This window comes from Cydia strobilella, chromosome 8, assembly GCF_947568885.1.
Source record: "Cydia strobilella chromosome 8, ilCydStro3.1, whole genome shotgun sequence".
NCBI classification, from domain to species: Eukaryota; Metazoa; Arthropoda; class Insecta; order Lepidoptera; family Tortricidae; genus Cydia; species Cydia strobilella.
Window position 1 is genome coordinate 7,184,886 of NC_086048.1, and position 60,666 is coordinate 7,245,551.

The 60,666-nt window shown below is 36.6% G+C and overlaps 3 protein-coding genes and 1 non-coding gene across 5 annotated transcripts; 2 read left to right on the plus strand and 2 right to left on the minus strand.

Moving 5' to 3' along the window:
* Nucleotides 1-536: 536 nt before the first annotated feature.
* Nucleotides 537-9,420, minus strand: LOC134743351 (arylsulfatase B-like). The gene is made up of 7 exons (XM_063676743.1): nucleotides 9,387-9,420; nucleotides 7,102-7,341; nucleotides 6,368-6,591; nucleotides 5,143-5,251; nucleotides 1,928-2,080; nucleotides 1,023-1,682; nucleotides 537-936 (listed from the first exon to the last, which is right to left on the minus strand). The coding sequence occupies exons 1-7, from the start codon at nucleotides 9,418-9,420 to the stop codon at nucleotides 557-559; spliced, it is 1,800 nt and encodes a 599-aa protein (XP_063532813.1). The 3' UTR covers nucleotides 537-556.
* Nucleotides 9,421-23,765: 14,345 nt separating this feature from the next.
* Trnaa-agc (transfer RNA alanine (anticodon AGC)) lies at nucleotides 23,766-23,838 on the minus strand. The gene has a single exon. It is a non-coding gene; the product is annotated as a tRNA-Ala (tRNA).
* A 3,450-nt stretch (nucleotides 23,839-27,288) lies between these two features.
* Nucleotides 27,289-30,916, plus strand: LOC134743546 (odorant receptor 2a-like). 2 transcript variants are annotated; one of them, XM_063677041.1, is made up of 5 exons: nucleotides 27,289-28,097; nucleotides 28,181-28,280; nucleotides 28,438-28,542; nucleotides 30,545-30,700; nucleotides 30,818-30,916. In XM_063677041.1, exons 1-5 carry the CDS (start codon nucleotides 27,310-27,312, stop codon nucleotides 30,869-30,871), a joined length of 1,203 nt encoding a protein of 400 aa, XP_063533111.1. In that variant the 5' UTR covers nucleotides 27,289-27,309; the 3' UTR covers nucleotides 30,872-30,916. The 2 variants fall into 2 exon arrangements, with proteins under 2 accessions (XP_063533111.1, XP_063533112.1); XM_063677042.1 differs by lacking the exon at nucleotides 28,438-28,542.
* A 1,101-nt stretch (nucleotides 30,917-32,017) lies between these two features.
* On the plus strand, nucleotides 32,018-42,462 carry LOC134743545 (odorant receptor 2a-like). The gene is made up of 5 exons (XM_063677040.1): nucleotides 32,018-33,059; nucleotides 33,241-33,340; nucleotides 37,041-37,145; nucleotides 39,490-39,645; nucleotides 42,365-42,462. The coding sequence occupies exons 1-5, from the start codon at nucleotides 32,272-32,274 to the stop codon at nucleotides 42,416-42,418; spliced, it is 1,203 nt and encodes a 400-aa protein (XP_063533110.1). The 5' UTR covers nucleotides 32,018-32,271; the 3' UTR covers nucleotides 42,419-42,462.
* The last annotated feature ends 18,204 nt before the right edge of the window (nucleotides 42,463-60,666 follow it).

A 60,666-nucleotide genomic window follows, 5' to 3' on the forward strand; every position in this document is an offset into this window, starting at 1 on the left:
ATTATCAAAACGGCGAAGTACTTTCTTACTGTCACGGTAATAAACATGGACGAAAGAGAAATGATTGTTCATAAGTCTAAAGGTACCGTTCGGATTCAAAGGATACCAGCATTAGTGGAGCCAGTGGAGCAGTATTGCAGCGCAGCGCGACATTACTGCGGACGGCATTACTTCCGTAAATGTCAAAAAATCGGGCAGCAACACAGATTTTGATATTGGCGGCCATAATGCAGTCGGCACTAATGTCGCTCTGCAATACTGCTCCAGTAATGCTGGTGTCTTTATTAAAACTGGTATTAATTTAATATTTTTTATTATTTTAGAATTATGGTGGGGGAAATAACAGCTTTCGGACTTAGATTAATTATCAAATGAAGACAAATATTCAAATTTACATAGATTAGACTAAAAGACTGAGCTGCTTGACACTGCATACCTAAATACAAATAAGCTACAGTCAGCGCAACTTAAGACCTATGGTTTAACTGATAAATACTTACCTTGTTGGTTGGTTTTTACGTGGCGCCGAGTAAGAACACAACTATAAAAAAAATAACTAAAAATTAAACAAGCCACCGACGCTCGTAACAAATGATTCTCCCATGTTTTTAATGTACTCGTGGATTTTATCTTTGAACGAATTTAAATTAATGTCTACAACATACTGCAGCTCATCTCTTGATACCTGTAAAGGAAAAGGAGGGACGGGTTTTCGTGGTTCATCGATTTCTTCTTCATTAGGTACCCAAGAAAACCACACGTAGTTTTGAATTGATGGATTAGCTCTAGGATCCGCTTTGGGCAATGGCCTTGGATTCATTTCTGTCCAGAGACCTCTTAGTCGTAAACTCATGCGTCTAACTATATCCATCTTTGCATGCCACAGATCAAAAGCCTCAGTAGGATCTTCAGACACTTTAAATAGGCAGCCTTTTGCTGTAAAAGTAAAAAATATGTGTTTTATATTGGTTGAAAGTAAAAGTATTCAAAGTAAGTTAAACATAAATTTTGCATCAATTCACCTAATGTTGGAAAACAAACTGCCTCGTCTGGTAAATGATTAACAGTTTCTACCAGTTTACTATTATTACGCATCTCGTAGATTGATTCTATGTCTAAATGCAGATCCAGTGTTTCTTTAAACACTAAGCATGCTTCCGATGCCAGCAGCACATTTTCGTACGGGAACGAGCCATGTCGCACTGCCTTGAGCTCTTTGCCTGGATATTTACTCTTTTCTTTGCTTACATTCCCCACAACTATTTTATAGTCACCTTCTCTGAACGCAGCCCAACCGTTAAGATCGTCAATTGTTATTAATACGCTGTCCCGTTTAGATACTTCGCCCTTTACAATTGTACCCCATTGGTCGATTCCGTCAATATTTTTGGGTATACCGCCACCTGCAGCTGACAGCAAAGTGGGCAACCAATCAGTAACGTGGAATATCTGATCATTTCTATTAGGTGTTATTGAAGCGTGCCACACGAGAGCCACAGATCTCGCAGCGCCTTCCCATGGAGTACTTTTCTCTCCTCGCAGCGGCAAGTTGCATCCAAAATTTTCAGTTGCACCAGCTCCGTTATCAGATACGAAAACTATGATAGTGTTTTTTAACATTTCCCTCTCTGCTAAAGCTGCAATTATATGTCCAACGCTCTTGTCTAAGCTTGCAACAAGACCTGTAAATGCCCAAATTGTTGTACACATTTATTCTCTACTAGCTAGAAGTAGACTTCTATCTCTGTTTTTACATTACAAATAAGCTTTGACGAATATAAGGTATTATCACACACGACATGCTTATATGCTTGTTTGCCACCGATGTGGTATAAAAAAATAGATACGCATGGGTTAGGATCGCGTATTATGGCAATCTGATGCGTTTGTCGTTCAGTTAGGAGAATACACAAATAACAATGCATACCGGCATACATGCGCCTAGCTGTGTGCGCTATATGGCTGTTTTCCGCCAGGGTGTTGACAGGGGGCTGCAGGGACACCAAGCCTCCGCCGGTGTGTGGAGCCGCGTGCGACACGTGGAGGTACAATGGCTTCGATTTGTCGTGGTCTCTTATCACTGGAATATGTTAAAACATCGAGCTTAGATTTTAATAACAAAACTTACGTGAGACACAGACATATTAAATATATTAATAACGGGTGAGTGACCCGTTTATATCGAGCTTAGATTCCGATTGTGACTGCAAGCAGCGTTACTGCAATCCTCGCAATCCAAATGTCACCGATTTTTACAGTTTAATCGCACTACTTCCTTTTTCTTCATTCGCGATAATATCCTAAGTTGGAGTTTGTTCGTTTGACGATCGCAATAGGCTAGATGATGAGTATTTATTAATGGTATCGTTAAATCCGGTTTTGTTGAGGATCAAACGTCTATACGGGACCCATCGCATTCAAGCAATATAAAAGTCTGATAGGTATTACAATCAAAGTGATAAGTAGGTACTTTACACACGAAACGCATCTTACTAAACGGTTACTAAACTTTATCGTGACGTCACGCTTGAGTTGAAGCCATCTTGATAGAATTCATGATAATGACTATTTTGAGGGCGAAATATTGCGTTTATGTATATCGAATGGAATCGTATACCATTTTTATTTTATTTTGGATGTTAAAAACACATTAAATTTTGAAACTTCGAGGTCTTGTGTTATTTAACATTTCCACATATTTGTAATAAGTACCTAATATGTATATTGTGATAACTTGCTCATTTTCTGTTTAATAACTAGATCTTGTTATAATATTAAACATAATAATCCCAATTGTCCAAAAAAATCACGACAGGCTTCGTGAAGGGAATCCAAATAGATATACCTATCCGTTTACACGCCGACTTCACAGATCTTTCAAATATCTCAAGAGGCATTCATTCATTTATTTATTCTTTCTGCTGACGTGTAGGCTTTCGATCAATTAAAATCCCAGAGGTCGTTGCATCATAGCAAGCATTGACGGACTTAGTTCATTGAAGAGGAATTCCATTTTTATTTCATTATGTTATAAGAAAATAATAACAATGTAATAACATAATAAAAATAAGGCACTTTGTAAGGCCTTTTTATACGAGGTTACCTAAATTTAAAACTCGCGTTTTGGACACATATTAAATCATATTTACAATCGGGTCTATCGCCAATTTATTTTGATACCTTTATTTACCGACGTTTCGACAGGTTTCACAGGTCGTGGTCGGGGCTAACTGACGTCCCATCAGCAAAACGTGAAAACAGAGATTTGTGTGACTACCCGACGAAAAGTGTATGAAAAAGTTTGGGGTATACATCACATTTTCAAACCACCCACTACACATAAATGTTAATTATTGTCAATAGTCCGAGACGCAACACACAACATCCACGCACACATCCGAAGATAGATCCCTTGGCTTTGGCTTTAACTTCTGGATCACTGGTCCCGAAGTTGCCGATAAGTTAAATCCATCTTCCGTATTAAAATTTCTGGAGTGTTTCTTGGTTTCAATCGCCCCTTGCACAACTCGAGGATAATAATGGCGTTCAGTGGAGACAACTTTTGGTTTATGAAGCTCAATCCACTGATTTGCACCAGATGTAAGAAGATGTTCGGCGATTGTGGATTTGTGTACTTGGCGATTTTTAACTGCCGCTATGTGCTCTTTCACCCTCTCCTGCACGCTCCGTTTGGATTAACCAATGTACACTTCCGCAACTACATTCTATTTTGTAAACGCTCGGATTTTGGTACTGAATGACATCTTTTGAACTGAGTAAAAGATCTGCTACTTTGAATAACGGCTTGTATACAGACTTGATGGAGAATTTCTTAAGTACTGCCCCAATTTTGTTCGTTATCCCTTTCACATATGGTAAGAACGCTGGTTGTCTGTTGACCCGATTGTAAATGTGATTTAATATGTTACTTAAATTGCCAAAATTTCAAATTTATTCCTTAGAATAATACAAATATTATTATTATTTTATTATTATTTATTATTCAAAGCCCACTGTGTTCCACTGCTGGGCAAAGTCCTCCGCCCTCTTTATATTAAATGAAAGAAATAGTTATTTGTTATACAAGGGTGCAAAGTTGTATTTTACCCGCGAGTGTAGAATTCAAACACGAGCAAGCGAAAGGATTCTATACGTGAACCACGAGCGAAGCGAGTGGTTCTAAAATAGAATCCTGAGCGTAGCGAGTGTTTCAACACACGAGAAGTAAAATACATTTGCGCCCGTGTGTAACACAAAACTTTTCACCTCACTATAGCGAGGAAAGTGCAACATCCACTGGCGTTAGATCATCTTCATCACTGGAATCACTCATTTCTTTACGATATTATAACAGAAAACTCTGGAAGTTGTGTATTTTTACGCGAGTCGGTGAGAAAAGTTTTTAAGTAAAAAACTTGTTGACAATGTTGACATTTCTGACGTATAAAATGTCAACGATGCGTTTTGAAATTTCATCGACTCAACTTGTGCTTTCAGAATTATATTTAACATCATTATAAAAAACAAACGTTTCTTATGGAATTTTTAGGTTTATGACTTAAAATCATTAAATAAAGCTAAATTTAGTATTTTTTATTAGATTCTCAAACCATTTATTTAATGATAATTAATATCGAACGAACCATTATCATGAGCGTTTTACGTTTTGTTATCTGTCAAGCTACTTTTTTTTTTTAATTTATTTATTCACTTTAAATATTCATACAACTTTTGCCAGTATGCCACTATTGTAAACCTCTTTGGTTTATGTAATAGTTGGCGAGTTCGCGCGGTCCGATCCGCGTTTGCTTAATACTATTAGGTATATAATTATATTATACTATTATATATATATATAAAACTAATCTATACACATCAAATCTCTGCATCTATTTTATACATTACTTAAACACGCTCCATCCAAGGTCAAAATACTTTCCCCACTAGTGGATAAAACGCGTTTTTCCCCGCTTGTATTGAAGGATAAACGACAACTTTCCGAGCTAGTGAGGGGAAAAAATATTTCTACAAACTCCAAACCGAAACCGTTTACGGAGTATTTCCAGCTTTGCTTATGTGACAGTTTATTCCTCAGTATGCTTAGAGTGCGGACTCAAAGGATTTGTCGCGAACACCACTTACAGTTAACAGCTCTGTCAGTGAGTATTTCCGTAAGATGTCCACTTTGATCCTCCACGGGCGCCAGGTTTTCATAGAAATTGAGACCAAAGAATGATGTGCCGTTACAATTCTGTAAAAATAAACGTGTAGTTTATACTTAGAGATTCTATTCAGACAATTTCTAAACCTATACCCGTACCATGAGTCACTGATAGTGTCAAAACTGACACATACTCTAACGTCTACGTAATTGACTTTCTATACATCTCGCTCGCACTAATATGTCAGTACGAGCGAGATGCATAGAAAGTAAGTTACGTTCACGCTAGCGTTTATGTCAATGCCGAACTGATGGTAGCCGTACTTAAATAAAATAATAAAACAGTAATAATGGGGTGGCCGAACAGGCTTTAGGTTACTTTTCGTTCATGTCGTCTCGGATATGGGTGAATATTGTATTAATGCATTCAGTATAATATCCTAAACATAAGTCAACAAGTCCTGTAGATGCTGTGACATCGTAAAGTGGGCATAATTTTTTTTTGTTTTTAACATACCATGTGACTCCAAATGAAGAGATTTGTGAGTAGATCACAAATATATAACATAGGTACTGTAACATTTTCTATATTTGGTCTAACAAATTATAAGAAAACGTTCAAAAATTTCACAACGCAGAGTTGAATTTGAACTGCTCTAAATTGAAAAATACTTTGGATTATTCAAAATTTTATACCAAATGACTGTGAATATCCTTGATAGAATGTTTAAAAATAATTAACCAGATATGTATATCAAAAAATTAAAAAAGTACATCAAGTTGAAAAACAGTATACTTTTCTGTTACATTTAACTGCAACTATTATTAAAACAAACAAAAAACCTGACTGTTTACATATGGTTTTAAAATGGTATTTTCACTAGCTTTCATGTGGTACCCGTATTGCTAGCGTAAGAAACAAAAAAAAACAATCCTGAATCCTGACAACCCTGATACTTTCGCGATTGTCATGTCATATATTTGTATTTAGGACATAATACTGAATGCACTGATAACAAATATACCTAGAAGACTTTTCGAGAAAAGGCCAGGCCAGTATAAAGGCCTTGACAGAAAAAATAAACATTTCAAACTAGATACCTACGTAAAAGGCACAATTAACACGCTTTTAATCTTAACACGAATTTATTGTGCCTGTGGTCTCGGTTACAATGGTTATTGTTTCAACAAGAATCTATCTCATACCTCGACCAAGTTGTACGTATAGTAATCCACGGAGCCGTCGAGGAAGCCATAGAAAGTATCAAATCCCCTGTAAGTAGGCAGATAGTGTTCCCGGGATTTGCCGACGTGCCACTTGCCGACCAAGTGCGTGTGGTAGCCTAGTTCCCGTAGGTACTTGGGTAGCAGCCTCTCCGATACTGGGATACCTCGGTCTTCTGATGCTAGTATAGAGTCGCTTTGTGTGCCTGAAAGTTGAAACACGTTTACTGAAATAATTTAGTAGTGAGTGAGTTGTTATTGATTCCTTGAATTGAGTCAGACAGGCCCTATGAATTTCTGTGTTACTGATCAATATGTTAAGTAAATAAAGCTAGGAATAATATTTAAATTATGCAACGCTATTTTCATTCACAACACAAATGCAGTTATTGATATTTTATATATGTACAATAAAATTAGTTAATCGTGAAGTGGAAACTAAAAGAAGTATAAAGATTTTTTCATGGGTGAATTGCAACACAATTGTACCTACGTAGTTATGAGCTGTAATTTAGTCTTAAGATTCATAGTACGTTTTTTGATCCATTTAGGCTTGTAGGCTGTATCAAGTTAAATATTTCTAAGTGAAATATGTAATTTAAAACATCGCAGTAAAAGCCCTGAAAACAGGCTGTCCACACACATTTTAATGAAATGTTAAAGCCTGTTGGGAGGAAGCTCATAAACACGTTTTGTTGATAGTAAAAAGTATTTACCGAGTCTCATGGGGTATTTTCCTGTAAAAAGGGCGCTCCTGGCGGCCGTCCCCTGCGTGTCCGAGTAGTATTGCTGGAGGATGGCGCCCTGGTAGGCGAGCACGTCGATGTTAGGGGTCATTATTTGATCGGACCCGTGGAAACTGACGTCATCCCAACCCTTTAATATAAATACAGTTTTGATATATATTAAAACAGTCAAGGTTCCAAATTCAAAACAGAAACTAACGATTCTGGGACCTAGGAGGATATAACAACTCGCCAAAAATAGCTAGTTTAACCGAAATTAACTGGCATCATTTAAATTTTACAAATCATCCGATCAAATATCTGTCACTAAATTCACTAATTATAATAACAGTTTTGAAAATTTGTTTAACTTGAATAATTTCAGCTTAAGTTATATCTATTTACGATTACGTGATAAAATTTTGTAATAATAAACCCTCATGGATACAAAAGAGACTTTTGCGAGCCTCAATCAATATAAGTAGTTAGGTACCAATGAGGTTATAAAATAAGGCTTTACCTTTATGTGAATATTTTATAGGTACCTACACATTTTTATGAACAGCTTAATAAATAAATAAATTATTTTAATATTTTTTTACAAAAATATTATTTAGGCATATATCTAATAAAAATAATAGTAACATAAGAACTAACTATTACATTAAAACTTACCAAGTCATCCGCCATTATAAATACGATATTCGGTTTTTCATCATCTTGTGCCATAACACATGTGAACAATAAATGCACACAACTGAAAAAATATCATATTTTATTCATTGTTACTTAAATTTAACTGAACGGATTAAGTATTAAACATGTAAATGTATTGAAAACTTTTCCTCGCGCATGTTTTAACAGTGTATCGAAAAAAACCTCACCAAATATATTTAGATATCATAGTGAACAAATTAATCCTGAGCTTAGTTGTTTGAATCGACTTTGTTCTTTTAAAAGAGCCCACTTAGTCTTTACTAAGGATCGCAGGGCACAAAGATAATCGTTAACGGAGCGTGTAATAAAATTCACTGAAAGAAGACGTCCTAATAAAGTAAAATGAATAATCGCTCTAGAGGAATGAAATCCCTCGCAGTCGGAAAATCAAGCAACTGAAATATCAGGTAATAATGATCACAATTGACAAGCGAAGAAAAACGTTTTCACGATACAAATATATTAATAAGACTAAACATATGTAACGAGTTTGTGTATTATATTATTTGCCACTGTGTATAATATAAACATGTAGGTCTATATTGAGAAATTACCCATATTATTCATAACTCTAATGTTATTTCAGATGTTCGAGTAACCAACTGGAGGACCGTCATTTGTAGACTTGTGGCTTTAACTTATTTAGCATATTTCATTGATATCATTATTTATTTTTTATAACTATTCTGTCCAAAGTAAATAGTGGCACAGTGTTTCAAATATTTTTTTTAATGATATGTAGTAACTATTTACCTATTTCCCTAATATATCATGAAGTTATAAATCTGAAAAAACCGGCAAAGTGCGCGTCGGACTCGCGCACGAAGGGTTCCGTATCATTGCGCAAAAAACGGCAAAAAAATCACGTTTGTTGTATGGGAGCCCCACTTAAATATTTATTATTGTGTTTTTAGTATTTGCTGTTACAGCGGCAACAGAAATACATCATCTGTGGTTCGCTATCACGGTTCATGAAATACAGCCTGGTGACAGACAGACGGACAGAGGAGTCTTAGTTAGGTCCCGTTTTTTTACCCTTTGGGTACGGAACCCTAAAAATTAAACTATAATGGTATAACTATAATTTTCATACCTACCTACTTAAATATTTTGTAAAAGAGTTACTGAGAACATATATTTAAAGGTTTATTTTCTAGTAAAATTAAAACTTTAAAGCATTTCAAAAACGTAGGTACTTGTTGGAAAACTTGCGTAGGTACCCACCTGGTATCTACACTACGTTCCTTGATTTTTTTTTCAAAACAAAAATAAGAACGTTCATTTTTTTTATTTGGATTTAAACATACTTCCACCGAGTTGAAGTATACCAAGTAAAAGTTTTTGCAAGTTAATGCAGCTACGTTTCGTATAACGCTGGGAAAATGTTCAGGACCCATAGACAACATGCCAATCGCTAGCGCTCCATAGCAAACGAAACGCAACTGTCCCTGTCACACTAATACGGAAGAGTGATAGAGAGACACGAAGCGATTCGATGGCGAAGCGCAAGGGATTGTCACCTTGGCTAGGCCGCCAGCTATCATTAATTATTAAAATACTTTGCTCCCCTTTTTCATCAGGCGCTGAGTACATGTTGCTCGTCAAGGAATCGACTACATGACTAAGTACTTCATATAATCAGGATAGAACTTCACTTCAGGTAAGTTCGTTTGATCCTGTAATTATTTAGGTACACTGTTTGAATTATGCCTAGTCAAAAATTTGGTGTTTGATGGAAAAACGTATTACATAAATGAAAAGGGTAGTCTGTATGCGCAAAATTGATCCACATTATTTTCTCACGTCAGTCTTTCAAATATATTTTTTTTAAATCTATTGAACTGAGAACCTTTGTGGAAAGAACGAAGCTTTTATTCAATATAAAAGAGATGCCTTGCTTACGTTGAAAACATATTAAATATGTTATGTGCTGAAAGCACGCCAAGTGAGTATTTTCTTGTAACTTTTACTTAGCAAGCGTCAAGAAAAACAACTATGATATGATAGTCTAACATTATCTAAGTTATTTTCAGATCGCTCAGTTTAGGTCTTGCGTAATTACCTATAGAGCAACAAAATGAAAAATAAATCCATCAACTTTTACTTCATTATTGTCCTGAGAGCAAGTTTTGAAGAGACCAATACTCGTTCGCAGATTATCTACAATAGCATACCTAGATACCTACCTACTAAAATAAAATTAAAATAACAACATTAAATAACAATAAACTATGTCATCCACTATGTATATTGGTATAATTATCTAGTATCTATCTATCTGTCTAGTAGCTATTTATAGATCGATCAATACATAAATAAGTTTTGGGGTAAACTAATCAGCACAAAACTTTGTTTGCATTAATTATTTGCGTACGTAAACATAGATTTCCAACATTGTCTTCACTCATTTATTTGTGGAAGTGGAAGATCTCCTGGGACTGGGGTCTTATCTCTGGGAAATGCGTTTTTTGAGTTTTTATATGTTTTCCGATCAAAGCTTCGATTATCAGTATTTAAACCCATAACCCTACTTTCTGTTTAAGTCGCAGTCGAGTAAAATGTTGATATTGGGGTATAACGTGTACAAATGTATAGACGAAAGTGGAATTCATATTCCTACAAGTTTCCTAATAAGAGAATATCCCCTGAAAGGGTATAAGCGCTAAATCTGGATTCAGCTATTATTTTCTATATTTTTTCCGCAAAGATATCTAGGACTTTTTTGTGTAGAATTTAATAAGCTTTAATGTTGCCATACACCATATTTTCATAGAGAACGTATATTTAGAGTAAAACGCAAATTTCTCCAGGATGGTACACATTTTCCACGATGGCTGCGATTCCTCGAGGTTCCCAAATGTCAAATAGTGTGGACATGAAAAAGAGACCTTTAATTAACATACATACCAAATTTCATATATTTGGAAGGATTTCGAGGTTAGACTTAATCCGATTGTGCTATAAGTACTTTATATTAAAGTCTACAACGCTTACTGCATTCGTTAAAGAATAAATAGATTAAAATACCTACAAGTATTTCGGTAAATATCAAGTGTTTTTAAGCAACCCCAAAGTAATATCAAATCTTTATTATTGCTTGGTAACTAATATATAGGTATGAAGGTGTAGGTACTTATATCAATTCGCAGTTGATACGGCACCTAACTACTGCTCGTTACTTCCTCGTATCTTTTCGTATAAAATGCCGATTTGCAAGGAGCTGCAGGACATTATCGCTGTCGTTCTGTATATTATGGTAATAAATCTGTCTAACAGCTATTTCATTATGGAGAGCATTTTTTTCTCCTGCTGAAGTACCTACCAGCTCATAAAATTAGCACATTCTGAAAACAATTACGAAAATTATACGCACATAATATAATATGATCAATATGGTTATCTAAATGTGAGGGTTTGGTATAATAAGAACAAATTTAATTTTATACAAATATACCAAATACGCAGGTGGTTGGTTACGAATGGTGGTTTTACTCTACCTAAAGTTAAATATCACTGATATGCAATATAAGAATAGTCAAACATACATCACGCGAAACCATTCGTAGCCGCATTACTGCCACGATTATAACATTCAATCCGTTATACATCCCCTGGCGGTTTGCCGGCCGTTTCCTTCAGGATTAAGTCTGCGTAAACAGACAGGAAAACTGCGATCAGAGAAGGAAAGTAAGACATATTTCACGGCGTGGCCACGGGATTACAGCTGAATAATATCGACGTGAACGGATCCAACCGGTCATAGATTGTATATAAATCCGTTCGACAGTTCGGCTTTGGGAAAAAGGAAGTTCAATTATAATTGTACCCACCATCTATGTTATAACAAATATGGCTTGCTGCTTCTGATACTAAAATCTTACCTTGTTACAATAAAAGCATTTACTACAAAAGTGCTACCCCGGCAATGGTTTGTAAAATAGTTGATACATTATTATTTTCACTGCGCAAGTTACTTTCTAGTGTCTACTGGCAGCAGCTCGACAATATAAATTATATATCACTAGCTACAATATATCTGCTGGTTACTATTTTCTGTAATATGGGTACCACATTTACAGTAGTAAATAGTTAAAAAACAGTTCAATTCAACAGGATATACTTATTATTTTTCACCTCAGCAGCTCGAACAAGCCTACTTTCGTCACTCCCTGGAGTGAGGAAAGTGCGACTTTCCTCACTCCAGGGAATGAAACAATGTAGCTTTTTAATTTAGTGAAGGCCATGTACTTCATACTTTTATTACATTTTTTTATGGTATGGTACGGTACGGTACGGTACGGTACGGTACGGTCCGGTCCGGTCCTGTCCTGTCCGGTCCGGTCTCGTATCGTATCGTATCTTATCGTATCGTACATATTATAATACTTTTTTTTCTGTTTATTCTGTGTAATTCGAAATACATTTTAACCTTTAATATGTTCTCACTACTGAGGTGAAAAATTATATGTGCAACACGAGAGCAAAGTTATTTTACATCTCGTGTTTTTGAGTCCCTCGCTACGCTCAAGATTCTACCTTAGAATCTTTCGCTTTCTCGGGACTCAAAATAAACACTCGCAAGAAAAACCAACTTTCCTCTCTTGTTGCACAAATAACTATTACAAAAAGAGTCTTACATTAAATAATGCAACTATCTTAAATGTTAAAAATAAACGGCAGAATTTTAAATCGAAGTAAAAATTGTACGAGTCTCACCTCGCCACACGTGACCGCCAACTTACTGAAACGAAATTCTCAAAACCTGACGCAACAGCTGCTGACTGAATATTTCCACAAAATTTTCTTCCAATTCTCACATTTCTAGAATGTATATTTTACATATTCGTCGTTTGTTTTATTTGAATTTTTCCCAGTCTCTCGCCGATGCAATAACGAAGTATTCCAACTATTTCTTGTTGGTCGGAGTTGAAAAGTAAATTACCTAACAGCGATTACCTAACCTGTGAGGCCGAGTTGGTGAAGAATTCCCTTTGATTGCGAATAAAAAACACGCGGGTGAACTGTAGTCTGCCGACAACCTTAATGCTTTTTTGAAAGTTAGGGAACTAATTAAAACTTGAACACCTCTTGTTGGTAACGTTTCCGAGGTGTGCCGGCCACGCCCGCTTGCAAATTACTTCGAGTTTACATGTTCGACCGACACTTTCGCTTTGTAATCAAAGCTAATTTAGTGATCATTAATTCTTGTGCTTTCCTGCTTATACATACAGCTTACCTCAATGACCTTTTATTAATAATATACGCGTGACGTTCATAGCTGACAAAACTAAAATGCAGGCAGTATTTAGTAGATGATTGTGACAATCTTGACACATTGGCGTTAGCCGTACGACTTACTCAATATAGGTTCCGGAACCTATATTTGATGGCTTACGGTCGAGCGCCAGGTGCCATATCTACCTCACTTTACTAAGGCCAGGATTACACTTGTAAGTTTTACTTATGTAAGTAGGGACAAAGCTATTTGCTAGAATGAGATAACGATATTCATATCTCATTCTGTAGTATAGCTGTGTCCCTACTTACGTAAGTAAAACTTACAAGTGTAATCCTGGCCTTACATCCATGACTTACCTACAATTATTGAAATAACGCAAATTATTTTATTGAGAGTAATAAATAATAACGAATCTCAAGAATTTCAGAATATTACTGCGAATGAAATATTTTCTTGCTCTCAATTGATACAATATTGAGCCCTAATCTGAGTTTAATTTCTTGTTTCAGAACATGGCTGTTTGGCATTCTGGCATGCTGCAGTCTGCGAACAATGTTTTTAAGTTGTCACACGGATATGATACTGATCTTTCAGTGTCATTTCTTCAACCAAAAACGTCACTTTTGACACTGACAGATCAGTATCATATCGGTGTGACATCTTAAAGGGGCCCACTGACTATTAGTCCGCCGGACGATATCGACCTGTCAGTTAGAACAAAAAATTTACAGTTCCGAACAACTGATAGGCTGATATTGTCCGGCGGACTGATAGTCAGTGGGCCCCTTAAAGCATTGTTGTAAATCGACCGCTCCCACGAACTGCATCGTAGCATTCGTAGCAATGTCTTAATCAATTACCTATAACTTCCAATTTTACGCGTACAATAGAACATATTTAAGTCCAAAATCTGTAATTCAATTAATAAAGTAAATTCAATCAAAAATGTATAAATTATGACTGTTAATTATAATTAATAATAAGTAAATATCCATTAAAAAAATATTGTACAGTGCTCTTATTGGCCAATTCGAACGTACATTGACACCAAAATAACATCCAAATGATGTAATTTAGTTATCGTGCATTTCATTGGTACTGTGCGTACAGTATATATGTATTGGCGCGAGCGAGACGCACGATAACTAAATGTCACCATTCGGATATCATTCTGATGTTAGTGTACCTACGTTGGAATTGGCCTCAAGCCTAATAATAAAATCATTATCTTGCATTCTTCTACTTTCTTGCGAAGTTTATAGATTTATAGAGATCTCCTCTACAGCAAAGACCGGATTATGATTTTGAATAACGAACGAACTAAGCAATAGGATAGATGACAAATTTTTATTAATGGTATCAATCGATCAGGTTTGTTTTTGGGATAAAATGTCGATATTGGAAAAATCGTACTTCACTCGCGAAACGCGCCTTACAAAACGATAAGTGAACGTGACATCACGGTCACTGACGGACCATCTTGAATGTATGGAAAATAAGTAAAATTGCGATTTTGTCAGTGAAATATTGCGTTTATGCATATAGTTGTTGTACAATCTTTTTTTGGATAAAATGTAAGGTATCGAATGGTACCCTTCCTTTATTCCTTTAAAACTTTAAATTTTGAGACTAGATCCTGTATTTTTTATCATTTACATATATTATTTTAATATCCCCATTATTTTTAAAACTCCCGTCAGACTCAAAAATATTAAATTATTGCGATAAATTGCTCATTTTCTTTTTTTTTTACTTGATTTTGCTATAGAATTCAACATGACTGTGTCATCATCCCTATTGATAGTTTATCATTTATAGCAATTAAGTAACTGCGACAGTGACTTTGGTCATTTGGGAAATTAGTCGAAGCTGAACTAAAACTAAACTTTGACCTTTGACATTTTAATGGCTTTTGTTCACAACTGACGATGCTAACTCCAAACATGCCAATGCCCGTCTGAAACTAATGCTATTTGCAGTGACGTAAGGCATTAACCGCACCAAAGCTGAAAATAAGCCAATGTAACATGTTGTATGCAAAGATTCGACTATTAAGGTAAGATCCCGAAAAGGATTTGCAATGCAACTGTTCTTTGTGTTGTTCTACTTCAGTTAAGGATTTACTTTTGCTCGATAAGTTTTGTAATACCCTATTAAGTCAAAGATACCAATACTGCCATTCTAATCCAAAAGCCATAAGTGATTACAACCTAAATTATACAACATTTAGGTGTAGCTCCGTACAATTAGCTGTTTGTTTTGTCCTGCCACTAGCTCAGTTACAGGCTCTGGCAAATTGTTTAGCTACAAAGTCAAACATACACAGGATTGCTAGAAACGTGGTTACAAACGGAGTTAAGCGACAGCAACACTCCTTACCCAGCCTGCAGCTACAATCCAATTTCAAAAAGCGGACTCCGAGGGCTCGGTGGACGTCTGCCGAGTTCACTTTACTTCTACTCAAATAAAACTAATTTGTACTCCCCACGACATATTAAATATACTTACGAAGTGTGCTTTGTACGAGTACAAAGGCCAGTGTTTAATATGGAACACAATATGTTAGCTTCGCTATTGGGAAATTATTTTCTTTTCACGTTTATAGATGAAAGAATTATTCGCAACGTGCTTGTGTGTAAATCTTATTGTTTTTCGCATATTCTCTACAACGGCCACTAGTGCTAGGATTACAATTAGTAATGACAGGTAGGGAGCTCCTATATCGATAAACTCAATTATCGATGCTTTTCTTATAGACGCTGGCTAAAAATAAGGGCATTCCCGTTACCAGGGAGGTTTTGGGATTATACTGAGCAACTTTTGACCAACCCCGAAATCACGAAAAAAAATTTGGCTGTTTCATACATTTTGGCTGGTCCATTTTCTATGGGAAAGTAATTTTTTTTTCTCGATTTCGTGGTTGGTCCCATAGTAAAAGTTGCTCAGTATGATCCCAAAACCTCCCTGGCAACGGGAATGCCCTTATTTTTTAGCCACCCTATATATAATGAGTCACTCTCTATGGAATATTACATACTTAATAATAGGCCGCCATAAAATTAAAGATGGCCGACGGAGGAGTTGGTTCCCATCAAAAACTTAAAGCTATGGACCTAACAAGTACCTGAAAAAAAAATGGTGTTTTTGTCCAGCGTGTCCACATTATCACCTGAAACTGCCCTACTATCAGCAATGAACTATGAACCACAGATCTGATGGTCTGGTGCAAACGATCCTTAATCTGGTTACTAACTGGTTTGCCTCTCACAAACTTTTGGCTACCTACCATATATTAATATAAATAATTGCCTATTTGTGCATGACAAACAACCGGCAAGTTTAAGCAGCAACCAGCCTATAAACCCGACAATAGGCTATAAACCGAAATATATTTTGACGCACGTTCCCAGCAAGGGTTGGCTGTATGCGAGTCGTAAAATAAATGGAATATTTGGAATACTTCATCTTCAAGGTTTTATGGGGACTAGTCAATATAGTCAACTAGACTGATTTACATGCATCCAATTTTACTTAGACAACGATTTTTTTTACAAAAATGGTCACTCTGTCTTTAAGTGTTAATTGAACTAGGGGGCCGATTGTAACTTCATAGTTTGTTAAGGTTTTCATCTTGTTTTGATACGATCTTGACAATCGCTCACATATGCAATCAGAGAAGTGTTGGTTATTGGTGCACGTGAGATGCCTAATGTATATTGTTTTTGTCCTCTAAAATTATTAGAATATTTACCGTGAAATGGGGTAACCTTAGGAAAAAATAGGGTTACATTCTAGTTTTAAAATGCGCGTAAAATTAATTATATTCTAGTCACACAACGTATCAGCATTGCCATACAACGAGGAAATGCCGCCAGCATCCTTGGTACAATGCCTTAAGGGCCTATTTTAGATTTAAGCTAATCTGGAGGCACGGAAGTGCCGCCGCCAAGTCGAGCAAAAACAAAGAGGCACGGCCGTACCATCCTTTTCTCGAAGCCATTCAGGCCATTTTCCACGTCCTGTAATTTTGTGCTGGCTAAAGCTAGAACCCTGAATTTTCAGTGACATATAGGGCATAATATGGCTTAGACATATTCCCAAGAACATTCAATTTGAACCTGTAGTTTAAGAATTATTGCACGTCAAAGTTCCTTTGTTTTGTCACTGACACACTCACTCACTCAGCACTCACTCACAATATTGCAATATCAGTGACGTTGTAAAAATGTAAGAACTGCAGAAGTAAGTTTGTAGTCCCATATAAATATATGCTATTACAAAGTTACTATTGCAGTTACTACTACTACAAATAGTGGGTAAAGGTCTAAGATGTAAATTAAAGATCTAATATTGATACGGTTTTAACACCCCCTGGCACTGACTAAAATAACCGACTTGGTATCACATTACATCTCAAAACTTTTTTGTAGTAGAAGAATTGCGTTGCTAGACTTGCGTCTTTTGACAAGTAATGTTTTTGATGGGATTAATTTAGTTTAGTAGGTAGCACTACTGTTATCTTGTATGTAAATAAATGGTTTATAGTAAAATATATATACACGGTGGCTATAAAATAAGTGCATTCCCGTTGCCAGGGAGGTTTTGGGATTATACTGAGCAACTTTTACTATGGGTGGTCCCATAAATTTGGTTGTTTCATACATTTTGACTGGTCCATCTTTTATAGGAGCGTAAAATTTATATATATGAAGGATACACGGAAAGAACATGTCTAGTCACTTTTTTTGCGAAAATGAGATTTTAATCGCAAAATGTTGTCAAAGTGACTAGACATGTTTTTTCCGTGTACCCTTCATATATATACATTCTTTATTTAGTCGAGCTACTCGTGTAGATATAGTTGATCAAACCAAAAATTAAAAGTCGCATTTTAAAACCACACCCCGCAACATTTTATTATTTTATTGCACACCCCGTTTTGCGGTATATGTAATAATATCATTAATTTTTCATTTTTTCTAACGTATGTAGGTTTTCCCATGCAACTTTTTTCTTTAACTTATTACAAACTGTAGTAACAATTTATTAATTTCAGTCAATTTACTCATAAAATCTCGATATAAATAAAAAGTAATTAAATGTGAATTGCAGTATAATGCAAGCGGATTTTCCTTAATCATGAAAATCCGCAGTAATTGGATGCCGGCATGTGATTATTACTTGTTTTTAATTTTAAAATAATTAACGTAAAATTATTTTTCAATTATGCGACTGAATAAAATAAAATAATTGTAATGATTTCTGTAATTTCTAGACCGTAACCGATATTTATCTAGTAGTTAATCTATTGTAGCTATGTTACCTAAATGAAATCTAGGAAAATTTACTTATTAAGTCTGGATGTTGGCAACGTTGCCATCGCTACTTTTGTTGATGTTGTGATAATTTCACTTCACTCATGAACTGTCAAATTTTACAGTTCTACATAACATTGAGTGCCGGGAACCCGCTCGGCGTGTTCTCTGTTCGTAGTCGCTTTCCTCTACAAAGCGGGAAAACGCTGGGATCGGCTACGAGTGTAGCGCTACGAAAACGTTGGCAGTGAATGTGTTAAGATTTAAAATTTAAATTCTACTGTGACGTTGTGTTACAACTTACAAGTTAGTTTGTGCGGAAAGAGAAGAGTCGTGGAATGTATGTGGCCCAATACATTACACGACTCTTCTCTTTCCGAACAGACTCTAGATTTTGATGCATACCTTTCAAGAAGGAGCCGCAGTTTTTTTTATTGTTTTCGCCATAATGACATACAAATACAATACAATACAAATATTCTTTATTGCACACCTCAATAAAAATAATAATAATATCTGTGTCATGAGGTTGCGGTTACATGAGCTGCCAAACAGCTACCTATATGCTATACTCCGATCGGACTTATAATTGGATATGGTTGTAATTATCCGATCAGTTATAGAACTCAACAAGGCACTGCCGGCGAGTGGTAATTTACGGCCGTCGTTGCCGGCTGATGATTATACCGGCCATTGTATTGATGATTCACGTCACCGGTCGTGATGACACACGTGTACCACTTGTCACGCAAGTTTGTATTGTATGAAAGGTGAAGAAATATTTGCGTAGTTATTTTCATAGGTGTGTTAATTGTTAATTAGATATTTTTCAATGTCATCTGCTTGTGTTGTTGATTATAGTAGGTATGCTGTCAGGACTATATCACCTACTTTGTATAGTACAGACCTCTGATTGGAGGCATGAAGAAACGAGAGCGTTCTCGTATAATTACTACGTTAAGCCAGTACAGATCGAACTTAAATAAGACTCGTACGTTAGAATTTCGTAGATTTAAATTATTAGGGAGCCCACCGAGGGACAAATTTACCTTCTGTATTTTAGCTATCGTTTATTCTGTGATACCTGATGCCTTTAACTTCTTTGATATTTATAAGCCTTTGATGTACATCAAAGTACATGTACTTTATAATAAAGGTACGCTGCTTTTCTTTGTTGTTTCAATTTACGATTTATCTAAATTAGCAGCTATTACCGCTGACGATTGTATTGAAAATGGCCGTCAATATCAGGATCGGCGTAGACTACACCAAATTAATTAGCTCGCTTGTTAAATTGATTGTGGAGCAGCGTTCGTATCACGAATTCAATTAATTCGCAATGTTTAGACGGAGGCGGAGCTCATAGATCTCAGCTGAATGTTACACTTCCATCAATTCACCTAACAACACTTCAGTCATGCCTGCTTTCACTACTGTTCTGATTTCATGTACCTCTTAGGCTAGTTGAGAAGGTATAAATATTCCCGAATTGTAGCCTTATGTAATATGAGAATTGAAATGATGTATTTCTGTTGCCGCTAAAACAACAAATACTAAAAAGTACGGAACCCTTGGTGGGCGAGTCCGACTCGCACTTGTCCGGTTTTTTTATATCTGTAGAAATAAACCTCCAAGTTACCTTAAAATCTGTAAAGGGACAACATTTACATATAAATTTGCTATTTCTAGCGTGAAGTATTTTTACAACAAATTCTCACAAGATTTATGTTATTTTATCCGTGTATCTATGCGAAAATATGAGATTATCTAAAACTGGCAATCCGAACCCGAAGTTGCAAATGACAGTATCATATTCGAATGTAAATAGATTTGAGTCGAAAATATTCTTAGATTTTTGTTAAAAGAAAATACCTACAATATATATTTCTTGGTAAACGGGTCTGCCTGATCTGGATAACAGTTAAGCGGGTTTATTTTCATAATTACTTATTTACTTACGTATTTATTGAGATTGAATACCATACGAGCTGCTTGCCAGAATGAATTTTCTTACGGACTTTTGGATTCGCATTTTAAAAATGGAAAATTTTACTTACGTATGAGTCGTAAAATTTACTTCGAGGACTGCAAACGTATTAAAACAGTCGCTAACTTTTTATGCGAGTTTAACATAACACGATTCCAAAATTTGGAGAACGTCAGCTTTCAACAAAATGATAACATGACGGTGCCTGGTTACAATTGTTGTTATACAGTGTTACAGAGCATTACGCGATTCGAGCAATGTCTCGTCACGCGGGGGGTTTGGGTAAGTAGGGGGTAGTGGGTGAAATAATGCTGATTCTAACGAGCACTCCGCTGCGGCGCGTGACGTGGATACTCGCTTCACGTGGGTACGGTGCGTTCCACTCGACGACTCACAAAGCTTTACGTGTTCATTTAGAAGTTCTCAGTTTGAATAGGATTCCGATGAAACATAAGATCTCATGTATGACGTACTTGAAAGACCAATGTGTTTCTTATGTTTACTTAGTCCATTGGTACGTTTCTGACATGTCTTGTGAAAAGACTCAAAAGCCGCACGCTTCATAAGCGAAATCAAGCGCAACTTGAGTGGAGTGGCGCCATTATTAGCGGCAATCCAGACGATATGTTGGTATTCTTTTGATGAAATATAAAGAAAGGAACATATTTATTTTATATATAAATAAAATAGGAACGAGAAACGATTATATGTCATAATACTTTTTTTTTTTTTAATGTGGCAATAGGTGTCATTAAACCAAAATAGAATAAAATAACTATGAAAACGGGCAAGTGAAAAACCGAAGTTTCAATAGCATTACACATTTTTAAGATTTCGTACCCGGCCGGCGGCGGGTTACAATCGGAACCTTATTACTAAACCTTCTGGTGTCTGTCCGTCTATCAGTATAGTGTTCCTCAAACACCATCATAGATCGATAGCTTATAGCAACGATTAAAATCCATACACGTGTGTAATCATTTTTTCATTTCTCATGCTCTGAAAGTGGGTCATTGTTGTTCTTTGATGTGTGCAGAAAGTGATACCTTTCTGCTCTAGGGCATTTTACTTTCTCTTTTTTTTACGATAAGTAATTATAACGAAGCCATAAATAACTAAGCATTTCCCAAAATCGTTAATTGAAAGTACCCTACAAAAATACATACTACAAAAGTTTAGTCATATTTAACACATGTATTTTACTTTCCTCGTATTCGAAATGAAATGTATAGTGTTTAACTCGGGTCAAAGGCACTATTTCAGTCTCGGACTATTGGCTCTCACTGCGTTGGAGCGTCACATTACCTCGACTGGAATGAATGGCTTTCATCCCTTGGTTAACAACCTACTATAACTGTTTACCTGTGGCGGTTCATGGCATAATATATCTATACAAATAAGCATTTTGGTAGATAAAAGAACGAACAGACGAACAGTCGCACAGCTAAGGGTAAGCTTAGTACCTATCTAACGGAATTTCGGTCGACACCCTTCGGGTACGGAACTCTAAAAACTGATTTGATCTAGGTATAGCAGTTTTATGAAAAGTGGAACCGGCGCGGCGCAAAGGACGCAACGTCTCACTGATTATTATTGCATGTGGCGCCGTTCCCGGAATCCTGAATCACCCCGAGATGGGGACAATCGCCCTCTTATTATTAATAGAGATACCTTACTAATTGGATCTCGTACCGATTTCATATTTACTTAAATTTAATATACTTAATGAAAAGTTACAACAGGTGCAAATTGTTTTATTTATTTATCCCTTTAAATTGGACTTGACTTGATTTCAGAATTTATGAAATAAGACAGACAGAGTTTTGCATGATAAAAGCGTTTTTATATTTTGATGTCATTTAAAATTAAGGGGAGAACTGGTGCGTTGAAGATGTTTGATGGTGTGTGTGTGGTTAAATATATGTAGATATTTTTTTCTGAACTAATTTGATAAGAAAAAAAAATCGTAAGTTTACATGTATTTTTTCTTGTGTTCATCGTTCATTCATCCATTCGATTTCCATCCCATTCCATTTTCAGTCCATCCCATTTGTAGCCCGAGCCGTGCTGCATAATGCATTTGGTGTACAGCGAGCTTCAAATTGCATAGACACTATGAACGGATTCATTCATGAAGTGGCTATGCAATTTTGCAGCTCGCTGTACCTTAAAACATCTTTGTTGGGCGTACTATAGGAATAATTTCTAACAACCCTACCGGCATAATAAGAACATAGTTTTATGTTAACACAAAATTAACAAAAAAGCAAAAACAGGGTATGACGAAAAAATAAGCAAAAAGTAAATACACACGAATTAGATAGGTATTGTTCTGAGTGGCTGCCATTGCAAAGACACATTTTAACGTCAGCTACCTTTTCATCTATTAATCAGCTATGAGGCCTATGATAATACACAAGATGCACAACATATTGAATGTTTATAATGTTGTACTAAAACCAACTCGGCCCGCAGATTAATTGAATGCTTACAGCTCTTGCTATTTATCATAAAATCGACTCAAGGAAAATGAAAACAGATGTTGAGAATAAGGTATTCAGGAAAGCTTCGGTTCTTTGGAGCGGACTTGGAATACAGATGAACAAAGATAAAGTAAAAAATTCTCTGATGCTTGCCTAAATGGACTCAGAAATGTTGACACAGTTTGTATCGACTGCTGTTTCGAAAATCCCTATGGAAATAACATGTTAAACAGCACCGGCTTTAGTAGGTACTTTTGTCTAATTATGCACTTTTTACAAAAAAAATTAAATGTTGTTAAAAAGTGATGTTATAAAAAGAAAAGTGTTTTGGAATGTCTGAATACAAGGTATAACTGATGCTAATAATTCAGTATTCGATACTACTATTTAAAAGGAAAAAAATATTAACAAAGGATGATATTTATTAGCGGTTTCAATTTGCAGCTCACTTTTAGTGCACATGACACGCTTGTCACGCTAGGTAATTTTGGGTTAGTTATTGTTTGTGACAAATACTTACACTTAAAGCCCAAGCAGTCAGAACCATCCATTTATCCTCTTCATTATGCTATCATTTAACAAAAAGTTTAAATTTACCAAATATGTGTAATATTTGGTCCAATGAAACAACATTACGTTTAGGGATAGATTAGTTATGCAAAATATGCCAGCGGCCTTTGCGTACCCTCGGCGGCTCGCGCGCCCCTGGCGGAATACAAAATGAACCCGAGTTTTCCGTTAAAATTGAGCATTTAGCACTAAAGAGTTTTTTAAAAGCCCAACAAAGGACTTGTTTGTATTTCTTGGGACTGATAGTGATATTACTGAGGGGATAATAGGCTTATCTATTGTACGAAACGTCTGCGAACGATGCTTATTAAGCTTAGAAACAAATTAAAAGTAGAAAAATTCACTGTCTTGGGTGGGACTTGAACCCACGACCACCGGATTGCTAGCCCAGTGCTCTTCCATCTGAGCTACCAAGACCTTACCCCATACCGCGATACAATACAGTGGTCGTGGGTTCAAGTCCTACCTAAGACAGTGAATTTTTCCACTTTTAATTTTTGGTTAATCTGTTCAAAAGTAATTATTTTCTAACAATTTCGTAACTTTACAAGCATAGGTAAATGAAAAAACCGGTCAAGTGCGAGTCGGACTCGCGTTCCAAGGGTTCCGTACATTACACAATTTAAACAATGTATTTTTTATATTTTTTATGTGAAACGTGAGTGAATTGTCTTTAAAAACCCCGTAGGGGTCGGATCAAAAACTAAGTAATTAAGTCCGACTCACGCTTGACTGCACATTTCTAGTAGGTTTTCCTGTGATCTATAGGTAAAGATCTATTTTGTGTAATTTTTTCAAAATTTTCGACCCAGTAGTTTCGGAGATAAAGGGGGGGGGGGGGGGAATGGTCATTTTTTGCCTATTTTCTTGAATAACTTCTAAACTGTTTATCCTAATATTATAAAAATATATATTTGAGATTCTCACAATGATTGATATGTAACACAATATAGTTTGAAAAACTTTACTTTTTAATTTTCTCATTTACCGCCCAAAAGTGGCCCCCATGTTTAAAATTCATTTGTTTACGTTACATGTCCGTCTTTGGGTCACAAACTTACATTAGTATACCAAATTTCAAGTCCAGTAGTTTCGGAGAAAATAGGTTGTGACAGACGGACAGACAGACGCACGAGTGATCCTATAAGGGTTCCGTTTTTTTCCTTTTGAAGAACGGAACCCTAAAAATCACATTACCAAGGCCTGCATCCAAAAATAAGTACGAGTACATTTTTATTTTGCGTTACTAATGACCTGAGGTAAATTCTCGGAGGAAAAGTCTTACATGTTGGTATTAGATTGAAATTATGCCTATTGATGAGACCTACCCACTTCATTAAGCTGAAACGCAATGTGTGGAAGTGCGATGATACCTAATCAAATTTAATCTAGGGGAACCCGGGCCAACGGACCCCTTCAGCATATTTCGTGATAACATGAGAATAGAGTGAACTACGCCATTACTTGGATAATCGTTCATTAGAATAATCAACAGGCTTCACTTAAATACAAAATAATTAGCTCAGCTCAGTCTACCATTTCTTTGGACAAAACGAAAAAACTACAAATTGCTCATATTGTCCTGTGCCTGGGGCAGGACGGTCATACCTGGGGTATTGTGGGCCGGAGCACTATGGGTATTGAAAAAAATACTTTTACCTAAAATCTAGCACAATGGGATGAAATATGTAATAAGTAATGTATTTTTCACCTACACATGAGCAGTGCGCTCACCTTTTACATGAGAGAGACGGAGAGTGCCTTATTGAGAGAACACTCTACAATAAAGGCACTATATAGGTATGTCTTAATCCTCCGAGCGATTCTCCTTGTCTTTTCTGATCACTTTTTTTTCACCATATTTTTTGCTGTATTTTTTTAGGGCATTAACTGTCCTAGTTTCGTTTTAAATAATGAACTTGTAACAACAGCAGTCATTTACAAACAATAATTTGGCCGGAGCAATATGAGCATGGTGCGGCCATAAGCCATAATACCCTAACGTCATAATTTTAACAAACTAACCATAAGACCGTGGAATGTTTATTTAACATTTTTTTATTAGTTAATAAAAATTTAAGACATTTATAAAGCCAAACTGTATTGTTAATAAAATGATGTAGAAGATACAGATCATACTAAAATATAGAAATTATAGATTTAATTAACTTTCGTAAAATCGTTTCTGGCTCTCGGAAACGTACGCTAACGCCACCATTGCCACTTGCCACAGGGCCGATAGACGTCCGTCCACGCTACGCCTACGCTACGGCGTGTGCGGGCTAGTGGGGACAGAAGAATAGGTGCTCATATTGCCCCAGGTGCCTATAAATAATGCCTCGGGTTCCAATGAAATTGAATTAGATTGAGGCAAGTAGAATGCTGGCTCTACTTCAATTATGCGTCCCTTTGTGTTAAATTACAGGCAAGGCGACGTGATTTGATGTTTGTTACTGATTGATGACAAGTCGCGTAGAAACTTCGAATCAATCCGAATAGTTGATGACTGACGCAGCGGCCATTATTTTGTCAGCTCACGTCTCTACTAATGTCAGGTAATCTAGTTTACAAGTCATGTCGCGATATAATTTGCACGAACTATTGCATTCTCTACCTATTTATGGGAGTTTGGCCTAAAGCATAGGAGATTTAGAATGAAATCATTCTTAATATTTTTTTCGCTTTTATTCTTTCGTAAACTTAAACTGTATTATAACGAAGAATAATAATGTTATGCCCACGCCGCATTTATCGGGTTTATATAATATTACTTGTAGTATTAAAAATTAACAGGCGGTTTTTTTGTAATCTTTCCATACACAAGTCTGAAATAAAAAGACTTAAATGTTAAAACGCTTATCACGGTAACTAACTACAATTTGATTGGTGTTTAAGTATTTTATTTTATATTTTTATTAAAAATATTAAAGCAAGTCGAGTCTGCCATAAAACTTCCGACCATAGGCTTCTAACACTCACGCTTCTACTTTTGATAATTTATACTTACCGCATTTATTTTATAATAATTCTTTCTTTTCTCAGATTTCTTTAGTAGGTAATTAATCATTTAAAAATATTTAAGAGATAATGAAAAGACTGAGGAAAGATAATTACAGGAATAGCATACCATGGTTTTAATATTATTAGCATTGATTTTTGTAAATTACAATTAACGATTTTTAGAATACAATAGAATTTAATGTTTTCTATAAAGTGTGCAAATTCAATACGGGTGAATATTTAAACGGTGGTAAGCATAGGACACCAGAAGTATATTGAGATAATTTTTGCTTTGAAATACAATGAAAATATTTTCCATACAAAATAATTCAGCCCGCAATGTATAGCAACACGAGAGTTACTAGATACGAGCTTTTGAAAGTAACTGTCAACACTTGTTGGCATTACTATAAAAAGCTCGTATCTCGAAATGTCATGTCATGTTAACAACATGACATGACATGTTATGTCTAGTAATGTTTGCAGTACATTGCAATTCGGTAAATTAAAAAAAAAAATACTGGGTCATAATTAAGTGTAATTAAAAAAAACATCTTAGTTAATGATTACACGGATAAATTCTATATCTAGTTTAATTTACCGCCTATTGGATTTACACACTGTATATTAAAGGCTTACTTGTTAAAGATTTAACTTCTCATAAGTAACGTGACTTTGACAAATAGACTAAAAAAAGAGAATAAGAAAAAGACCATCGTTGTCTTTACGACAAACATGAGGCTCCCTACCTCTGTCACTTAGCCGGCCAATTAACGTCGCCCGCACGCGCAAATTCTCATCCAATATTTTCAACATTTGTCATAAAAGAACTCGGACTATTGCCTTTAACTAGTATAAGAAACTAGCGGTCTTCATGCACTCATAAAAATGCCGAAAATATTTGATGAGAACATGAAATTTGATAATATCTTTTGGATTGCCACAACAGCAATGCGTCTGAACCGATCCCATCCTTACATCCCGCGAGATAAGAAGTGGCGCACTCAATTTACTGCTATATTAATTTTATCCTTTTCCTGTTGTGCGTTCATGATTTATTCAATATTTTTACACGACATACCGTGTGGTGCATATGCTGATGCTTGCAAAAGTGCAGTAATGACAATAGTAGCTTTCACGATTACGTACAAGTACTTGATTATGTTGCGATATCAGGAGTCTATTACCGATCTGATTCGCATTGTGGATGAGGATTACGAACTGGCCAAGGGATTTTGTGAAGAAGAGCAACGTATCGTTTATAAGTACTCTAAGAGAGGGGTAAAAGTTACCCAGTATTGGTTCTTTTCAGCTTGTTCGACGAGCGTTATTTTCCCGGTCAAAGCATTTGTGCTTATGGGAAAGTCTTATTTAGCAGGTGAATTCCAACTAGTGCCGTTGTTCGAAATGACATACCCTTGGATTCTGAATGATTATAAAAATGTACATGTCGTTTTCGTAATGCTATTCAGTTTAACACTCTTCTTTGATATTTATGCGACTTCAATGTATGTAGGATTCGATCCGATCGTCCCGATATTTATGCTTCATTTGTGTGGGCAATTGGATATCCTTAACCTGCGCATATCAAAATTGTTCTCCAATACAGAGGACTCCGCTGAAACTATGCGAGAAAACTTAAGAAGAATTATTTTACAACTTCAAGATATTTACAAGTATAAAACTATTGTTTTAATCTCTACCTTTAGTGGTTAACGTTTAGGTGAAATATAGTAAAAAAAAAATTTTTGTCTTTCAGATTCATTGATATTATTAAAACCAACTTCACAGTGTTGTACGAATTTATGATGAAAACTACAACTTTTCTGCTTCCTCTGACTGCGTTTCAAATAACTGAGGTAAGAAAGAGCAAAAAAGAGAGCGTGATAACATAATAATTACAAAGTTCTTTTCTTACTTTTTTAGGTACGAGTACCTACTATTTATAAGAGATATCTTTACACGAGGATAGGGCAGATACGTCCTCTAACTCAGTAAATATTTATTTTGTTTCAGTCTCTTCGAAACGGAGAAATTAATATAGAATTCATTGGATTCTTTAGTGCCGTGATATTACATTTCTACATACCTTGTTATTACAGCGATCTCTTAATGGAGACGGTATGTGTGTATTCTTATTTTAATTTAATAACTTATTAACAAGTTTGGGAACAAATCAAATTATTTTATTAAATATCCGGCCTTCACCACTGGAGGGCTTCGTCACTTTTTCTTTAATATATGACATCTATTACAGTTTTTAATAACTTATTATTTAATTTTTTTCCAAAGTTACCTGAGGGTAATAGGGCCTATCTAACTTCCAATCGCTTTTAATCGTTATTTATTAAATATAGTTTTTATTTAAACTCAAGTGAATAATGTAGCTCCTTGTATATTTAGATACACGTGTTCATGCGTCGGAATTTTTACTACAATTAAAAGATAAATCGCGTACCAGGGTAGCATAACAAGGCCTGGTAGTTTATTAAGGCCTTGCCCATTTTTGTGTTATCGAAAAAGTGTAAAATCATGAAAAATATTCCAGAAATTATTTAGAAAGCACTCACCGTTGTTAACGTATATTGAAAATGAAAATGAGAAATGAAAAAAATTGTTTATTTTGGTTACAACATTTCACAATTTACAATTTAGTTATGCTGGAATCTCCTTGTAAGTATTGTAAATACTTGTGACAGAAGACCCCGCTACTATTTATTAAGGGTTTATAAGTAGTAACCGAACATATCATATTAATTAGTATGAACTTTAGCTAAAGTAAAGTTTAACATACAATTTATATTACAATTAAGCAAAATTAAATTTGAAAACAAAATTATATATAATATTGAGAGATTAGTGCATTTACATATCAGTTATTATCATTTTTGTACAAAACAATATTTTCAGAAAATTCGTTACTTTAAATGGTATAGGTTTTATTGCGTGATGCATGTGGCCTTATTATTAACCGAAACTTTTATAAGACTAATTCATGATAAGATATAATTTATGTACTGGATTGCTGTTAACTTATATAATTTTATATGTTACTCTAATCAAGACGGTTACACTGTTGTAAATACATTTTTTTTAGATGTTTTATTATACTATAGGCCTTATTACCTCCAAGTACCTTAAATTACGATTTGAAAACGAGGCTTACTAGTAAGCAAAACGCGTATTCGCCAATATACAAACCGAACTAACTCAACTTATTTATCTGTATCTGTATAGTGATTCATGCGACGTGAACAGGACTGACCCTGCACACTCAGTAATTGTTAATTGATCGGTTACCATCGTACTTACGTGAAACAATCACACTTTTTCTTCACAATCATGGTCACCGTACAACACCTAATAAATAAACATTAAAACCTCATTAAGCATTATGAGAGCACTTTGACTATAAAGAAAATAAACTGTCATACTGTCATACTTGAGTGGGATACGAGTTTTCAAAAGTAACCAGACTGATGACATTCAATTTGCCACTTTTCACAGTGTCAGTATTTGATGGATGTTTTCTAATTGTAGGGTGACCATGCCTGTGGTAAATAAATTACTTTTTTTTAAGATGACAAAAATAATATAGCGTTATTCATTGTTTGTCAAATTTAAGAAATTGTTAATAATCGTTTGTCCCTATCAATTATTTCTGTCGTGATATTTCTATTTGTTAGAAAGAGACAAAATTTAACAGGTTTGTAAGAGGTTGCTATTTTTTATGAAGGCTTTTACGCGCACGACAAAACTACGAAATGGCCGTTCCATCGGTTTGCCGCTATCACTGTCACATTTCGCAGAAAGAGCGGGAAAGACAATGCGCGCCAAGTGTCAATTTTGATCGAATTTTGTCGATTTTTATTTATGTAAAAAAGTTGCCGTACAATATCTAAATTCAAAAGCTGTAAAATTACTATTTCATTTAAGATTATTTTTTCTTCTTTTTTTGTTTATAAGTGTCACATAATAAATAACCGAGAAATTTTTGATTAAAAATCCGAGTTAGAGGTTACTTTGGGAATTAATTGTATCGAGCGAAGTGTCATAATTCGTGTATCGAAAGCTGTGTTATTAAAGATAATATAATCAAGAATGCATGCCGTTTGTCGTGCAGGGCGAAAACTTCCGTCTGGCGATATATTCTTGCGGCTGGGAGAAGCAATCGGATAAGCGCGTGATGCGCACCATCCTGTTCATGTTGACACGCGCCCTTAAGCCGATCGTCATCAGCACCGTCTTCTGCGCCATCTGTCTCGACACCTTTGCCCAGGTAACTTACTGCATATTTAGATAAGTTAACATAAGTGTGTCTTGATCAGCAATATCAATAGATAAATTTAAAATATGTCATAGTCTGTTATAATATCTATATTTTTATATTTTTTAGATGAGCCGAGAAGCGTACTCTATATTTAATCTCATGAACGCAGCTTGGACTTAGGCTGAAGCTTTAACGAAATTAGTATAAATCCACGCTTCTGTAGTTTTTAGCATTACTACTGGATAAAAAAAGCACTTTATAACATAAAATACTTCGTTTACACAAACATCTCTTAAAAATCTATGAATTATTTAGCAATTTAAATTTTGGTTTGAGAACGCCATCATGATGCATAATGCGCCTTGATGTAGTGTACTGTTTGTGTTTGATTATTATTTTTTGTGCATGTTTTCTATTATGTTTTTTTTTTTGCAATTAAGTGTATTGTGTAAATATTTTGTGTTTTCTCTTTGTTTTTTCTCTTGTGCAATTTTTTTTTCGGTAGTGGCAATAAAATATTTTTTTTATCATAAAGTATTTATAGCTTCGCTCCTCTCACACTAAAACGCAGATAATTTATTGAATAAGAGTGGAGTAAATATAACGGATATTAAAACCCAGTGTACACCTGTACCTGTACCCATTAGTAATGATTACTGTACGTCGTATGTCTCAAGTAAACTACGTACATCACAAGTGATATGATCAGATGCAACTACTATTATTAGTACAAGGAACTTAATTAACATGTATTACATGTTTTCATCGAACGCTTACGTTAATGAAAACGCAACTAAACTGCCGCTTGGTTTTGTGGCAAACCATGTTTCTGTTACAACGCTTACATTACAACTTACATGAGGGGGGTAATTGATAATTAACGTCAAGAGTACGATGAAAAAATCACAGCGACGCGCCGTCAAAACGTGACTACACGAAGGTATATCGTTATATAAATCTTAGTACATTTCAGATTTCAGAATTTATAAATACATTACAGATTAAAATACAAGGTGCGAAAATCAATACCAAATAATAACTATTGGTTAAAAAAAACTGTAAATAAATTTATTGTAAACAATTACGAGGTAGTAACCTAATTAACAATGAAGCGAGCGCTGCTTAGATTGGGTAGACAGCATCTAACTAGTAATTTGCATGATGTTGTTCGAGATATGTTACTGGAACACAGGTATTGAGAAGCAACTACGGAAAATCACAGGTACCTTTAAGTAACGAAAATAACATAATTATACCTCTATGGGGAACCTATGGCCACAGTATGCTAATACTTATATAGTGACTTAGTTAAAAACACTTCCAGTGTCCGAAACGTACGGTCACGACAATTATGTCACAGTTATTTTTTGGAACGGTAACGATAGATACGGTATTTTTTTTTTGAAACGGTAATCTAAATGTAACGACTTTCCCCGTGTCTACAACTTACAAGCTGATCAATTAATGTCACCCGCACGCGTCCTGTTCTCAGGTAAACTCTTCACCATTTGTCACATAACAACATCGGACTATTGTCTTCAAGTTTTTTCAAGTACTAGTGGTTTACACCTACAGATAAAATGTCCAAAATTCTAGACCAGGACATGAATTTCGATAAGATGTTTTGGATTGCTACAACAGCAATGCGTCTGAATCGCTCACATCCGTATATCGCCCGAGACAAGTTCTGGCGCACTCAATTTATTGCAATTTTGCTTGTAACCTTATCCTGTTTTATATTTTTATTGTATTCTATTCTTTTCCACGATATACAATGTGGACTGTTTGCTGATACCAGCAAAAATGCTATAATGGTCATAGTTGCTTTCACGATTACCTACAAATATTCGATTATGTTACGATACCAGGATTCCGTTACGGAACTTATTCGCATAGTGGACTATGATTACGAGCTGGCCAAGGAGTTCTGTGAAGAGGAACAACGTATCGTGCTTCACTATTCTAAGCGAGGAGTCAAAGTATGTCAGTATTGGTTCATTTCTGCTTGTTCAACGAGCGCTATTTTCCCTTTGAAAGCGTTAATGCTCATGGGAAGATCATACATTGCAGGTGAATTCCAATATGTGGCAATGTTCGAACTTACGTACCCTTGGATCTTAGAAGATTATAAGAACGTTCATATTATCTTTATTATGCTATTCGTGATGGAACTATTATTTGATGTTTATGCAACCTCAATGTATATGGGGTTCGACCCATTGGTCCCGATATTTATGCTTCACCTATGTGGGCAGCTCGATATCCTTAATCTTCGTATATCAAAGATTTTCTCTGATACTAAAGATTCCGATGAAACTGTTCGTAAAAATCTAAAAGAAATTATATTGAAACTACAGGATGTTTACAAGTAAGTTTTTCATATTTTAACTACTTACTATTCATGAACACAGTTAAATTAAATTATCTTTATTTAACAAAAAACACAATTTCCATAGATGCACATTGCAGTGAACCCCGCACTAGGCATGGCCTTAGTTCGTCCCTATTACTGTTATATGTGTAAGCTATAAATTATTTTTACTTTGCAGATTCATTGAAGTAATTAAAACGAACTTTACAGTATTGTACGAATTTATTATGAAAACTACAACATTTCTTCTCCCACTCACTGCGTTTCAAATTACAGAGGTATGCAAAGAAGCAGTGCATTGAATATAATTCTACACTGCTCCCATTTTAACTAAAACCGAGTGTTAAAATGTTAACGCGTGTAAAATTTCGTTTTGTAAAATAAAGTAATGTTTTATTTTGTATGGGTACGAGATAATGTTAAATACGAATACAAATACAAATAGTTTATTTCCAGAAACATTAGAGCATTTACAGTTTATACTGACCCCCACACTAGGCAAAGCCTGTCCCGTGAGGGAAATCATATGATTTACTTAAAGATATACATAAGCGGCTATAGCAACCATGTAGAACAGAAAATTAAAAGTAGAATAAGGTAATTCAAACTAGTAAAGCTTAGTAATAAATAATACAACTATAGCTAACATAAAAGAGAAACATATACTTAAAGCCTAATTCTGATTGAGTGTCAATGCGTTGTTTGTGTGTGTGTGTGTGTGTGTGTGTGTGTGAGGTGTGCATGTGTGTGTTATGTTAGGATATTATCCTAATAATCTTTTCTGTGTCTAAAAAGAATAACTTCATCAAATTAACCGTTAATAGCTTTTTTGTTTCCAAGACCGAGTATTCCTTAAAGTTGTACAAATTAACTAAACGATTGTAGATTCGGGGGTGGAGAAAGTCCGAAAAACGATGTGCAAATGTGGTTTTGGCGGCAGTCGTAGGAATTTTAAATATTCGATTTTTAAGTAACTTATTGTAGTCTGATGAATTGAGAACCATTTTGTGTACCGACATAGCCACCCTCAGAAGATAGAGCTTCCGAACACTGAGTACTTGAGCGTCATTGTACAAGACCTTCGTAGGATACCTAATTGATTTCTTCAAGGCTACCTTCAACACCGCTCTTTGCGCTCTTTCTAATTTCAGAAGGTTAGTCGAGTTTGTACCTCCCCATGCAAGGATGCAGTATCTGATTATCGATTGTCCAAGAGCGGTATAAATAGTTTTTAATAGGGGTAAATCAGCCGATTCTCTTAGCATCTTCATAGTGTGCATCAGCTTTCGGACCCTACCCGCCACCGCCTCCACATGCAGCCTGAAGTTTAGTTTCTCGTCTATCACGATACCGAGATACTTTATTTTGTTCGATCTTGACATATGGTCACACATACAAGTTTGGGCTGAAGAAACAGTGCAGCCACGATTGTGGACTTTAAGTTTCATCTGTAGTCCCGGTGAAGAAGCCGCTGTCTTATGGAAACAAAGGAATTTCGTTTTGGTTGTATTTAAAGTTAGCAGATTCTGCTTTAACCAATTTGACAGTAGAGACATACCATGCTCGACGTGGCTATAGACATTTTCCCAAGAGCAACCGTGAAAGACGATAGCGGTGTCATCGGCGTAACACAGTAGCTCAGCATTCTGTAGCGGAGTAAGTGTAATGTCATTGATATACAATAGAAAAAGTGTAGGACCTAAAATACTGCCCTGTGGTACGCCGAAAGAAACCGCCCCCAGGTCACTAAAGTGTTCCCCAATTTGGACACACTGCTTTCTTTCAGTCAAGTAACTAGTAAACCACCTTAGTGTATTCCCTCGAAACCCATACGCCTCTAATTTTCTCAAAAGGATGGGGACAGAAACGGTGTCGAAGGCTTTTGCTAAGTCCAAAAAGACTCCGACACAGGCCCGGCCCCCGTCCAAATGTGAAGAGACAATTTTTGTGAGAAGAGTAACGGCATCTTCGGTCGATTTTCCCTTTCTGAAAGCAAACTGACGATCCGCTAGAAGGCAATTGGATTCAAGGTATGTAACTATTCTTTTATTTACAATTCGTTCTAGAAGTTTTGAGTAACATCCCAGTAGTGATATAGGCCGATAGTTGCAGGGTTCATTTTTGGCATTACCTTTGTGAATCGGTACTATTGCCGATATTTTCCAAGCCGTGGGACTTTCTATACTTTTGTTGAAAATCACTGCAAGAGGTTCAGCAATAACCGAAGCAATGGCTTTCAAAATTTTATTGTTAATGTTGTCAAGGCCTGGAGAACTATTTGGGTCCAATTTTTGGATCAGCCTGAGAACCTCACTTTTGTCGGTGGGGGAGATAAAAATTGAGTTAAATCTTGATGTATTTACTTTAACTTTGGTTGCCAAAGACTCTTGTGTTTCATTTTCTTCTGTTAAGATTATGTTGGCAAGGTTCTGACCGACAGAAGCAAAGTATTCGTTACATACGTTCAGGGGCTCTTTTTCAGTACTTTTAATCTTTGTCAGATTTTGCGCAGTAGATTTTGTAGGGTTCCGATGTATAATTTTGTTTATGGTTTTCCATAGTTTTTCAGGCGACTTTTTATGGGCAGTAAGTTCTTTTGCCTCATGTTCCGCTTTAAGCCTTCTTAGAAGATTAGTAAAAAAGTTGCGATATCTTGTGTATACAAGTTTTTTAGTTTCGTCTTTCGGAAATTGCCGCGGTATCCGGTGTAGTTTGTCCCTCTGTTTAGAACACCTAATTAGCCCCGGAGTCATCCAAGGTTGGATACAGAATTTAGAGCGGCTTACTTGAATCTTTTCGGAGTTTCTGGAGATCGCCTCTGAGACAATGGTTGAGAAAAGCGACACGGCATCATTCACAGAGCTTGCTCGCACAACAGGGGACCAGTCAGCAAATTCAAGTTCTCTGCTGAATCCGGCGTAGTTAACCTTTAGTCTAGATCTTTTTTGAGTAGTATTCTTATTACGTTCCGTTACGATGCCGATCATAATTAAATCATGATCAGTTAGGTCGGACTGGCATACAATCGATTCAGCGGAAAGACTGCTCGATATGAAGATATGGTCTATGCAGGATTTACTATGTGTTGGTTTGTTGACCGAGGAGAGTAATCCATGCGAAGCAAGAACATCCAGATATCTTGATGCATGCTCGTCATCTGCTGCTGATTCCAAAATGTTAATGTTCATATCACCTGACACTATCAGACAAGACTTTCGGCAGACGGTTCCAAGAAACTGGTCCAGAGATAAGCAAAAATTATCAACATTAGAAAAAGACGGGGACCGATAGATAGCTAGAACTGTAGAAACGCTTGGAATATCTATCACTAAACAGTTTGCGTCAGCTATATCTGGCTCTGACACATTTGGTGACCATTTGTTATTCACGTAAGCGATAACCCCTCCTGATTTGTTTATATACTTTTTTGTACTAAATGATGTATATCCGTTTATTTGTTTAATCGTAGAGTTATCATTGATCCAGCATTCGCTGAAAATAATAATGTCAAAACTTATATTTAAACGAGCAAAAATCAATAAGAAGTTGTCGAAGTTCCGTTGTATACTTCTTATGTTTATTTGAAGAAGTTTCAGTGAATACTTAGAGATAATGGGACTACACTCTTCAGGAGTGGATATTGTATGGCATTCAACATTAAGGAGTTGTCGATTTCAGACATTAGTTCTAACGTTGCCATTCCCAATAAATCACTTTATCTTACAAAAGATTTTATACTCATAGTTATAACATACTTATTGTATATCACATATGAAAGACGAAATTATCCCTTTATAATTGTATTTCTTCCAGTTAACATTTGAGCGGTTGGAGAAGAGTCAAAGTCATAGATGCAGAAAGACTGTACAATAAAAAACTATGTGTAACTTAGTAATACACCATACAAATATCATATAGCAGATAAATATATTATTTTAATGGGCTGATGTTCTTAAAACAGCGTTTATTTTGTTTCAGTCTTTAAGGAATGGGGAAATAAACTTTGAATTCATTGGCTTCTTTACTGGTGTCATTTTGCACTTCTTCATACCATGCTACTACAGCGATCTTTTAATGGAAACGGTAAGTGTGTAACGGTAGAGTTATATTCTATCGCGTCTTTACATGCCATGACGCTATAAATAAGGCGTACCTACTCTCAGGCGAGGCGTAGTATTCCCAGTGCAACTTCGCACAATGAACGTCGAACGGCAATTAAAATCATAGTCAATTCAATCTACAATGCAAACATTGCTTTCATTGATCCAGATATTGTTACTATAATTATGAAATTTCCATATTAATTATCGATCCAAAAGTGAAGCCGACTTGTTATAATGACGGTTTTTATCATGGATGTTCTATTTTGGTGATGGTTTGGTCATGGATAGGTGGCCGCTGTCGAGCTGATTATTAGAGATCTGGGCGCCCATTCAACGTACTTCTACTATATTAAGCGCGACTGGGACCGATTAAGTTGTGCGAGTCAAATGTTCCCTTTTCTTACCTCTTCTGACCATCAAATAGGCATTGGACAGACTGAAAACAATCATATACCTATGAAAATTAGCTAGCAAAATTTTTAAAAGATCGCCTTGACTTAGATGTCTACTTATTTATTTATTTATTAATAATCTATTTTTGTTTTGTCGCTTTCTGTTTTTTTGTTCCACTAACACTTAGTTTTTAATCTTAATTGTTACTAACCATTATGGGCCAGTGTTGTCTTAAATAAATAAATTGAAAATTGAAATTAATATTTTCTTTAGACACACTACGTCACTTACAATTTTACCACACAAAAGCAACGATTTATTAGTTTATAGCTTTTTCAACACACTTGCTCAAAACGACGTTTTTATTCCACCGATTTTTGGCTCATAATCCTAGATATTAAACACGCGTGCTCTTTCAGTGTATTATTCCACTCGTGCTTTTTCATTATATTATCCGACTGAGTTAAGAAGGTAACTGATTGCTAATAATATGCATGGAAAGGGAGCCTTCTTTAATTGGTTAGACTGGCAGGCACCGGCGCGCCCGACCGCCTGCGCGGTGCGCGGCCCGGCCGGCCCGCCCGCCTCGCCGCCCGCGGCCGGGGCGAGCGAGGGCCGGCCGGCACGAGTATGACAGATGAAACACACAATACTAACTGTTTTAACTATTAAAATTTGATTAATATGAGTTTCTTTTTTTTCTCGCAAGTGTGTTGAAAAACGTCGTATGAAACGCGTGTGCATTGGTCATTACACACATCGGCTTTCTTATTGCGCGCTCGCTTACAGCTCGCGCGCACAATATCGCCTCGTGTGTAGTGACCAACTTAGCACACTTGTATCATAATGTACTATTATGGCTACATTCCATCGACATTTCGCAGTGACATAACTAAGTAATTGCAAAAAAATAAAGGATTTGATGGCGAAGTTATTTATCCTTCTTGTTTTTCACCTATATGGGTAAATCGTATCAGACCGCGGCGCTCTGGACTGGACAGTAGACACGGCTTAGGCTGGCACTCGGGCTGAAAATGCTAAAAATGAGTACCTATAACTTTATTCAGTTACGAAATCGGCTCAGAGACTGCTCGCATTTAGAGCGGTAAAGCGTAATACGTCCCAAGACGATCAATTGCATTTGTCAATCCGTTATACCAAGAGCAAGGAAGATTTTTGGCCGAAATGTGTCAAGTTCCGTACAGTCACGGACTTTAATTGTTGATCCATTTAGGATACAAGCTAATTTGGTTGTCAATATTTACTAACGGTATGAAATGTCCAATGTAAAGTAAACCCTAAATGTCTCAACAATTAAAGTCCGTGACTGTACAACAAAAAGTAGAATGGCCGGGCCGTCTCCCTGAGACTCCCTGACACCGCGGGGTTGCGTAATGCTGGCACCACACTTCGCCATATTTGGCAAATATTCGTGTTGCATCTCTTTCCTTTGACATACATGTTTTGTATGTCAAAGGAAAGAGATGCCTTTTTCCTTTGACATACAAAACAAAAGGGATGCAACACGAATATTTGCCAAATACAGCGAAGTGTGGTGCTGGCATAACACTTTGCAAACGTAGTTTGTTCTAGTTTTTACATTATACCTACCTCTATTTTGCAATTATTATGCTTGTTTTACCTTTCATATGTAGGAGGGGGTAAAAATCGGCGGTTCAAACCTCGGTTGTGCTATATAGATCGTAGAAAAAGTGTTCTCGTGAAATAAATGCAAAAAGATGTCGAAAAATTCGGTCAGGATCCTTAACATACACAGACAAGAAGTTAAGCTATATGACGAGATAACAATCCATTTATTCTCGATTGTAAACGGTAAATCCTTATTCACAGTCGCGATTCATTGTCATAGGGCTGCTTAGAGTTGGCTAAGTCAACTTTACCTAAATCATTAAAGCCTTCTGAATTAACAGGGTGAAAAGTTTCGTCTAGCAATATATTCCTGCGGCTGGGAGAAACACTTTGACAAGCGCACGCTGCGCACCATCCTGTTTATGCTGAAGCGTGCCATCAAGCCAGTTGTCATTAGCACGGTTTTTTGTACCATCTGTCTTGACACTTTCGCTGAGGTACGTTTGTGAGGTTAAGTATCAAATAAGAAATCGCAGCAAATTGCATTAAATTATGACCGTCAGTGAAACTTATTACTTATTCTGGTTTTTGCTCTAACAACGTCCAGTAGAGAAATAAGGCATCCTAATATTTACACCTCGTCACATTTTGAGTTAAGATTGTAGTGTACAGTAAACGCAGTCTAAAATTCAAATCACACCATTGGAGAGACAGTACTTTAGTACTTAACTAGATATATTACTTAAATGACCGTGGCGTTAGGTAGGTACTAATATTTGATAGCGTGTAAAGTACCTACTTACGCAAGTTAACTAGAGTCCTGCTAAACTAACTTTGCACCGACTTGAACAGAACAAAGTCAGGAAGTGTCACATTTTCATATAAATTTGCCACACTTTGTCACTACAAATACCTGAAATATTTACCACTAGCTTTTGCCCGCGACTTCGTCTGCGTGGAGTTCGTAATTTGGGTAGCTTATTTTTTATCCAATCTGCTTTTTATCGATTCCCCATACAAACTTCCACCCCCACCCACTACCCCTTTTTACTCCCTCCAAGGATGACTTCTAGGATAAAAACTACCCTATGTCCTTCCCCGGGACTCATTATCTCTACACCTTTCAACTAAATTAATTATTTACTTTAAGTATTATTAAGATATATTTATTATAGGTATATAAATTAAAACATACATCAATTTACATTAAAATTAACTAAAAAGTAAACTTAACCAAAACCAAGTCACAACAATACATCGACATTGTACACAATAATAAATTACCCTAAAATTAACTATAAACTAAACTAAATTAAAACTAAACAAAAAAAAGACACACCTAGAACCTAGTCAAACCACTCGTCCCGCGCCCGTCCAGACGCAAAGGTGCCCATCACGCTCGCCGCGTTGCCACGCTGGACCGCGACAGACAGCCTCTGCATCAGGAATGACCCGGAACGAGGGTCATGACCTCTCTCCCTTAAACGCTGCCCCAATTCGCCCAAGAAAATTTTGGCCTCGGCACACCAACACCCAGACGTCTCCACTGCTATAGGGACAAAAATATATTTAGTCAGCAGCGCCGAGTACTTGTCGCGCTTCCTAAGTGCCGCCCACTCAGCCGCCGCTCCTGCCGTCCGGACCGTCCGACCAATGTGCGAGGCGGCATACGTGCTGACACATGTCGCGTCCCAAAGTAGACACTTACCCTTTTTCCATGGAATAAGTGTCAGCCCGTCAGGTCTTTTGCCATCGGACCGGCTTAGGCCTGGAGGTTCCAACATGCACGGCACATTTGCGGACAAAAGTGCCCTCCTCACAATGTCGTTTAGGGCATGGTGGCGTGGAAACCTCCCCACACACCGACAACAACTCAACGCATGATGACCATTACTTTCAACCATAGTGCCGCAGATGCATATGTGAGGTTCGCAAACATCGCAGCCCAGGCGAAGAGCGACAGCCACCCGCATAGAGTTGTTGTCGAGAAGGGTACCCATGTGTGGAGAGGGAAGTGCATGCAACCTTGCCCCAGCCTCCGGCCTAGACACCGCCATAAGCCTAGCCTTGTCCGCATCAACAGCGCTTTCCAGCAAGCCATCAAAAACCCGCCTCACACCTACGTCATCCCATAACCATTGACGGTCGAGTTTATCCGGCATAGGCGCATTCGGGTTTAGAGCCCTCCAAGCCGCCACAGCATCAGACGCAAAAGGAATTGACGGCCTGTCACCATTCACAGATAAAATTTTAGTGACCAGGCCCACAACTCCCTCTGTCGATGCCAAGAAGGCCGGCAGACTGACAAACCACCGTTTCGTATGGGCAAAGACGCCAGAGCTCACTGATTTGGATTGAGGCAGACATTAAGCAAACGCTCCACCGACTCCTTCAGCACACAGTCGAAAGAGTCGATAAACTAAATCGGTTCAGCGGTTTAGGCGCGAAGAGGTAACAGATAGCTGTCTGTCTGTTACAATTTCGCATTTATAATATTAGTATGGATGTAAAGTTCACTTGGTCCCACTCTTAAAACCCAGCCGGAAGAAGTTACAAAGTCCCTGCTATATAGCAGCAGTTTGGTGACTTGTGTACTTTGCGTTTGAACTTCTACAGTGTTCAAGTTTCAAAGAGTTGAAATGGTAGGCTAATGGCAATTTAGGAACCCGCTTGTACGGCACATAGTCAATACTTAACTAACTTTCCTATAAATCTGTCCACTATTTTATGAGGCGTACCTACTTTGCTTCTCCCTTAAGTACTTAATATAAAATCGTGTTTGAACCGAGAAAGATGTAGACAAAAATTTTACAGGCATATTTTATTTATTATTCAATGACCCGAGCGGGAGGTTTCCGCGACCCCTTCCGTCAGTTTGTCGCAAGCACTCGCCTGCCAATTTCCGCATTTCCGGCAGCCATGGCCGTCTGACTTCCGCCAGCATTTGTTAATAAAATAATATATATTATGTATAAAATTGTATATATAAGCAGCATGAAATTCATTCAGAAAACTTCTAGCAAAATGAAAACACTCAAACTGGTTGAATTCTTTAAGCGTTCAATTCCCAGCTAAATTTTTGTGTTCGGGAAATTAATCATAGTTCCCGTTTCTGGGGCACTGCGTTTAAATGTAAAATAATGTATGCATAGGTTAATAATTTTGATGCATTTTTGTAAACTGATGTGTAAATTAATATTAATTTTATTTTTTCAGATGTGCCGTGAAGCGTATTCTATTTTTAATCTGATGAATGCAGCTTGGGCTTAGTGTCTCAAGGATTCAGACATTCAGCACTTGCCTAAGTAGTTGTAGAAAAGATACACAGTTGCTTTAATCTGTACGCTACCAGTACACTGCCGCAAACTTTACTTTATTATAAAAAACCTCAAATAAACTATTGTTCAGCTCAAGCACTGAAGCTATAGTAGTGTAGTAATGGTGTAGAGTAGTAGCCAGAATAGGCGACGCTACAGAAAACTGTCGCCAAAGTGATATTTATTTAGCTTTTAAGAAATTTAAGATTTTTATTATTGTATGTATGTTAGTTTGTAAGGTATATGTATCTATTACCTAGCCATGTTTTGCGAGAAATATTTGCAATATTTAATGCCTTAGGTACGAGTAGATACTTATTTTGTTTAGTGGTCCGCAGGAGCACAGGATATGCAAGATACCACCTTTTCTTCTAATCCTGTTGGAGGCCAGGTTGAGATTAGTACAGTTGCTCGCGATGGTTTCTTCGTCGGAAACCCAGTACGTGGAGATACTCATTAGTAATAGCTACGAACCCCAAACAAACAGAGTTCAATATCTGTTTTGAAGTAATCTACATTTTATATGTGCGTAAACACAAACATTGGAGATAATTCGACAAGATAGTAATTATTGGATAATCGTCAGATTATGATCGGGGTGGGTGCTTCTCACACGGCGATAATAACGGTAATAGGCCCCCGACAATCGCCTGCTCGGGATATTTAATTGGTTGTGGACAAAATATTCACAAACCCTCATTTCTGCCCACAACATGTCATAGACAAGCAGATAATCTACTATAATTCTAGACATACCTACTAGTTATTTACTACTTATGGAATTACAGCAGTAAAGTTATAGGATTACAGCAAGAGTTTTTACAGTAATTTATACAAAGACTCATTACATTACACAAGGCTCGGAACATCCATTAAGGACAATTTGAATAAATATTCGTTTGTGTCTCGTTATTTATTAAGAATATCACCATGTTACTAAACCAAAAGAGCACAAAAGATGTACAAAACTAAGAAATCTACAGAGCCAAAACAAATATTGTATACTCAAATATAACAACATATATGGCACTAGGCTCTACACACACCTATATAAGTATTACCTAAAATATTAAATGATCTGCCAGAAGATGTTTGTGCCAACTATTTCAATGGGAATCGTATAAAAAAGTCGTTAAAATGCACTTATTCAAAAACTAACGATACAAGCTAATGTATACTAAGAATCATACTTATGATAAGATATAGGATATAATATTGTTTTTTTTTCTTTATATTATTCTTGAACTCCCCATCGGCATACAAATCTCCTTAAGGTTTTGCCTACGATGGGTCTTGTATTACTTTAAAAAACTGTAATTTATTCAATAAATTTAAAAAAAATTTGGCAAGCAAGCCTGATGGCATTCCGATTTTTTTATTGTCAACTTTATGTAGAGTTGTGGCACATGATTGTTGACCCCATTGCTATTTTTGTATTTTATGTTTACATAACACTATCTCTAGCAAATTACTTGGCCTGTGGCTGGTCATTTCTCTCTCAATATCAAATATGGCGATTTCACAAACGAGACTGACAGAAAATTATGCTTCACGTAGCAAGGTAGTTAATAATAAAGAGAGCAACTAAAAGCAAGCTATTATTTCATTTTGTAGATTACAAATTAAAATAGCAGGAAAGCGTAGCGACTACGTTTCTGTAGGTATTGTTAGAGTAAGTGGAGGAAATTCTTGCAATTAAATTTGTACGTTTAAAACGCTAAATTAACCGAAGCGACAACAGGCTAATTAATTTGGGCGATGCTGAAGTTTGTAACTGGCAAGATAAACACCAAATACTAAGAATTACAGTGAAACAGACCGGCAAGGAGAGTAATTGTGCTTCTACAGCTTGTTATACCTAGTTAGTTTGGCACTAAACACAATCTTCAACATTGGGAAAAGTTTTTTTTATATATAATGCTCGTAAATGACATGTTCTAGTTTTTATTACTTATTAGTTATTTTAATTTGATAATTACCTGCATGCTGACTCATATTTTATGTTTTATTTTGTATTTTCTCTATTTAGGTGAAATGTTTTTATCCAACTATGGCACAAATCAAATTATTTTATGAAATATGAAATGAAATTAAAATGAAATGACGGGTTCGATACCCGCCTCGGCCACCGGTGGACTGGGTCACTTTTTCTTTAGTGTATGTGTGTGTGTGTTGTGTAGTGTTTATTGTATTTCAGTTTATGTTAAATTTATTTTGAGAATATATTTTTTTTAACCACAAAAGGTACAGTCAACCCTACTAAGTGCAGCCTAAGTATTTGAGGAAACTCTGTCTATTATCCAGAGGCAGGTTGAACGTTATATTTAGCCTCCTATTCCTCGAGTATAGTTTTCTGATAGTTTAAATGAATTAATAATCACCAATATAATTATGTTAAAAAAAACTAGAAAACGCAAATGTCAGATATTATATATGATTTCAGTTTTATATATTTTTATGATACGTAATATTATGTTTAAGTATATAATTTTCTACACTTTTATCAATTTGATGACGACTTAGTAAACATGTCTAAATATTTTAATAATAAATAATTTAAAGTGTTTTTGTATTGTTGTACTTTTATACTCACATTATTTCGTACTGAAAATGTGGTAGTTAAACTTGCACGTAAGATCAGATTCAAAGGTCGTATTTCAGACTTTTCACTTAAAAATTTTCGCCGCAGACGAGCTGAGCAATGCTAATTAAATAAGTCCATTAACCGAGTAGAGACTAAAGCGAGCACTGAACAAATAAACAACAATTTCCACCATTTGTTTCGACATCGGCGATGCGTTTTTTCTTAGTTGGTCCGTCCGCTTCAATTAGTCCCGAGTGTCCCGACCCGACGTGCGGTGGCTGACAGCTCGACACAATCCTCCATTCATCACACTTTCTTAATTAATGCCTTAAAATTTGCTCAAATATACTTCGTCCTTGCTTGGGGTACCAGGTTTCAGTTTTAACAAGCACTGGGCTCTGCTCAGCGCTAAATTATGTTTATGAAGGCGAAAAATATATTCCATACAAACCTTTAAAAGCTCCTAGCTCCTATAATTAGAAAATCAAAATAAAACAATCGACGGAGCATAGTTTTATGGTTAACATACTAACATCAAATTTTGTATAATTCTTTTTCATCTTTCATAGGCTGATAGCCGGGTGGAAAATTGCATTTCCCACCCTAGGGTGGAAAGTAATTTCTTTTTTATGTTATAAATATTTATAAGTAAAAAATCATAAATGAGTCGTGTATGTCATGAATTTCATACAAAACCTCTGAGGACCCAAAGTCGCCATACAAACGGGCTTTGGGGGAATGAGCCGTGTGCGTTTCGGGTGATTCTATCCTGATGAAAATTTGTACGCGTGATCAGAAAGATTTAAAACACGCATTTAAAAATAAAGAGTGTCGGCCTAATTACTACAGTTTTCTCTATTCTAAAAATCTTCAGTTTGCCCCTCGTACATATAAAAATATTGCAGGTTCAATAGAAGGGATCGAATCCGTATCTTCTTAAATTCCAATCAACCAGATCATTGACATAAAAATTCCAATCAACCAGAATAATTGGGTAAAAATTCTTTTCGTTGTCTTGTTTTTTGTCCCCACAAAATGTGACTAGAGCTTTTTGTATGGGGTGAAATTTAGTTTTTAATCTTTCTCAAGAGAATTAAAATATACAGCTAGTAAGACATGCAATAGTACTCAAGTTTTTTTTATTTATTTCATAAAAGACAAAAATAGACCACACTATCACGCGACAGAGTGGTCAGAAACAAGACAACAAAACGAATTTTGACCCAATTAGCCAAATGTATACATTCCTAGAGTACCTACCTATATAATATTAATAGAACGGTTTTAAATAGATATATATTGTGATCACTACTGCTAGGAGACTTCAAAACTCACAAAATTTACGTCGATTAATCAAACAGAAGTAGTCGTTAACAAAATTAATTTCAACCGTCTATATTTTGATTTTGATTGAACCGCTTCAACGTTAAGGGTTTTAATAATCCTCGATAACGGAAATGATGAAATAATGGCAAACATTTAAATCCCCAGTCATTTTAAGGACCGCGAGTATGGCGATTTGCAAACAATTTATAAAAGCTCTGTTTTTAGTGTACATAACGGGTATAACATGATTCTAGTAGGTGTTTTAGCAAAAATGTTATTTCAGTGGAATGTTAAAAAAAATAATAGAATATCTTAATTTCAGAACTTTCAAAATTCCATACAATATTGTTAGTACCATCGTTATAGCTATGTGTTAGTAAATACATTAAAAATAAAAACAAAACTTTCAACAATGAAATCACAATCCAATAAATTTAAATAATGAATATAAAGGTGACTGTCCATTTCCAACCGCAGCTGCACTGCTGCTCCGACACTACTGCGGCGGCCCAAACGCGTCGGTGTTATTGTCAATTTCCATAGTAAAATGAATGACGATATCGACTGCACGTAATATGGTGATTTTAACGTTTTCCCGACCGCAGCTGCACTACTGCTCCGACACGTCGGTGTTATTGTCAATTTCCATAGTAAAATGAATGACAAGACCGACTGCACGTAGCATGGCCATTTTGCGTATTTGGTGTATTATTGCAACTGCGGCTGCAGACCGCACGTCAAATCTGTCACCTGCACTGAATTGTCTTTGATCACAGATATTAGTAGTTTTAAGCAAAGAGGATATAACCACTACGTTCTAAGGAGTTATTACACCCACGGATAAACAACCCCGATGGTACCGTCGCCATATATCGCAGATATATCGGGGCGGCCAAGGAGCTCCAAATATCTGAACACGCCTTTATTGTCAAGGCGCTAGAGTGCATGTTCAGATATATTTAGCACCTCGGTCGCTCCGACATATCTGATGGCGACTGTAGTACTACTGTAAACTTTTTTGCTAATCTATATTGAGCCATACGAGTATCACAGAGCCAGTTAGGAAACTAGAATGATAGGTCCGAAAAAGAGAGTGTCAAATTCGGAAGTTAACTATAGTCTGGCAAACCCTTCGAGCAACACCGGCTTCCGACACGTCGGAAGGGAGGAGCCCAAGCGATATCTTACCGTACAAATCGTTCTGCCATTTTTTGCGGGGGAAAACGTGCACACAGTCGCACTTCTCACTCACTACTTGCAAAATCCAATCTCTAATTAGGATTGTTCATTTTTTTTTAATGTTCTATTTCGAAAACCATTTCGAGATATTAGGTTTTTAAACAGTTTCCGATATTTGCTGCGATATAATAATCGAGGATTGAAGATATTTCAACAAATATACAGATGACCTTAGTTTGACCTTCTCGCGAGGCTGAATATAATAATGTCATCGTATAGTAAAAGTTATCGAACCATAGTAAATAAATCCGTCACTCACGTAATTGTCAAAGATGTCATTGTCATCAATTGTCATAATAAAAAAAATCAGTTAAACCGCTAGTTTCTTACGATTTGATTTATAATTTTTAATACCTAAACAGTAGATTTTGATTGCTTAATATATCAAAAACCTTGTTTCCACTTGTGGGAATGATTTACAACAATTATAGTCCGTGAAGACCTACGTGAAAGACGGTGTTGTCATGAAGTAAATGTGGAATGGAATACTTCAAGTGTTACACACAATATTGCTGTGAGGATCACGTCTATGTAAGTATAAAATTAATATTATTTTACTACGAATATTTAAGTCCATTTTGGTGGTCGGGTCACTATTACCTATTTATTTTCTGTGATGATGTGGCCAGAATATCTAAAGACAAACCGTTTAACACAGCTTGTCCGCTACTAGCTCCGTTTTACTGATTTGAAGTTAAATTCAACAAACAGACATACATATATGTAACTTATAACCATCTTGCAAGCAATAAATCACATACATACAAAAATACATAGTTATATTCAAAATACAACATGAAACTGAAAAGATAATTTCTAATTTCCAGGTACCTACAAGTTGCAGTTCAAGGCTCAAGCTGCTGATATCACGATCATGGCGGACAAAACTAAAGTTAATAAAGAGTTGTGAAAAATAAAACATGTCTTATTTTTTACTTTTTTATTAATTTACGAAAAACCTGTTTCCCAAAAAAGTGTATACATTATATGTTCAACATGTTCTGCACGTAAGGTTGACATTGAGGGCTTTGTTTAGTAGCATTCAGTTGAAGTTGATTTAGGTTCTACTCTTGTTGATCCAGAAAATAATTGTATAGTTTATTATTAAATCTATGCCCACGCCCAGGCACTATTCTTGCTATAACTTTACATTCTCCGCCTTCTCTAGAAATTTGTACATTATATACATCCAATAAAACTAAGGTATATAACTTAAGGCAGATTTGTGGAATCAGCTTTCACAAATTTAGCGTATTTTGAGATTATTGATTTAGGGATTCAAATAATACGACGATATTATTTATAGATTCATTAAATAAACTGTTCTTTTATTTTTTCGTAGTTTTGCGAGGATAGCTATAAGCTCGACAGGGCACGAGCGATAGAGAGACAAATAGAATACCGAATATCCGGCAAAGTGGCCAAATACCGAATAGTTGCCGAATATTCCTGGCAACTGTAATTGTATTGTAATATATCATATTATATAATGTCGTTTATGGTGACAATTTCTCATTTTGTCATTGCAAAGCCATTCCTGAGCTAAATAAAAGAAGCAATCATTTATTTTTATTACAAGGGGCAAAGATGTTATTTAATACCTCATGGTAACATATTGATATCCAAACATACGAAACGATACAAAATTGAACCACGAGAGAAGCGAATGGTTTAAAATTTAGAATATTGACAGTTGCGGAGGTCTCAAGGCATGAGGGTTAAACAAACTGTGTTACAGTGCAACACGTAATTCTTCACACCAACACGAGGAAACCATTTATTATTCAAATTAATTTATCAAAAGTTCTTTCTATCGGCCAAGGTGAGGGAAATATCTTTCTTCATAAAGGATTTCTTGTCTCGCCCGTCAAGTTTTATATGGATGGTGCGGTCATATCATAGAGTGCCGTCGCCCATTCACACCTGCAACTGGACAATATGAAGTGTAAATTACAAATTATTTTATTCATCATACTTCACTGTTTGGTAAAGAAAGTAAAATTGGCTTAATATGGATACTTAGAAAGATAAATCTGTAATATTTTGCTAACACCGAACGACTGCCTGCCCACCATTGGATAATTTTATTCTTACGTGTCGCATCGTCATCTCCAGAACCCACGAATCACTTTGCAGAAATCAATAAAAGGCCTGCTAAAAGAGCCTACCTGGCATGGTTTTGAGGGGACGTTTATTACAGACTTCTAAATCCAGCCGCACGTTTCTGACGGCCGAGTACCTATACGTGATGCAGGTGGATCAAGTGTGCACTCCCCCCGTATATATCACGAACTCCATGAGTCCCGTTTCCGTCGGATTGCTGTGTGCGGTGGTCACGCATTTAGGCAAGAGGATGGGGAAGAAAATTTCACATTGTGAACTTACCTTAATGTTAAGAATAATTTTTCCTCTGCATTAATTTTATTTGAGTAATTTGATTGTATTTCGTCAATTATTAAGTCTCATTCAATGTTGAATTGCTTTTCATTTAATCGGCAATATTATCTGAATAAAGGATCACCATTAAATATCAGATTTTTTATTAATATTGCGTAGCTGCCTTCGTCGGACTCTGACTATTGTAGAAAGGCAAACTGGTCTTCTTTTTCATGTAGCATGTAGCATTATCGTCACTCGCTTCTTCACGTAAAAAATACAAAAGTAAATTAGTATTTTATTTGTACGTCTGACATTATATGACTTGACATTGACAAGCCATCAACGAACGCTGTCGCGACTGCACGCCGCAACAGCCGCAGTCGTGCTGCTACAGTAGCGCGGCACCGCGTAACGTCGCAACTGCAGTGCAGCGGCAGTTACAATTGGACAGTCACCTTAATAATAATAATTAATAAAATTATTTTATTATTAAAATTATTTAATACCTCTAAGTGAGCTTTTATTCGGCAATATTTTGACTAAATGACTACTTACTGCTGGAAAATTTGTAGTGTTCTTGCATATTATAAAAAAAAAAATTATATCCTTGTTATATATTTTTTCCTCAAATGTATCTTTACTGTCCTAATATTGACGGACGGTGGGCGCGGCTAGTAAGTATACTAATCCACTTTAAAGGGGCCGGCTTAAAGGCCCCATAAAAATTTCTTTAAAGCATGGTCGTTACTTCCCATACAAGATAATACCATCTAATAAATAAAGTTAAAAAGGCAGCGGTAGCCATTACATTTTATAAGTATTTACTTTCTTTCTTCGGTCTATAAATGAACCTGAGTTGATAAAATGATTTGACGATATTAATTTGAAGATACCAGGGGGGAAACGATGACAATCCATTTTTTTTATTATAAATGCTTCTAGTAATCGTATATAATAAAAATAAGTAAATAAAATTATTGAAAAGAAGGGGGTAAAATTAGCCTTTTTTCGAACCAACATTAATCAAAGGTTGTACCTACAACTACATACCTACATTACGAGAACTTTAAAGAATGGCCATAAAAAAACTTGAAAAAACTTACTTATTGTTTTATTTTTACTCTTCATGCTTGATTTTTTTAGGGCACCGTACCCAAAGGGTAAAAACGGGACCCTATTACTAAGACTCCGCTGTCCGTCTGTCCGTCTGTCTGTCACCAGGCTATATCTCATCAACCTGTCTAGCTAAGACAGTTAAAATTCTCACAGTTGATGTATTTCTGTTGCCGCTATAACAACGAATACTAAAAAAGTACGGAACCCTCGGTGCGCGAGTCCGACTCGCACTTGGCCGGTTTTTAGTGTTAATTTTGCAATCGAAAATGGTTAAAGGGACCAACAAATACGACGATAGCAAAACAAAATTGAACCGGTGTTAAGAAAATTATGGTATGATTGCTAAATAAGACTCGTGTACCTATTAGAAGTATGATTGTGTTTAAATATATGTACTTACCTACTTGGTTTCGTTCAATGCATAAATATGATTCTATAATGGAGGGATTCTCACTGCAAGTGTTTGATACCAGCACCGCATTTGTATAAAAGTTTTATGAAATGTTCCATGAGTTGCTTGCTAAATACGAGAATATTCTCAAAAGGTCTTGAAGCAAGAGTTCCTGCAACGGAGCAAGGGAAGGCGTGGTAAATACCCTCTCAATGAATCAGCTGCGGGCCGGCGATCCATCACCGTCTCTCTGGGACACTAATACTGCCTTACACTTTTGTTCGTGTAAGTTTTCAACTTTATTAATTGAAGATTGAGTGGATAAGGTGCAATCGACTAAGAATACTACTCTAAAGCTCCCATATTGAATATTGCTTTTCAAATTTGGCTGTCACACTGCCATATAATCTACCGTTGGTGAATTTGAACCTAACACAATGACTGTCATACTCGTACTTTCGTGAGCTTATCCATATTGTCTAACTTTGAGACTTCCATCTGAGAAGTTAAGAAAAACGGCAAGTCAAGGTTATATTTCTTGCATTATTTCCAATAATATTACTGCACTGTCCTTTTTTGGAATTTCGATGTTGTTCCCATATAAAAAAACTACTCAGTATGACCGAAACTTTAGTGCTCTTAGACTTGCTGTTATATAATATTGTGTAACAGCTAGGGACAACAGTATCAATAATAACAGTATCAATGCTATCATGTTGTCCCTGTCACACAATATTATATGTACATATAACAGCAAGTCTAAGAGCACCATAACACTACTTCTTATGCATTTACTACTGTCTTTAGCTAGAGACGTTAATGTTATGAGTGATGACGCTTACAGGGCATTGATATTTTTAGGCAGCGGGCTACAGCCGCTACAGGTAAAATGTTGTCGGCGCGGCGTGAGTCAGCGAGGTCACCATCCATCTATCAGCTGCCAATGCTGCCATACTCGTAGCTGACCTCACCCGATATAGCCGAAGCTCTCTGACTAATTTGTTAGATTCAAATGTCCGGTCAAATGCCTTATAGCTCTATATATTTATTAAATAATCTACCAGTCAACCGTGGGACAAAGCAGATAACTATTCAAATGTGTATTTCACACATTTTTAGAAATCTGTACTCGTCTACAGAGGAACCAATGATTCAAAATACTAGTCAAGTCCACAGATTTATATCAACGTTAGATAGCGCATGCGAAAACAATTCGATAGGTAACGCAGTGCCGCGGGCAAACATTTGGGCAGATGTGAATACCTACCTGTGCAAGGCATTCAGTCATGCAATTGCCACATCGCATATTCTAACGAGACCGGTCGGAGTTGCAGAACGCTAAGATTCCCGAGGATATCGCCACAGTACGTAAGCCAGTAAGACACATCTGCAGAGTACAACTAGCGTGTGACATTTATATCGGTAATACCTATCCACGGATCACCGAACCGAATAAGTTATAGCTGGGGTTAGGGTTATAGCCAGGGTGTGATATATATTTACTGGCATGGAGGTTTCCAGATTAATTGTCATCATGTAGTCTGTATAGTTGGTCAAGCCAATCTTGTCAGTAGAAAAAGGAGCGAAATTAAAATTTTCTATAGGACGATATCCCTTCGGGCCTTACATTTTTTTTTAAATTGCCGCCTTTTTCTACTGACAAGATTTTTATTTCGCGAGTCGTTATGGCAGACGAATGCATGCAAAAACATTTTTATGAAATACCTCTAGTAGATCAGGCAACGAAAAGTTATAGAGGGATTTATTGCATTTCTGTACTATGTGAAATATGGTTTCAATAAATAAGCTGATACGTTTTTACTATTTTGTTATTTAACAAATGTGCATAAAATAATAAAAATCATTGTGTTGCTTTAGGAAAACACGATGCAAGTGAAACTTTTTTTCGTATTGTAGGCATTTAACTGAAATTTTCCGAAATTTGAATCTAAAACGAACATTACACAAAATAAAAATAAGAAAAAAACTAAATAAATAATTAATGTTATTTGATTAAAAAACATTACTTTTAAAAACAAAATAATAAAAAAATTAAAATATAATTTTCTATAATTATACAAGGAACTTCAATTAAGCGTATTCATTGTAGAATGTAAGTTCATGTCCCATTTGGAGGAAAAAATATTCACTACACTGGCAACATTTATGAGAAATGGCGGCTGACGAAAATTTGGATTTATTTACGATTACGTAAAAATATCACATTAAACTCGATACCAACGCGTCAAAATGTAATATCAGGCGGTATGTTTTTATGATTTGATGCGTTGTGACACCCATTCTTTCCTGTGTTTTTGATTTTTAAACGGGAGGTGTACACAAACCGATTTGACCTTTAGTACTGCGAGGGCCGTTCGAATACGATGACACGAGTGTGACGTAACGTCGCACTTGAAATGGCTTCACTAGCGATGTACGTACTAGGAATCTATGCCTTATAAATCTATGTGATACCCCACATTATAACGTAGGGTAACGTAGGGGTTTGGCGTAACCTTACGTAAAGTAGTATACTACTCTACCATACTCGAAGCGCATTTTGCTCGCTCCAATATAGCTCCAATATCGCAGGCAAATTGTAAAAATCCCGGCCTCGTCAATTTACAAACGTTTTTACATTTGTAAATTGTCGAACCTAACCTAGTACCTACACCTACCTACGCTTTTTTAGTGTAATGTGTAATGTTTTCACGGACGTCACACTAAATCAATAGCCCAATAGGTAGGAACTGTAGGAAGGTTAGATTCGTTAGGTAACTTCAGATGCACGAAGGGCAAACCGCCCAGAAATAGGAGCCCCGCGAATTCTAGTTAAGTTGTGAAGGAAATGGTTTTTTTAAAAGAAACAGTGCGGTGGGACCATCCAAGAACTCTATGTTTGATGTACACCGCCACGCGTGGTAAATTAAAGAACTAATTCGACCAAAATGCTGCGGCAAATTACAAACGGCGCTGTTAATGTCATAAGGTATTTTACAAAATGCGGACTTTTTACAATTTGCCTTCGGCATTTTACAAACGGCGTCATTTTACAAACCTGAAACCTGCCTGCGACATATATAGGTACATGAGTGAGATTCACGGGCGACTTTTAACAAAATGAGATCAAATTGCAGCCTGGAAACGGCTTCTTTATCCAAGTTCATGGCATTCAGTTGTTTGTCGGCTTATAAAGGCGTCTAAGCGTTTGACTGCCGTGCCGGCCAGTTCAGTTTAAGATTTATGAGATTGAAAATTTCTCTTTGCATATTTTTCATTTTTACAGTGTCTGTCGAGTCGAGTTTCTCGTTTAAGTGGCAATTTATTTCTTGCCTTCTTTTCTATGAAACTTCGTTTATTGAAAAACGGAGTACTTAGATTTTGTTGTTGGCATATTTTATAATTTCACAAATAAAATTGTTATTATACAAACTAATTAAGTACCTACACAAAATTATTGTTACCTAAATTAATTTAACACATTGTAGGTAACGCATAATTATGGCACTTCTATTGGTTTTTTTCTCTTTCGTTAATGATAAAAGCGCCTGTAAATAGTAAGAAGAATAAAATGTCGTTCAGACATAATGCTATTTATTTTAGAATGTGCTATATTCTAAAATAACTAAGAAAATGGTAATAACATTTGGTATATGGCTATAACTAACAGATTCACTAAAATGGGCAAGTCTCTAGGCCTGAGGCCTAAACCAACCAAATAAACTGCAAACAAGGCTACGCGGAAAAGTCTTTTTACGACAGGTCGTAAATGAAAGTTAAGGGCAACCAATGATTGTTGATAGGCGCTAAAGAATTTCACTTCGTAAATGCCTATTTGACAGCCCTCATTTAAGTAGATCCAAACAAATCGAAAATATACCGCTTTCACTTTATAAAAACGTATAGTCCAGTATAGTCCATTAAATCAGGAATTCTGGACACAAATACGTATGTACATAATAACAAGATTATATATTTTGTACTTGCATACTTACAGGTACGGCTGTGCTGTGGCGCGATGACCCGAAGTGGATCTTGGCCTCCGACACCAAATACCTTTCCAAAGCCGTTTCTGACCAGTCGATGGCGCAGTTTCGGCCAAGATATTTTAGCAGTTCGTCTCTCCAGCGGTACTTGAAACGTCCAGACGGTGTTCGGCCATTGTACTCCAGACTACGCTCTCCTAACTCTACGAGGTAGGTTCTTATAATCGAGTAATTTGATATTTAGTGTAACCAAAGTTTGAATACCTTCGCCTTGGTGCCCATGCCAAAATGTGCGCATGCAAGTTGATTTGAAACCCAATTTAAAAGTTTGCTCTTTGGTACCGGTAGAGTATTTGCACTTGATTATATATATATGTACAGGATGCACGCTTGAACTACGTGAAGCTAGAACTTGAAGCACTAATTACAGCGTACATGCGTAGGAAGGGTAGTTAAAACTTCCCAAACGTCCGCGTGAACTCACTACGTCGCTGTTGAGTATCTGCGAATACGCCAACTTCAACAGGGTAATAAGTGTAATAACCTAATAACAAATACATACCTATTATGACTTGAACTAAGGCTTGCTGGATATTTGCTCTGTACATGACAGCAGCGCCGCCCTGGTGGGTGTGGGACTGGGACACATTACTTATTTATCTGACAGTAGTCTTTATTTGGATAGTTGCAAAAAATATATTTTCAGTATTACCTCATCAGAATCAGTTTTACCTCAAACATGACTAATTCGGATAGTTTATGCGGTATATAAAAGAAATAATCTTCACTAGCATACTAATCATTTACTTAAATATTTACAGCATAAAGTAGGTAAATATTTACTTCTGCGGAGTTCTTTCTCATGCTAAAAACATAGTATTGCCGTGGGTGCTGAGCGGGCCCGCGCGGCCTGCTACGGAATTCCGGAAGCTACCCGGATGTGATGAACATCCGGGCGCTTTGATGTTAACAGGACAGGCAAACAAAACAACAACCTTTTCAAACTTTAGTATAATTTTATTTTACTGTTGGAGAGTACCCGATTCTTTGCTGTTGCGCGGCCGGATTAAAAGGGCCAACTGTTGGTATATCCAATTGTTGCAAAACTTATTTATCTCTGTGCTAAATTTCCACTTGCTACGATCCTGACATACCTCTTTCGCTTCCTTCACTTTCATAACATTCCTCATACACGATCGCCGGTTTAGGGTGCTCTTGACCTGGCCTTTCTTCAGGATTTCCCCGATCTGATCAGAGAAAGTCCGCCGAGATCTGCCCCTTCCAACTCCCGTTTCTACCTCTCCCTTATACACTCTCTTTGTTAGCCTTCTTTCACTCATTCTTTCCACGTGTTCAAACCATCTCAACATACCTTTCTCAATTTTTGTCACTACATCTTCGCTCAGTCCACACTTTTCCCTTATCACACTGTTCCTAATTCTATCTTGTAATCTCACACCACATACACTTCTCAACGCTCTCATTTCCACTGCATTCACTTGGCTCTGATGCCTCTTCTGCCATACCCAACTTTCGCTACCATACATAAGTGTAGGCACCAGCACCCCTCTATGCACAGCCAACCGTGCCTTTTGCGACACCTTCTGGCTGCTCATAAAAGCGTTAAGTGCCCCATTCACGCGATTTCCAGCACTCACTCTCCTTTCAATATCTTTATCATGCTTACCGTCCCTAGTGAATAATGTTCTCAGATACACAAACTCTTTCACTTGTTCTACTCTTTCTTGACCAATCAAAATTTCACAGTTTGTGATATATTCTTCGTTTTCAAATACCATAACTTTTGTCTTACATACATTTATTTTCATTCCTTTCATTTCAAAAGATCCAAGCATTCTAGTTACCATCTCCTGCAACTCTTCACCCGATGACGCTAGCAATACTAGGTCATAAGCGTAAAGAAGACATTTGACGGGTAACCCACTCATTCTTAGCCCACATTCATCATTTCTCAAATCATGCAAACTACTGTCCATGAACAGATTAAACAGCCACGGTGACGCTACACATCTCTGCCTAACACCCTTTTCGATGCTAAACCACTCAGTGTACGACCCGTTTACTCTCACACAAGCACTGGCATCCTCATAGAGCGATTTCAGTGCCTGAATGAGACGGCCGCTCAATCACCGACAGTACCGACCAAAGTTCATTCTTTACCACTCTGTCATAAGCCTTTTCCAAATCCACGAAAGCGCAATAGACCTTCTGACCTTTGGCCAAATACTTTTCGGCTATGCATCGCAAGGAAAAGACTTGATCCGTACATCCCATACCCTTTCGGAATCCCGCTTGTGCATCATATACTTTCTCATCGGTTTCTTTCACTACTCTTTCAATTAATATCTTTGCATACAATTTGCCGACGATGCTGAGTAAGCTAATGCCTCTGTAGTTTTTGCAATCCAGTTGTGATCCCTTTCCTTTGTAAAGAGGTATAATGACGGCCTTGCACCAGTCCCTGGACACTTGACCGGTTCTGAAGCACTTCTGAAGCACTTCTTGTCCAGCTTTCAGCATCTCGACAGAAACTCTATCATACCCTGCAGCCTTCTCTGATTTCATTCCTTTCAACGCTTTCACAATTTCATCCATGCTATACTATCTTCGTTCTCCGACACGTTTTCAATGCTTTCATTCAACTCCGAAATTGACGTGCTTGCCTCCTCTTTATCAAACAAACTTTCAAAATACTCTTTCCATCTTTCTAAGATGCATTCTTCCTCATTCACTAATCTTCCATTCTTGTCTTTTATTGACATTAGCTCAGAATTCTGGGTGTTACCCCTGGCTAAACGAACGGATTTCCAGAAAAACTTTATATTTGTTTGGAAATCTTGAGAGAGCCTTTCTTCCATTTTATTTTTCTGTTCGTCTGTCTTTCTTTCTGTCTACTAATTCCTTTACTAACACTTTCATTCTTCTATAATCCTTTTTCGCTTCACTGACTTCGTCAAATGAAGCCGTGTGATTTCTTTGGTTAGCTCTTGTGGCTAATCAATCCAACCACAACTTTTTCTTCTTACACACTGCTTCTTACACTTCTTTATCCCACCAAACATTCTTCTCCTTTTTTCCTTTGTGCCTCTTCCTTACTCCACATACTTCACTTGCCACACTTACTACTTTATTTTTGAAACTATTCCACAATTGTTCAGTCTCACTAATCTCATCCATACCATTGAATTCGGTTTTTAATCTACTCCTATACTCATCATTAACTCCTTCTTCTTGCAAATTCTCCACTTTTATTCTTTTTAAATCGTCAGTAACTGTACGGGGTCGTTGTCTACATCCTTTAAACAAGCCACTTAATCGGCACAATACCAGGAAGTGGTCAGAATGGATACCCGACCCTCGATACACCCTGGAGTCGATAACATTCTTCCTAATTCTTTCATCCACTATCACAAAGTCAATCATTCTTTTCCTAACATTCTCCGCCTCTCGAGTGTATCCATTTGTGGTCAAACCTCGTGTTTGTTACACAAAGGTTCCACTCTTGGCAAATTTTTAACACGCTTCTCCCATTATCATTTACTCTCTCGTCACCGTACATTCCGAGAACCTTTTCAAATCCATCCCTTTTTATTCCTACCCAGCCATTGAAGTCACCTAACAAAACTAATATTTCATTACTCTTACATACTTTCAAAACTTCTCTTAGTTCATCCCAAAATATCTGCCTTTCATCCCGAACGCGCTGTGAGATACTCGCACCCCGGTCTACTGGAGTGTAAACTCCTACCAAAAATATGCGCATCATTCCCACTTTCAGTCTAATCCACATCAGTCTGGAATTCACACATTCAAATTCTCTCACACACTCAGCCATTCTTGCGGAAAGAACAACACCAACTCCCTGACAGGCGCGATCCGAACTAGGTACCCCAGACGAATACGCCGTGTAGGTTCCATGCAAGGTGGTATCGCATCCTTTTCGTTTCGTCTCTTTAACACAAAATATCAATTTTTCTCTCATCCATCATCTGCAAAACCTCATTTAATTTCTCTTCCATTCCTCCTCCAACATTCAGCGTAGCAAAGCGGCTCTTCGTGAGCCGCTTGTCGCCCCCGCGAGAAAGGAGACGTGACGGGTGGCGTACCACGTCGCCGCCATTCGGATAATAATTATTATTTTGAATCTCCATTGCGTTCCCACGAGTAAAAGGGATTTAAATGTCCACAACAGCAGAGCCCTGTACTGAAGCATGGCGGTTCACCACTGTGTCCTGTGACCGCCAACACAGACACCCTCCGTTCAACGCCAGTACTACCCTCTGGCTATGCATTCCTCGGCACGGGTCGGCTAACACCTTGGATTTGGGGGTTTTATATTGGAGTTTTCCTTCTCCTAGACGGGTTGCAGCACAAAATGCTAACAAGGCCCATCTCCCCGGGTTCTATTTTGGAGTTTTCCTTCTCCTAGACGGTATTAAGTATCCTTTCTGAATATATAAAAAATTACATTATATCCGTGACGGGTGCGTTTTTTTTACATTATTAATTGTTTCTATAGAAAAAAAACGCACCCGTCATGGATATATGTAGTATGCCAAAAAATTAGAAATAATTCGTAGCATAACCATCTGCAAGTATATTACCGTATTTGTTGCGGTTCTTGAGATATTTTGATTTTTTGTTCCGGCTCCATACATGTTTTTTTTTGGGCATAACCCATTTCATTCATGTTGACTTTGGTTTTTGTGTTATTTCCATAGAAACAATTAATGATTTAAAAAAAAAAGCACCCGTGACGTATATATGTGGTATGCCAAAAAATCACAAATAATTCATAGTATTACCATCTGCGAGGATGTTACGGTTTGTTTTGCGGTTCTTGAGTAATAATGATTTGTTCCTGCACCATACATTTTTCTTGAAAAAAAATCGTTACTCGACAGTTTTCATTCCCAATCGTCTAAAATTCATAAGTTACCATAACAATGCTGGGCTATACCTATTTCAATAAAATAAAAAAAGATAAAAATAACGATTTCGGTTTCTATGTCAATGAAAGCCGAATTTCGTCCCACGGTGCGGCGTGCAGGTTGTCATAAGGAACCAGTGTGTGGCGTCGCCCTACATATTACCTTCGAGAGGCGGAGGTTCGGATCCAGGGCCTTCGGGTCCAAGGAGGGGACAGCCTCGGCTGTCGG

What these genes read in the sequence shown, in the direction of transcription:
- LOC134743351 (XM_063676743.1), bottom strand. Translation starts at nt 9,420, where the DNA reads ATGTACTCAGCGCCTGATGAAAAAGGGGAGCAAA. An exon ending in TGATGAAAAAGGGGAGCAAA is followed by an intron (nt 7,342 to 9,386) that starts GTATTTTAATAA and finishes ATATCCTCCTAG; the next exon opens with GTCCCAGAATCGTTAGTTTC. An exon ending in AAAATACCCCATGAGACTCG is followed by an intron (nt 6,592 to 7,101) that starts GTAAATACTTTT and finishes TTCAACTTTCAG; the next exon opens with GCACACAAAGCGACTCTATA.
- LOC134743546 (XM_063677041.1), top strand. Translation starts at nt 27,310, where the DNA reads ATGCCGAAAATATTTGATGAGAACATGAAATTTGATAATATCTTTTGG. An exon ending in CAACTTCAAGATATTTACAA is followed by an intron (nt 28,098 to 28,180) that starts GTATAAAACTAT and finishes TTTGTCTTTCAG; the next exon opens with ATTCATTGATATTATTAAAA. An exon ending in CTGCGTTTCAAATAACTGAG is followed by an intron (nt 28,281 to 28,437) that starts GTAAGAAAGAGC and finishes ATTTTGTTTCAG; the next exon opens with TCTCTTCGAAACGGAGAAAT.
- LOC134743545 (XM_063677040.1), top strand. Translation starts at nt 32,272, where the DNA reads ATGTCCAAAATTCTAGACCAGGACATGAATTTCGATAAGATGTTTTGG. An exon ending in CTGCGTTTCAAATTACAGAG is followed by an intron (nt 33,341 to 37,040) that starts GTATGCAAAGAA and finishes ATTTTGTTTCAG; the next exon opens with TCTTTAAGGAATGGGGAAAT. An exon ending in GTCTTGACACTTTCGCTGAG is followed by an intron (nt 39,646 to 42,364) that starts GTACGTTTGTGA and finishes TTATTTTTTCAG; the next exon opens with ATGTGCCGTGAAGCGTATTC.